General features: G+C 41.2%; 1 protein-coding gene across 1 annotated transcript; it reads right to left on the bottom strand.

Moving 5' to 3' along the window:
• Positions 1–19,767: 19,767 nt before the first annotated feature.
• OPN5 (opsin 5) lies at positions 19,768–52,144 on the bottom strand. Its single transcript, XM_027523962.1, has 6 exons — positions 52,015–52,144; positions 47,874–47,993; positions 44,004–44,174; positions 40,370–40,704; positions 23,925–24,166; positions 19,768–19,831 (listed from the first exon to the last, which is right to left on the bottom strand). The coding sequence occupies exons 1-6, from the start codon at positions 52,142–52,144 to the stop codon at positions 19,768–19,770; spliced, it is 1,062 nt and encodes a 353-aa protein (XP_027379763.1).
• Between the last annotated feature and the right edge of the window lie 19,945 nt (positions 52,145–72,089).

Below are 72,089 nucleotides of genomic sequence, written 5' to 3'. Positions count from 1 at the left end.
TAACAGAATATTTGTTGGTTTTTCCCATTTTTCAAGGGTGACCTTGGGGGACTTGCTTTTGTTTAGACAAGGAAATTAGTGCTATAACTCCCAGGGATATTTTCAGTTGCTCAGATAACTCCCGGTACTATTAAATGTTAAGAAATATTGCTAACCAGTGAGCATTTTTACCTAAATCTTGTTGTTTTAGAAAAGTCCACACAAATCACCATAATAGGCAGAGAGAGAGTTACCAAATTGTACAATTCGACTGGTCCTTTTAATGTAAGCTTTTCTTATTTTAGTTCTGTCAAAGCCTCATTTATTACCCACTGTGCTGCTGAATCTTTAGATTTAAAATAAACAATTCCAACAAAACCAAAATAATTCAGAACATCAGTGTGGTGTATTTTCTTTATTGAAAAAACGCACTTGAATAACACAGCTGTGGCTTGAAAAGAAAAGAGAGAGAAATTATTTTAAATGTGTGGATACAGAGCAACTGACAGAGAGGAGAAGAAATAATCCATCTTTCCCCAGTGCAGTAGCCAAATGCGCCCTTCAGCTGAACACACAACTGGGCGGGAAAGAACAAATAGGAAATTAAAAACATCTTCTGAATATTCTCATAGAGAGCACTTACAAATGCTTTATACAAGTCGACTTGACAAAGTATGCTTCTAGAAGTTTCCCAAATAAGAGTCTGAATTCTAACCATCTACAGGAAGCAGTACTCGGTAGTTTCAAAGACATGTTTACAACAATAAGTTATCAAGAAGCTCAATTGCTATCACAACAATAAAAAGCTTTAAGCTACTCCTTGCCTCCCCATTGCTAAGGATGCCCTTTCTCTCTTGGGTCATTGTTTTTTAATCATGCATGAAGATTGCAAAGCGAATACTTAACAATCTATGTTGCATACTGATGACTAAACTTCAACAAGAAGACTTCAGCTGGCCTTGGTCATCTATTTTTTCAAAGCTGAAAAAATAACTACACAAAACAGACTAATTTTTTTCAGAATTTCAAAATATGTATTAGAATCTGTTATTTTTTTTTCTGAAGCTCAGTGAACAGATGAAGGGATTCTTGGCCCCAGAAGATAGCTTCATATTCCTTGTCACAGTTCCCATTATTATCATGACTCATTCTATCCATGTCATGAGTACTAGTACATTCGTACCTGCTCTTTCAGAGAATAACATCTTTGAGGTGAAATCTATTGTTTTTAGCATCCATTCAGTAGCTCTTCATACCTATTCACAGAGGGCACAGCTATAGAGACAATCTACAATCTCTGAGCCATACTCTCTGAGGCCAGACTCTCCTTTATCTGTTTACTCACAGGTGTCTCAGCAGTGGACACTGGGTTGGAGATGAAGAGTTGTATGATGTTTTTACAAAGCATCAAGTTTAAGGCTTGCCATCCGTGACTTCAGATCCTTAAGATGAAAACCCAGTGAGAAAGACAGCACTCCAAGGGTAGAGTTCTAACCCAGTTGAACTTATAACCAGAACAGCCTAGTGTGTTGGTCCTACTAAGACATGTGTAAAATTTCCAAGTTAAGAAATTACTACTAGGCTTTCTGTAAATAGAGCCAATTGCCATGAGTAAGAGATATGCAATTTTTCCATTTCAAAGAACTCCATAAATAATGCAATTATCACTAATCACAAGTCTTTATAAAATTTTTGGTTAAGAGATTTGTCTATTGTATGCAGGTATACATATATGTATATAAAGACATATATAATGCATATACATGATCACATGCATTGATGAATGAGTAGAAGAAAGAAAAAAGAAAGAAACAGAGGAAGGAAGGAGGAAAGGGAGGGAGGGTTATTTTCTCAGATCCTCTCACAGATACACAGATATATTGTGTAGCTATAATGCTATTTGTCATCTTACAATTTTCATAGCACACTGCAAGTCAAAAGCCCCAGAGATAACCCTGGCAGAGTAGGATTATGCTCCAGTGGATTCAGGTTAAAGTTTTATCTCTGGATGAGAACACTATTATCTTTCATTCCAACGCTTTCCCGTATCATATTTGCTAGACAGAGGTAGCTGCCTTTGGAATCAAGGCATCTATTTCAAGCCCATCTTTTCCAAATATGCGCCTGCTCCAGCTCTTCCTCCCTCACCATTGCACAAATACATTAAGTCTTTGATTCATTCTACACTTAATTTACTTGTTCATCTGCCTCTAGATCCTTGATCTCTCTTTATATGCTCTGAAAGTCCGAATCATGTCTCTTTAGCTTGATTTTCTAGCCTCTGCACCTTACAATCACATCCCCAAAGATGCATATTAAACACACTTTAGTGATAGAGCTGTTCTAAGGCTATGTGAGTGCCATGTCAATGATTGCCACATCACCATAAACTACTTTCTGTGATGCTTGGTTAAGGAAGTGCAGAGTAAGATGTGAAGGAAGAAGTCTGATTATCTAACAGCTCAGCTAAGGGATTATTTTCTAGAAATTATTTTTTATAATTTCCAATAATTATATTAAATAATTATTCTGGGTCTGCTTCTCATGGTTCCTTTTTTTGGCCCTGCCTGACTCTAAAGCCTTCAGTTTATCCTCTACATCGATTAAGCCCAAAGAAGGTAGTTCTGGTTGTTCTCTGATCTTGCTGGGAAGTCTCAAGCACTTTGAAATTCTCTGGTTTTATCTAAAAAAGTGTCTCTTTCAACATGCTTTCTCAGTTGTGCATTGGTTACACGTCACACTATTTACACTGAGATGACTTTGCAGGGAATACCATCCATCATCTTTGGTTTTATACATCTTTGAGCAATACTGCTCCCATTGCTCCAATGAGATTGTGTTACTATTTAAATTTACAAATATCAAATTAAAAACTTTTAAGAATTCTCTTCAGTATTATTTTGCAGTCTCTTTAGGATGAATGGAAATCTTTCTATATTTTTCTCTCACTCTGACATTTATAACATAAAAGACAAACCTAATTACAGAGGAACTCATTTTCCTCCAACAATTCAACCTGCCACTCAAAGTATTTGTAATCTACCCATGGCTTGTCTGAAAAATAACTGGAATTTATTTCCTTTTTCATTTGGAAAGATTATATAGCCTACCTTCTTGTTTAGGATGTAATTACAGCCAACTTTTAAATTTCTTTTACCAGATTGCCACAGATTCCTCTGAAAGTTACCCTTAGTATATGTCAGACACTTCTACCTTCCTTAGCTATGTTTTCATTTAAGGTCTCTCTTTTCCTTAATGATATTCTTTTTGTAGAATAACAGCCCATGCTTGGCATACTTTACAAAACACCCGTCTAACTTGCAGTAGACAGAGCAGCTGGAAAAGCTCCAATTCAGGAAGCCTTCTCTAGCTCTGTCATTAGCTCTCGGTACTTTCTCAGAAGAGGCTTTGGGGTTCCCTGAGTTTCAAAACCTCCAGGAATGAAACATGGTTAAGCTGCTTGACTTCCTAGGACAAATGAACACTTTAAATGCTCATTGATTTGACAGTTTGGTGTGAGCAAGAGCCCCCTGTTTCATGGAATAGACAATTTTCATTCTAGACTATCACAACCTAATTAAACCAACCAAAAAAAAAAAAAAAAAAAACAAGGTTTGCACTCTCTTATCACATTGACTTACACATAATTCGAACCAGGTAACCAAATCGGCGGGGGAAAACATCATTCTTTCTTCTCAGTGTCACAGACCCCAAAATCAGTAAATGCTGGGTTGATACTTAGTATGTGGTTGACTCCTGGGGTTTTCTCTGACTCATTGCTCTTAAGCTAGCTGACTCCCCTCTTATCAGTGAACCTGGAGGCAGCCTAATGCACTTCTGTTTCAGAGACAAGGGTCTCAGGTTTGCACATCCACATACGTCACCTCTTACAGGGGACCCTGTGGTCATTTGTTGCTGCCTTTCTCCTCTAGCTTCATCCCTTATATTTGTCGATTCTTATTGTTATTAATATCAACAAAATTTTAAGACTGTACATGCGTATATATTATTTGATCCCCAGAACAACATTTGAGGGTCTATTATTATCATTTCCAAATAAGCAAACCAAGGCTCAAAGAAGTGAAATGATTTTCTCAAGGCCTATTGTCAAAAGCTGATTCCTTGATTCCAGTTGTCTAACCCCAGGACCAAAGCTCTTGTTTGTTACATCATGGTGCCTGTGCATTTTAAATAAGCTTTAAATTTATACCTTCCTTAGTTATGAGAGGGAATATCATACATAATAATACCATGGTGCTTCTCTCAGCATCTCTCCTCTTTTAATCTCTCCAAAGACAAGTATTTTAAACACTTGCAGTGAATGATTGTTTATTATATACTTTTATGGCCCAGATATATAAAGGACTAAAACCTACTGAATTACCCTTGGTAATTATAGCATGTGGGAAGAAAACCTATCACGCCTCCTTACCTTGACCTACTTTAATGAAGTGATAATGTTTATTATTAGCAGCCCACCTCCAAATGTTCCCTATCTCCATGCCAGTGTGTCTCAGCCAGAATAAATGCCCGGTTAATCAGAAGTGTTTTAGTTTGCCTCAGTAGAACTCTAATGCTGGTACTTAATTCTGTGTAGATATCATTCAACTGTTCTGCTTCCCATGATACACTTGAAAATAAGCACATCATTCTAAAAATGTTCTGCATAATTTTACACTCAGCAGAGAATTTACCAAACATGTACTCTAGAAGACAACAATTTGACCTTGACAAAGGAAAGTGAGATGGATGACAAAGAGCTGCTCTTCCAACTCGCCAAACAGTGCTTTTTCCAGCCACATCATGGACATCTTGGCTAAGGACCACAGAGTGGTTCCACGGAGCCTCTCCTATCACCAGCAGGGTGTGGACCAGAGCATCCAAAACAAGTTAGGGATTAGGTGTGGGTGGGTATTACAGTGAGCACTGGTGAACTTTTTCCTGGTAAAGGAGTAAAAGGAGATGATAGTCATGTGTTGGGTTGCTGTGCTTAGTCGCTCAGTCATGTCTGACTCTTCGCGACTCCATAACTGCAGCCCGGCAGGGTCCTCTGCTCATGGGGATTCTCCAGGCAAGAATACTGGAGTGGGTTGCCGTGCCCTCCTCCAGGGGATCTTCCCAACCCAGGGATCGAACCCAGATCTCCAGCATTGCAGGTGGATTCTTTACTGACTGAGCCACAGTTGTCCCAAGAAAAGGAAACATTTAGACCTCTCCTTTCCTACCTTAAAATATGAAAAATCATGATCTATAATAGATATCAAGGAAAGCACCAGAGCTTGCCTCTAGAATAGTTTTTAAAGAGCATTATGACTTTCTGAACGAAGTCAGTCTCCTCCCCTCAACCTCTGTTTTTTTGTATTTTGCTTGTTTGTTTGGCTTTTTCTGCCTCCACAGTTCACATCAACCAGAACAAGCCAAGAGTCAGGGGCAGTCAAAATAAAATGCACTGAACATAAATACCTTGGTTCTAATTCTAGCCCTGTAACAAGCTTGTGACCTTAGGAAAGATATGTAACTTTTCTCTGCCTTAACAGCTGAATAGGAATAATACTCATCCTACTCTTATCACCAAGCAGTGCTAAAACTCTGGAAAGTACAAAGCACGATGGAAATAGAAGATATTGCTATTAAGCTTAGTCTAATGCCTCTTACCAAGTGCGCTTTGCCATCCTTTTGTTTCCCTTGTCACTGTAAGAAAATAAGAGAATATCAAAGCCACTAGAGGCTGTCATGTCATCAGATATCACTAACACCTCTTCTCCAGATGTACAGCACAGTGGATGAGAGTGCAGATTCCAGGATTTACACATCTAGGGGTAAATCTTATCCTTGTCTCTTACCTGCTCTGTGACCCTTGTCAAGTTATTTCACATTTCTGAGTTTCAGTTTCTTCACCTAAAAACAGGGCAATATATTCATCAGGAAATCCCATCTCAAGGGATTATTATAAGGATTAAATAAGCTAATGCATATAAAAATATTTTACAGAAAAATGCTTGCAAAACTAGGCACACAGTGAGTGCCTAGTAAACGTTGCAAATATTCTCTCTTGACGTTTCTTCCATTTGATATAAATAGGATCTGCTGGAAATAAAGAGTTCCAGATTCAATTAAATTTGGAAGATGTTGATGTAAATGAGTTGTTACATGCAGATTTCTCAGAATCACTAAACGTTAATGTACAGGGCAACTCTTCAAAAAGGAGAGAGAGTATCTAACATTTGCCCAGAGTTATTGAAGATTAGAATCCTTGACTTTTGCAGAAGCTTTTCAGGAGAGGGTTTTTGTAGATCATATTTTCAGAAATCTTGTCCTCACAAATCAGACATTCTTAAAATTGTAGTGAAATTCCAGAATGTTGTTGGCTTCAAAATAATGGGGGAAGAGGGAGAGGGAGGTAGTGGATGAGGATAAACAAGGGACAAGATAAGTTATGTGTTGTTCATTGTTGAAAGTGGGTTATGGATATATTGGAATTCATTATATTATTCTTTCTCTTTCGTACATACTTGAAAAATTTCATAAAAGTTTTTGAAAAGATATTAAGCAAATATACACATGAAGTCCAAGAGGAAGGACTAATCTTTAGAGGGTCAAAGACCCACGCAAGCAAAGGTAAATTATCCGCTTCTCTCACTAACTTGGAGATAAAGCTCTTCATAGACCTGAAAAATCAGAAGAGGTAACTTGTAGAGACAGTAGTCAAAGAGAACCCAAGTAGCTTAATTTTTTCTCTCAAACACCTATGCAACTACAGCCAAAGCCAACCAATGTTTAGGCAGAAAGTAAGAGAGAATCAGCTTCTGAATCACCAAGAAACGGATGTGCCAAACATTCAATTGACCTGATGCAATAAGTAGACGTGACTTGAAGGGTCATGGATAGCTTTCATTTTAACTAGGTTTAACAAGGTTTCCAACTGCCAGGGACTCTGCAGGGACTCACAGGTGACCTAGAACCAATTTCATTTGCCAAAGGGCCCAATTTATTATATAAAGAGAATTCGCTCTACTGATAACAATAAAATCACCAAGCAACTATCACTTGACTTTTTAGACAAATTCTCCCTCATTGCTCTCTTGTTCTAAATGTCACTATTTTAAACATACCTCATTATTTTTAATTATGCCCAATTAAAGGTACTTGCATATCTGCATCATGTATTTAATGATTTAAACTCTCTTTAGGGCATTAACAAAATTCTAATATTGTACATTTAACCTTTAGAAAGTTCTCAGATGGTTAACCTACCTGTCGCCAAGATTTGTGTTCATGAATTAGTCATCTCCCAGCTAGACCATTTCATAGTCTCCTAGCAGGCCCTTTTTATTCATATCTTATGTGTCTACAGTCCACTCAAAATTTATAAAATGCTTAAGTTTCTTTCTGTTGTCTAAATTTCCTATTTCCACTCTCCCTCCTCAACTAAGAGTCACCTTTGTAATTAAGGTAGACACTTCTTATTTCGTTCCTACTATATATTTCAAATAAATTTAAAATTATTCTCAGTTCAGTTCAGTCAGTTCAGTCGCTCAGTCATGTCTGACTCTTTGCGACCCCATGAATCGCAGCACGCCAGGCCTCACTGTCCATCACCAACTCCGGGAGTTCACCCAGACTCACGGCCATCGAGTCCGTGATGCCATCCAGCCATCTCATCCTCTGTCATCCCCTTCTCCACCTGCCCCCAATCCCTCCCAGCATCAGAGTCTTTTCCAATGAGTCAACTCTTTGCATGAGGTGGCCAAAGTACTGGAGTTTCAGCTTTAGCATCATTCCTTCCAAAGAAATCCCAGGGCTGATCTCCTTCAGAATGGACTGGTTGGATCTCCTTGCAGTCCAAGGGACTCTCAAGAGTCTTCTCCAACACCACAGTTCAAAGTATCAATTCTTCGGCACTCAGCTTCCTTCACAGTCCAACTCTCACATCCATACATGACAACAGGAAAAACCATAGCCTTGACTAGACGGACCTTTGTTGGTAAAGTAATGTCTCTGCTTTTGAATATGCTATCTAGGTTGGTCAGAACTTTCCTTCCAAGGAGTAATCGTCTTTTAATCTCATGGCTGCAGTCACCATCTGCAGTGATTTTGGAGCCCAAAAAAAATAAAGTCTGACACTGTTTCCACTGTTTCCCCATCTATTTCCCATGAAGTGATGGGACCAGATGCCATGATCTTCGTTTTCTGAATGTTGAGTTTTAAGCCAACTTTTTCACTCTCCTCTTTCACCTTCGTCAAGAGGCTTTTTAGTTCCTCTTCACTTTCTGCCATAAGGGTGGTGTCATCTGCATATCTGAGGTTATTGATATTTCTCCCAGCAATCTTGATTCCAGCTTGTGTTTCTTCCAGTCCAGCATTTCTCATGATGTATTCTGCATATAAGTTAAATAAACAGGGTGACAATATACAGCCTTGACGTACTCCTTTTCCTATTCGGAACCAGTCTGTTGTTCCATGTCCAATTCTAACTGTTGCTTCCTGACTTCTATTAAGTTGTAAATATAATGGTCTCTGTTCTCCACTTCACAAAAAAAAAAAAAAAAAAGATTCAGGTTTCCCTGGTTTGACTTCTTATTTTCTAAAGGTAAGGGACATTCCCAAGATCCTTAACGAAGTTGGGGGAGGGGGCGGTGTGGGAAGGGGGGCGGAGGGAGAGAAGGAAGTAATTCAGGTGTGAGAATCCGGCAGTTTCTGCCCACATGGGACCCACATCTGAGAACCTGCATCTGTAATGACCTCCACATTGACTGTCATGACCAGGAACATCTGAGTTCAGGATGCCCACACTATCCTCACTGAAACCGCACTTGACCTGGAAAAATCCCAGAGAGTGCTCAGAGGCATCAAGACCAAACCTAACTCCCTAACCTGGTATCTCTTCCCATCAGCAGAAGATGCTACCCAATGCTTTTGTCAATTATAAAAATATATTTTCACCAACCACACTCTCGTCTGCCCAGTACCTCTCCTGTAAGAGAAAAAGTCAAATTACTGTGGAATGAAGCTGCCCCAGAAGAAGACACAGACTGACCTCCTCGAATCAGCTCCAGGTCCAGACAAGCTTTCAAAAACCCAATTCAGTAGACCATCAGTTCCTTATTCACTAGATTAAGAGGGGCCTGGCATGCTGCAGTCCATGGGGTTGTGAAGAGTTGGACATGACTGGAAACCAAGGTGTGCAGAGGAGGATTTTGAAAACATGGGTCTCCAGCGTGCTGCAGTCGGTAACTCTGCCATTGTATTAGAATAGGACTATTCAGCTAAGGTAGGTGACTTCAGAACAGGACTATTCAGCTAAGGTAGGTGACTACAATACTCCTAGGGTACATTATTATTTTGATATTCCCTGCAAATTACTTTTCTCCTGGTAGGGTAAATAGGATGTGGGCGGGAGGTCAGGGGACCAACATTTGTAACCTAACATCTCTATAGATGCCAGACACCATGTGAACACTTTAGGTGCCTTCTTCACAACCAGTAACCTTGCTCTTCCGACTGTAGAGAAGAAAAACTGAGTTTCCAGGAGAAGCAGACCACCCGTTAGTGGAGAGATTCCAAAACTAAATTCAGACCCTAATCATACCACACTCACACATACACAAATACCAGAAGCCCAGGGATATGGATGGACGTTGTCACTGAGGACAGCTTTGAACTTCTTTTTCCTTTTCCCACATGTAATTGGTCCTGCGGGTTCAAGCTTTCCAAATGCATCTCATCCTGCTCCCTTCCTGGACATTCTAATGGTCACTATTCTAGTTCAGGACTCCCTTCTTCTCTGTCCCACCTGCCTAATCTCCTAACCACCATCCGTGTCTTCAACTCCTAAGATGCTACTGTCTAGAATGAAATGCAAACTCCTAAGACTAACCTATAAGGCTCCCCAGGATCTAGCCTCTTTCTACCTGTACAGCCTAACTTACTCTACACACTGTTTGATCAATATAAACCATTTTCTATCCTCTAGTCATGCCCGCCAGGGACCGCCCCCTCCTATACCAGAAAATCTAATCCGGTCTTTAAGATTCTGTTTAAACTGCTTCGTCCTTGAAGCCAAACCATCCATCTAGCCATCCACCCGCTGACCTTCCCTTCCTGTTAGAAAATCAGCTCCTAGAGGTTTACGTTCGTATCTGATTCAACATCACTATCCAGTTACTTGTTGGACCAAAGTCATACAACTAAGCAGGGAGAGAACACACTTCCAACAACTCCCTCAGCAAGGTTCTTTCCAATCAGATTGTTGCGTGGAGTTTTGCTGGAATCACGCAGGGGTTTGTCCTATTCAGAACAGTCAAAGCCAACAAAAGTGTCTCCTTCAAATGCGTGGGAGGAACCTCAGATGCCATTTCTGAATTATCTGTGACAGATGAGCTTGTGGACTTGTGAAGTCTAAGCATTTCATTTCAGGGATCTGATCAACAGACATATGGAATGAGAAACTATCAACTAAATAACATTTTCTCCCAGAAATTAAAAAAAAAGATAATGTTGATGCATAAATAAGTCTTCATTAGCTCTCTAATGGCAAATCTGCCCACAGAAGATACTCCTTCATTTAACTAAATTGCTTTTCTTGCCAGCCTCCACATCCTTCACATTTGGCATGACAATTTCAAAAATCTACCGTATTCTGTATTGGGATGTACTGTGCTCAGACACTCAGTCGTGTCCTACTCTTTGCAATCCCATGATGGACTGTAGCCCACTAGGCACTTCTGTCCATGGGATTCTCCCAGTGAGAATACTGGAGGGGGGTACCATTTCCTCCTCCAGGAGATCTTCTCAACCCAGGGATCAAACCCACATCTCTTACATCTCCTGCATTGGCAAGCAGATTCTTTACTAGTAGTACCACTGAGGAACCCACGTATTGGGTTCTCACTTAAATAAATATACTACATTCCAAACAACCACTCTGGACATTATTTTGAATTTCTGGGGAACTAAACTGAGTGTTCATTTCCAGACAGTCTGGTTCATTTCCAGAATAGAAAACAAGAAGTTAGTGAGCAAGTATCTGAATTATCCTGGGAGAGAAGGCAGGAAGAGGTAGGTGTTTTAGGTGGGAGAAAAACAGTCTCTATCTCATTTCAATAACCTAGGTCAGAATTTCTTAAATCAGGAAGAGCATTTCCTTTTCCTTTACTACCAATTACCCACATCCAATGAATCACCAACTCATCGATTTTTATTTCCAAAACACATCATCCATCTTTTCCTCTGAAGCCTGGGTACCCCTGTTGAGACCCACATCACCTAGATTGACACTGCCCTTATTCCTTCTTAAAACTACCCTTCCATGCTTCTTAAACCAAGGAGTGTATAAGAACCACCCAAGATGTTTATTTAAATGTAGATATAAATAAACACCACTGGATTTAAATATCATGCAGATTTAAATAGGTACAACTCCACAGAGAGTCTGATGTAGGAGGTGTGGAAGCCTGATGATTTCCATTTTAAATGAGCATCTCAGACAATTCTGATAGAGGTGCTCCAGTTGCCATATTTGGATGAGAATGAGGACTATACTCACTTCAAATGTATGATCCCAAATGGAAATCTGGAAAACAATCTACATGTACTAAAAACATGTAGATAGTTCCCTACAGTCAGTTGAAAATGAAGGAAGTTACTGGACACAATGTTACGATGTTTAAAGACCTTCAGGAAGTGATGACCTCTTCCGGGTCTCTTACCCAGCTCTTCAGAGCCTCTACAGCCACCTGGCGGTGACATACGTGTGCTCTTCCTCACAAAGCCCCATTCAGTGTTGAAGACCACATGCCCCTAGCAATTTATTCTGACCTACTCCTATTAGGATTCCCTTTCCCAGGAATATCCAGGGTCCATTCCCATTTCCACACCAACATGATTTAGAAGCGTCCTCCTATGCTCTTGTAACTCCCTAGACAGCCTCTATTCTCCCCATCATGTATTGCAATCTTCTATTTACTCATCTGTTTTTCCACCAGACTAACTTCTTTTCCTATAAAGAATACGTACTATTTTTTGCCTACCCTCCCCTTTAGGAAGCACTCAAGAAATGTGTCTTGAATTTACCCTCACCTGCCATCACTTCATTGCACTCCCAGATTATTAGTTCCCTTAGAACATAAATGGAGTTAGGGCCTAATACACCTGCATTGGGACCTTCTGAATCCATAGAAAGGGTCCAGAAATCAGTTCTTAATTCTCACTGGTAAATTCCCACTTGTAAGTCAAAAAAGTGAGTAGAATTATTATGAGACCTAGAGTAGGATTTTAAAGCAAGCAAGAGGGAAGGAGGAGAGCTAAATCCAGAATAAACACAGTAGTAAGAGGCACAGTCTCTGGAGGCAGGGAGAGAGAGCTAGAACTGGAGCTCTTCCATTGGCACACTGGTAGGTTGTGGGATTTTGAGCACATCACATCAATTCTATCAATTCTCTGTGCCTCAGTTTCCTCACAGGGAACAAAGAATATCCACTAGAGTCATTAAGACATGTAAAACAAACAGTACAGCAGCTTGTAGCAAACTTTTTCTGTAGTGTACCAGAAACTACTTAATTTAGACTGTGCAAGACAGTCTCTCTTGCAGCCATCGATAATATATAAGCAACTAAGCATGACTATGTTCCAATAAAACTTTATTGACAAAAACCATCAGTGGACTGGCCTTTGGCCCACGGGCCATCATTTGCCGACCTCTGCACCAGAGCAATGTTTGCACGTGTTAAACTTAATAATATTGTCGTTGTTGTTATTTTCCTTGGAGAAATTTACATTTTGGTGCATAACTCCAGTTCTGATCTTTTATACAACTTTTAATTGTGTAGTTCCCACTATAATGAGAACACATCTCACCTATTTGTACTAATTGGAGTCAATACAAAACAGGGTGCCATAGAAGACTCACAGGAGATAATCATAGTTCCCACCACTTCTCATTTATGAAATAAAACCAATGGAGTATTTTCTGGACAACATAGTTTCCCTGTAACTTCTACCATTCCAAACTACAAAACAATTTGAAAAAACCTGTAAGACACTTCAGTGGGAAAGTCACAACATAAGCAGTAGCCTGACTGAAGTGAAAATTTGAAAACCATTTCTTTTGAATGATAAACTATGCTAATTAATAACCATGCTAAATTAAATCAAGACAACACCAAACAGAACCAAGGTACTACACTGCTGAATACGGAGTAAATTACTCCTTTACAACCTTCCAGCATCACATTTATACTTATACTGCCATATACATAACCCTCAGAATTATTCAGTTCATTATGACCTACAAAGGCATAGCCTTGGTGCCCCACCTAGGAGATTCAGGGTGACCAAAACTAGACATTCTAGTCAGGGTGTTTGTTTTGCTATTACATTATGCTCACAATGATTTAACCATTTCTGGTGTTTTCACCAGCTGCTGCTGCTTAGTCGCTTCGTCATGCCTGACTCTTTGTGACCCTATGGACTAGAGCCCTCCAGGCTCCTCTGTCCATGGGATTCTCTAGGCATGAGTACTAGAGTGGGTTGCCACTTCCTTCTCCAGGGGATCTTCTTGACCCAGGGATCAAACCCAGGTCTCTGCACTGCAGGCAGATTCTTTAAAGCTGAGCCACCAGGTAAGCCTTCGCCAAGAGCTAAATATAAATAATTTTTAAATAAATTTAAAGGAGTCTTCCTTTTTATATCAACTTTTGCAAGCAATTTTTTTTTTTTTTTGGTAGAGTTTGCCTGGAAGGATTGCTGCTGTCCTCTACCCATAAAGTCCCCAGTTTATGAGATCCTCCAAGTGGCTGTGTCCACTTGCCAGCCCTGGGCCAGTAGCAGCTATTTCAACCCAGCAAAGGGACATGAAATTCCCTTGTTCATTCACTGTCTCATGCCCCTCCACTCCTCTCTCATTTCTGTGTTATCTGCTCAACCTATTACAGTCCAGAGGTGCTTGGTCCTTACCATTATTACCATGGAGCCAGCTGCTTCTCACAGGGGTGCCTGGTCTCAAGAATCCAGGCTGATCCAACTGCTGATTTTCAGAACTGCCCTGCTCCCGGCCCATATTCTCCATTACAAGCTCCTTCTGGGAGTCTGCTCAGCTACCTTAAAAAGGTACCAAAAAAAGGCTCAATAGAGATAGTGTTGTAAGGAGCTCTTTGCAGAAACCTGCCCTCAGCAGGAGGCCCCTTTTCTTATCACTTTAGTAAAAGTATATTGTATTGAATAACCAAGGTTTAAGCCAGCACCTCCATCCTCTATTCGTGTCCAGCCCAAGAACACCTTTCAAATCTTTTAATCACATAACACCTGGCCTAACTGGTTGGTTCTTTCTGTGAATCAAAGAAGTAGAAATGAAGAATAAGTAATTAACAGATGACCAGATCTATTCCCTAGCTTCCCCTTCAACAATCTCCCAAACAAACTATGTGATCAAACTGTGTGAACAAGTTTCTAAAAGAAGACCACGAGTTGTCAAGCCTGTACCCAGTGGGGGGTGGCAATGGCTCTGACCCTTCATCTCAGTGGTTAACTGAGATTCCTTCCCTGTTTCATGGCTGAATAGAATGTTCAGAGGTAGTTGGGTGGGGGCAGGAGAGTGCTTAGGCCACCATCTCCCCATCTCCCCAGATAGCCAGCATTCTGATTCAAGGCACCTTCACTTTTTACCAGCATTTGTGAATACTGACTTTGTAACCAGCAAGCAGCAGGACTCGATTGGCTAACAATGGGCAGATCTTTTCTCACCTTGGCCATCATCCCCATCCTGGGAGAAGTATCATCTTTGGAGAGTTCTTGGTTTCATCCTCATCCTGAGCTAAGGGCTTCATCTCTTCATCTCTGACCCACCATCAGACTCAACGGCAGAATTAGATTTTCTTTCGGATGAATGCCCTACCAGTTCCCCAGTGACAGTGAGTTCCTGCAAAACCCTAGCTTGAAAGTATCTGTGTTGTGTTCAGGTCTAGTCCCATAATTAGTGAAGGTTGCCAGTGTTTCCACTCTCCTGGAGTGTTGAAAGTGACTTGCTACTTTAATGCCGTTACTCTTCACTCCCAGTGCTTTAAAAGGTTTTATCAATCTGGGTTCATCTATGGCCATGCTTCCTTCATGGATGGAACATCAAAATTTGTAGATTCAGATATTATTCTGGGCAGTTTGGATAAATCCCACATGCTGGCTGCTGCCAAGTTTGGCTCATTTTTCAAATGGATCAGATGCTTTTCTTTTCCTCTGACAAAATTAGATTTTGTTCATTTGGGGGTGTGTGTGTGTGTGTATTTGGGGAGGGTGGGTGTTGCAAGTGGATGCTACATTCAAAATAGAAAATACTTAACAAAAACGTGACTCTTTGTATCAACGGAAAATCTCTTTCTGAACAAGTAGTTTTGAGTAGTCTATCCCCATCCACATCCCTGTAGGCCAGGAAAGTGCTGACTCACCCACCAGCCTCATGTTCCCCTCCCTTGCTTTCCTAAGAAAAAGAATCTAACCAGCTTTGAAAAATTTCATATATTAATGCATTCCCTGATGGCTCAGCAGTAAAGAATCTGCCTGCCAACATATGAGATGTAGGCGATGCAGGTTCAATCCCTGGGTTGGGAAGATCCCCTGGAGAAGGAAATGGCAACCCACTCCAGTATTCCTGTTTGGGGAATCCCGTAGGCAGAGGAGTCTGGTGGGCTACAGTCCATGGGGTCACAAAGAGTTGGATACGACTGGGCGACTAAACCACCCCCACATGGAATCAGGAGGAACAGAGATGCAGACATAGAGAACGCAGATGCAGATGCAAAGGGGAAGGGAAGGGAGGGACGAACTAGGAGAGTAGGACTGACATATATACACAGCCATTCGTAAAATAGCTAGCTAGTGGGAAGCTGTGTATAGCACAGGGGGTGCGGCTCCAGGCTCTGTGAGGACCTGCAGGGGTATAATGCAAGTGGGTGGGTGGGTGGGAGGTAGGCTCAAGAGGGGAGGGATATATGTATACATATAACTGATTCACTGCATTGTACAGCAGAAACTAACACAACATTGTAAAGCAATTATATTCCAATTTAAAAAAAAGTAGCCAAGCTCTGGTTCTGAAGACTATACTCTAGGCAACAAGGATTTAGACCATACTCCATATATCATACATAGACATTAACTGGTTGAAAATCCTAGCTAAGCCTTCAAAATAGAATTTTCTCTGCTTTAAATGTACTCTCCAGCTAGTAACCTGAGGTAATTATGTGAGAATTGTTATAACTAGCTAAGCCTCAGAAAGAATTTCTGAGTCTGCCTCTGTTTCCAAAAAGATCTATAGCAGGAAATTATGTTCTCACTTCGGTGAAGTATCTATGAAGGGCTGGTCTTCTCGATCCTTCCGTTAGAATGAAATAGACAAGGTACTCCAGCCTCCTTCTCCTTCCAGAAGGGTGCCTACTGATGCAGCAAACCTCTACTCTCTTGTTCTAATGTACCACCTGCCACCCCCAGCTGTGATTTAAGCAGGTAAGCATATCCCCAAGGTGGTATTCTTAACACTAACTATGTTAATAATAGCAGCTTTCATTAATGGTATAATTTCAAAGGGCCAGAATTGTCCTAAGAACCTTGCCAACTTAAATCACTCACAACAAACTCTAGTGAGGTAAGACTGTCCCTATTTCGCAGCTAGGACAAATGAGGACAGGAGAGAGTGAGTCATCTGCCCAGGCCCAAGCAGCTGGTAAATGACAGAACCTGAGTGCGAGATTAGCTCTGGCTAAGTGAATATCTGTACCCCATACTTCTACCCAATGATGTTTCTCCAATGCTCTAACCTTTGTTTTCGGGAGAAAATGCATAATTCACTGTGCCCCAAAACCGCCTATCAGCCTAATTTTGTTGTAACCTGAGAAAAGAAGCAGATTTGTGAACTTTTCCTTTGCTCAAACCAAGCATTCAAATATCCAGAGTCTACAGCAGGTCACTGCCTCAGACAAGGAAAGAATTCAGTTCTGGAAGACTTGGTAGAAACCCCATATTTCTCCCCTTATCTGGGGCACAGAGGCACCTATGCAAATCAGCTTCCCCGGATCTGTCTTGACACTCTGCATTTTCTCAAAGTATCCCACCAAAGTAAATGCTCCTGGTGTCTGTAGATCTCCATCTAAAAATTATTATTAATAAAAATAATATGAACCATTTATATGAACTTCCCTGGTGGTACAGTGGTTAAGAATCCACCTGCCAATTCAGGAGACATGGGTTCAGTCTCTGGTCCAGGAAGATCCCATAAGCCCAGGCACCGCAACTACTAAGTCTATGAGCCCTAGAGCCCAAGCTCTTCAACAAGAGTAGCCCCCACGCACCGCAAGTAGAGAAAACCCGCGTGCAGCAAGGAAGACCCAGCGCACCCAAAAATAAATAAATCAATAAATAATCTTTAAAAACATTTGTAATGTAGATAGAGGTCAAGATTTTGCCAAAACCCCCAAATTCTTAGAGAACTGAAAGCACAGCCTCCCTCTCTTTTGTGTCTCCCAAAACATTCAGGACAGAGTAGACTATAGGCCCTTTAATAAAAGCTTCCAGAATTCAAAGCTGAATGAGAGAATGTAGTGTTTGCCTACACAGATTGGGTCAATGTTAAAACCAAATTGAAAGAAAAGCAATAATAATGCTCTTGTACAGACTGAATGACTTTTGCTCTCAAATATGTTTCATGTAATGTATATAATGTATGCTTGTCTATTCTAGAGGCTGTAATACATGTGAGGGTTAATATATATATATATAATTATATATAAATATATATAGTTTATTTTATGATCAATCTGGGAAGACCCTTACATACAATTACTCTAGCATGGTTCAGAAAAGCAAGTTCAAAGTAATTGAGAAAATTATTAGCAATGCTTGTCTTGATTTAAATCTCTTGGATAAAATTGTGTTCAGAATATACACCACACAATTTCATAACCCAGTGAACATATATGTTAAAAGTTGTACAACCTTTGAAAAATCACTCAAGGTCACAGTGGGGACCCTTGGTTTTACTTTGTGGTGGAGGTTAACTGTTTGAACTTGGACATGCCCTCCAATGTGTTTTCTTGTCAAATACCCTCTGGTTGTTATATTTCTTGATGTTTGCCCCTTTTTCACAAGAGGAATGCAGACTGGTGAACTCTTTGGCCTTCTGAGTAATAGATCTGGCTCACTTTCTACAAAACTAGTTACTGAATCAAAGGCTGATGTTATCTTCCCTAGCATTTTTTCTATAATGACATACAGGCGCTCCTCATTTTATCGTACTTTGCTTTACTGCACCTCAAAGATACTGCATGTTTGCAAACTGAACGTTTGTGCAACTCCACATTGAGCAGATCCAGGGGCACTGTTTGTCCACTTTTCACTTTGTGTCTCTGTCACGTTTCTCTAGTTCTCACAATATTTCAAACTTTTTCATTATTATCGTATCTGTTGTATTAATCTGTGATCAGTGATCATTGATGTGACTACTAAACTCACTAAGGGCTTAGATGATGGTTAGCACGTTTTTTAGCAATAAAGTATTTTTTAATTAAAGTGTGTACGCTGTGGTTTTAGACACAATGCTACTGCACATCTAAGAGACCATAGCATAGTGTACATAACTTTTAGATGTGCTGGGAAATTACGAAAGTCGTGTGACCTGCCTTATTGAACTATTCCACTGATGGCAGGGTCTGGAACCCAGTCCACAGTATCTCTGAGGTCTCCCTGTATAAAACGCCCTCTGACATTTGGACAGTCTTTAAGATATTTCGTTTGGCAGACATCAGTGACCCCTTCAGTATCCTACCCTCAAGCTCTTCCTCTTCCCAACTCAATTTGCTAATATATCTCTTAAAGCTGCTTTAAACATGAAGACAAATTAAATCTGCCCATTGTAAAGAAATTGCACCAATATATGAGATATGAAAACATACAATGAAATCACTCTATGCCATTTTTAACTGCATCTCTTTACCTGCAGATCTCACAAGGTATTTGTCAGAGGAAAAAGAGAATGAGTGAAAGAAAGAACATAGATGTCAAAGAACAAATGAATAAAAGGAGCAACACGGCTATGTTCACTACATTCGTTTCTTAAAGATTATAACTAGTAATACTCTGTATCACCCACTGTATTAGTATGCAGAACTTAATATGAGAAAAATTCCATGGGAGTAAAATTATCATCAGTGGGAATTATTTTGGTCCTCAAATTCTGAGATAGAAGTGTTTTCCATTTAGGGATTGAAGGCAAAATTGATTTCCCTAGAGGACTACTTTGGGGCATCACTACCATTAGAGTGTGATCCTCTCTCAGCAGGAGAAGAGATAGGCTGCAAGAGCATCTCCCAGTCAAAGAGTCACAGTCCAACACACAGTCTCTATAATCACCCACCTACATGAGCCCCAGAAACAGCTTCCCTGGCCCTACATTAATAATAATAATGCTGATATAATGAAATTAAGTATGCCCTAATAAATACAATTTTTAAACATTGGTCTTAATATCTCAGGCTTAACACTTTGCATGACAATAGGCTTTAAAATAGAATTTAAAAACAAAAAGGGAGGCTCATCCTAGTAATATTCCTTAAAGTAGTAACTTATCATCTAGTTTCCATTTGGCCATTGGATTTCTCAACAACTCCTAGCAAGGAAAAAAAAAAGGAAAAGTGTACAAAATATAAAAATATAATATCAAGAGAAAAGTGTGGTCACAATCAAACATTAAGTGCAGTGAAGAGGCAAGTAAGTGAATCATCATGTCCATGAGTAATGCTGTGTCCATCTTCATACCTCTTGATGGATTTCCAGCACAGCAGAAGACTTCCTGACTGTGGTTACAGTGTGCAGCCTGGACACAGGAGAAGAAAAATGCAATTTAATATATAACACACACACATATTTGTATATATACACACAGTTATATGCACATAAATATGATGATGTCAAACTTGAGTACCATGAAGATTACTTGTACAAAACTTGAATTTCAAAGAGATGGGAAATAGTAATCAATTTAGAATATTCAAAGTCAAGAAATTCCTTGAGCAGAGCTTTCCAAAAGCAAGCCACTTGCTTAGAGCACATTTCCTGTGCCCTAGTGAGTTTCCCGTCCTCTAGGACAAAATTCACTGCACACAACCTACCACTCAGTTGGGCCCAGGGACTCACCCAGCTAAGGTGGTCAGGGGAGGCTTGATTACAAGCAGTGCCAGAGTTTGGGGCTTTGTTCTTTATCTTTACTAAGATATTAGGGATGTAGAATACCTGGGTCCTTCACTATGCACCCCCAGAGTCTTCTGAACATGCCTATTCCATCTACAATTGGCCTTGCATCTGAAGTTTGGGTCACCTGTTACTGGTGATAAGTGGACTCACTGGGCCTTAGGTGAGGCGGAAGGCCTATGACTTCCTGAGCTGCAGTGGCAATGTCTTCCTTCCCCAGACTCTGGTTCACTGACTTTCAGTCATGGCTGTGTGTGTGAATCATCTAGTGGAAATAACCAACCTAACAACTGACACTTGGACCCAATCCAGAACAATTAAATCCAAATTTCTGCAGATGGGTCCAGGCAGCAGTATTCCTGCAAATTTCCCTGGTATCTCTAATACACAGCCAAGGTACAGAACCCCTGCTTACAAAATATGGGAGACTATTATGGATAATGTACCCCATGGACTGTAGCCTACCAGGCTCCTCCATCCATGGGATTTTCCAAGCAAGAGTACTGGAGTGGGCTGCCATTTCCTTCTAGGGGACCTTCCCAACCCAGGGATCGAACCCAGGTCTCCTGCCCTGCAGACAGATGCTTTACCATCTGAGCCACCAGGGAAGCATTATGGATAATACAGTGCAGTGAATAATGACACTTCAAAAGGGGCTCTTGGGCACATTTTCCCCTTCAGTTCATCAGCTGCTACTGAAATCTCAGGAAACCTCAATTCAGAGGGGGGAGAAATGAGTTAACATTTAATGAACCATTGCAATTACTCAAAATTTATTTCTACAATCTCATATTTAACACATTAGCTCTTTTATTTGAATTCAAAATATTTCCCAAGAGGATCTCCCAGTAGGAGTAAATACATTTTGGAGCTCAGAAAATGAAAGACCAAGGATAAAATAAATTCAGTTTAATTCAGTTGAATTATTCTGGTAGTACATGAACCACTCTGGACTGGTTTCCCATCATGACACCTTACTCTATAGTCCTCCACATTACCTATTTTCTTAGCTTCTTAATAAAAACAAAGACAAATAAAGACTCCTTTTGTGTGTCTTCTTTGGAAAGCTAAAAAGAAAATTCTAGTGGCCACTTCTCCATCTTCTAGCTCTCCCCCAAAATAGATCTTTCTAGAATCTGAAACTCATCACACCTCTTCAGCATTTCTTCCCTGATGCTGCTCCAACCTCTAGAATCCAAGGCTCCACCCTGTTTTATCACCAGTAACTGATTTTTCCACCAAAAGCTGAAATTCTGGAGTAAGGAAGGAATCCTTGTCTTCCTCTATATTTCCTATAAATGGCTAATAGGAGCAGGTGAATGGAGTTCTCTCTTGCCTGGCTGATTTTTCCAAAGGTTTGTGGCCCTTAGTTACTTTCTTCCACATAAGTTTTTTTCTCCTTTTATTTTGGGGTGTTGAATATTTATGTGCTACACTTGTGAGCAAATATACAGAACACAGAGTCAGTCTGAAGCAAAATTACGAGGCACGTGAAATTTGCCTTCAGCCATGCCTGTCAAATTCCCATCTCCTTCAGAAGAAAAAGTGCCTCACTAATTTCTCCCACAACTGCTCTATTAAAACTATTCCCTCCATCTGCATTCATAATAGTATTAATAGCTGATGAGGGCAAAGTGACATTACATCCAAAGTAGATGCATTTTAGCGTTTAAATTCAGGCTTCCCTCATGGCTCAACCGGTAAAGAATCTGCCTGCAATGTGGGAAACTTGGGTTAGGAAGATCCCCTGGAGAAGAGAGAGGCTACCCACTCCAGGATTCCAGAGAATTTCATGGACTGTATAGTCCATGGGGTCGTAAAGAGTCAGACACAACTGAGTGACTTTCAGTTCATTTCGTTCAGTTCAACAGAGACCAGCAATGTGGAAAAAAAAAGAACACTAACCCCACCTAGCTCTTTTTACATGGGCATTTTCTGTAATTACTAAACTTGAAAGATGAAATCCTAGGTCCTCCCAATCCTAGACTCTGAGTAGTTCATTTTCCCAAAGATATAGTTGTTGTTTGGGATTTCCCAGGCAAGAATCCTGGAGTGAGTTGCCATTTCCTTTTCCAGGGGATCTTCCCGACCCAGGGATTGAACCTGCATCTCCTGCATTGCAGGTGGAGTCTTTACCACCGAGCCAAAAAGGAAGCCCTATAAATAGCAAAATCCTTCTTAGACCGTGGTCTCCTACCTCCAGGTTGTGTAGTCCTTCCCTTAGACCACAGCAGCACTGACCACACTGCCTATTGTTTTGTGCCTTTTAAATCTATTTTATTTGATGTTGTACCTACGTGCTAAGGCAATTCTGGGTCAAAACATTTGTCCCTTGTTCAAGCACAGTGAAAGATCAGGGTCAAAACCCACATCTTCTCATTAGTCCCACCTTTTTCCGCTGTTCCATACTCACTCAAGGAAAATGAAACCTATCTGGACCTCAAATGAGTAAGAATTAAGGGGCCTTCTCAACATTCCTCACCTCAGACCTTGAATTTGGGGCCTGTCCCACATTCGAAGAAGACTATCCCTGATTGAATATAGAAGATGACCAACTCACTGCTGACTCAGTCTGAGCCTTTCCAGCCTTTAGGAAAAATGATGTTGGATCCCCAAACTCACTGGTCCGTTGTGTAGCAGAAGATGTAAACCAGGACATCAAAATCACAAAATGTAGGAGAAAGGAGTACAAAAATGTAGATTTTTTTCTTGTTTAATTTTTTAAAAATTATACTGTGACTTAAGGATCCTTTCAGAAAGTGGGATAATTAAAAGCAACACAGTAGTCATAGCATAAAATAGTATTAATAATAAGAGTTAACATTAAAAATGTAGATCTTTCAGAACGTGTTTGAACTTGAGTGAATATCAGTTTAAAGCAAGTATCAGTAGATATACATATAACCATGTGTGTGTGTGTTAGTCACTCAGTTGACTTTTTGTGACCCCATAGACTGTTGCCCACTAGGCTCCTCTGTCCATGGGATTCTCCAGGCAAGAATATTGGAGTGGGTTGCCATTCTCTGCTGCAGGGGATCTTTTCAACCCAGAGATCACACCTGCATCTCCTGTGTCTCCTGCATTGCAAGCAGATTCTTTACCATCTGAGCCACCAGGCAAGCCCAGGTATGACTACAGATGTAGTTTAAGCAAGAATCAACATGCTTGACTTTTGAAGCCCAATAGACCTTCGCCTTCCTAAAACCTCTGTGTCCTCATCTGACAAAGAGAAGGAATCATATGGGGTTTTTGTGAAAATAAAGAAACTGGCAGAGGTTAAAAATGTCATCTCCCCTTCCTTTGCCTGTCCAAATCATACATCTTAGTTAACAGAAGAAATATCCCAAACAAGACACTCCTTTATGTTGTGAAAAGTTAATTTGGGATCAATGACATGTGGCACAGTACTCTTGGAGTGAACTGAATCTGGTTCCACATAAGGAAGATGATGGATGCTCAAATGGGCATAGCTCCGTATCTTAGCTGCTCCACAATAAAAAACCGAATCACTGCTCTCACCCTCTACTCCTGTTGTCCAACTCCTCCATATCTGATTACTTGATTTTAGGAATTTTGGTGAACAGAAAATAAAGTCCTCCTCACATTCATCCTAAGTGATGAGCTCTAACCCTAAGAAGGCAGCATGTCCTGGTGGCTTGAACCCCACGGAATTCTGAAACAAAGAGGGTGTCATTCATTTCCAGCTTCTGAAATTTTACCTGAAGTCTTCCAAAGATTTCTTCTTGGTGGCCTTCAAACCACCAGTTTGGCAACAGGCAAATTTGTAATCGATGACCTGGTAAATGATGGGGTTGTACATTGCTGCTGATTTTGCCAGGAGGGTTGGCACCACAGAGAGTTGTATGGGGATGGAGTCTGGCCGTCCAAAAGCTGACCACACGGAGACCACTGCATAAGGAATCCAGGCAATCAGGAAGCCAGCGCAAATCAACATCGCCACCTGGTGAGGGAAAGCGACAGAGAACAAAATCGAGACATCTGGTGGAAATGATGGGGGGTGGGGAGGAGCAGGTAGCCTATTCACACCTAAGGAAGTCTGTCTATCATCTTTTCGTTTATCTTGCCAGTGGGAATCATATCATATGGATTTCTGAGATATTCAGCCAGAAAAAGTAATGACTATTGTTACCCTATTCACTGCATTCTCCACTCCAGAATTTGAACGTACCCAAAAGACCCAATGTTTGACCCTATAAAAGCTGTCAGAATGTGCCCACATGGAGCAGGAAAAGCATGCTAAAAAGACATCTGTGCACCTGAAATTTCCAGACTTCTCAACCCACGTTCACTTGGAAACTAGATGAAGAATATGTTCACCTTGATGAAATTTTAAATCACCCACATTTGCCTCGGGAAACTTAGAAACTCTGCCTTTGTTTGAAATTCTAATAGGAATCTTCTTCAGAGATTTCTATGAAATGTAATTTCCTTCGGCTCAAGTTTTTCTCAAGTCTGAGGCTCAGGTAGTAGAAATCCACTTGCTACAGAGGAAAAGAGAGTCAGTGAGTTCAAACCAAAGTGACACAGTTGTATGAAGTGAGACTTTTCCAGCAAGTATTTTTCTCTTTCACCAAATTATATTTACCTTTAGGAACCTCTTAACTTTTAGATCAAAGAATAGTTAGAGATAAGGTTTAACCCACCCTGACTAGCTCCTCACTACCTCCAATTCAGTCTCTTTAAGAATGTAGTCTGACCCTATAGGTTATCCCACTTGAATCCAACAAATCTTTTTAGCAAGTATTTGTGTGAGATACTGTGTAGGTTCTATGGGGACACCAGCAGGCTTTTGCACCTTTGCTCCATCCCTCTACGGCAGTCCCCAACCTTTTTGGCACCAGGGACCAGTTTCATGGAAGATTATCTTTCCAGGGACCGGTGAGGGGAATAGTCTCGGGACGATTCGAGCACACTTACATTCACTGTGCACTTTATTTCTATTACTATTACAACAGCACCACCTCAGATCATCAGACGTTAGATCCCGGAAGTTAAGGACCCCTTCTCTAAAACACAAACAACGGCTCAACAAAGCTGAATATGGTTTAAGTGCCAGCTTGAAGGAGGACAAAATTACATGCTACAGAGAAAAGTAAGAAACAGTCTCAGGAGGAAGCTGGGATACAACCTACACATTGGCAAGTGGAAATAAAGAAACATGAGGCCAGCACAAGCAAAGGCAAAGACGGGCATGTGTGAGGTTTGTACAGGACCTAGTGAGCTATTTGCTTTGGTGTATGAGAAAACACAACGGGAGATCAGACTGGAAAGAAAGATAACATCCCCGCCCTCAGGGGTCTGTATAACCTACTACTGAGCTTGCACTGAATTCCATGCGTCTGAAAACATTAGTAGGATTTTGGGCAGGAGACATATGAGAGGCGTGTTTAGGAAGATTAACCCATAAAAGAAAATGCGGCTGGAAAACATAGGAAGCAGAAAGGTCATTGTTTATTCATTCAGCCAACAAGCATGACTGAGCATCTCCTGCATGTTTGTGTTGAGGATAACAATGAACAAAGCAGATACAATCCCTCCTCACCTAGAATTTCCATTCTGAGCAGGTTTGTTAAGGCAATAAGCTAAACAAGAAACAAGAGGGATCTTAATGAGAGTTCTTTAGACTTGAAAAGGAAGTCCAAGCCTTGGGTTTTATTTTAATCTAGAGCTATTTCAGGCCCTAGGTGAGAGGTGACCTAACTTCAAAGCTTCCTTAAACTGTTATCTACTAGACTATTCTTTCTGTAAAATGGATAATGAAATATACTCAAACATGCCCTCTGTGTGATGAAGATCTGGTGTTGTTCACTTGTATTTATTTTCCTGTTTCCCTTGTACTTTTGATTAGCACTGCCAACATCCCTTCTGCCTTGTACAGTCTTTTATGGAGTTTGTGTCATAGGAATTACATGAGCCTGGTCTAACCAATGGACTGCGGGCTCCTGGCTACAGTCATAGGAACAAGGTTGGACTTTTGACTATAAACAGCATAATCAGATCCACCTTGGGATTTCATAAGGCAGTTTTAGGAAAAGTCAGCCTTCCTTATATCTTTGAGCTCCCTACAGCCCTGGGAGGATGAGAGGATGGAGCTATTTGAGGTCAGGTGACTGCAGCCATGAAATTAAAAGATGCTTACTCCTTGGAAGGAAAGTTCTGACCAACCTAGATAACATATTCAAAAGCAGAGACATTACTTTGCCAACAAAGGTCCGTCTAGTCGAGGCTATGGTTTTTCCAGTGGCCATGTATGGATGTGAGAGTTGGACTGTGAAGAAGGCTGAGTGCTGAAGAATTGATGCTTTTGAACTGTGGTGTTGGAGAAGACTCTTGAGAGTCCCTTGGACTGCAAGGAGATCCAACCAGTCCATTCTGAAGGAGATCAGCCCTGGGATTTCTTTGGAAGAAATGATGCTAAAGCTGAAACTCCAGTACTTTGGCCATCTCATGCGAAGAGTTGACTCATTGGAAAAGACTGATGCTGGGAGGGATTGGGGGCAGGAGGAGAAGGGGACGACAGAGGACGAGATGGCTGGATGGCATCACTGACTCGATGGACATGAGTGTGGGTGAACTCCAGGAGTTGGTGATGGACAGGGAGGCCTGGCGTGCTGCGATTCATGGAGTCGCAAAGAGTCGGACACGACTGAGCAACTGAACTGAACTGAACTGAACCGCTTCCTCTTTCAGCCCCCAGACCCTCATTTAAGAAGTAAAATAGGGACTTCCCTGGTGGTCCAGTGGTTAAGAATCTGCCTTCCAATGCAGGGGATGTGGGTTCAATCCCTCATGAGGGAACTAAGAGCCCAGATGCCACAGGGCAACTAAGCCCTTGCACCACAACTAGAGAGACGCCTATGCACAGGAACGAAGAGACTGCAAGCCACCACGAGGACCTGATGCAGTTAAATAAATAAATACTTTTTAAAAGAAGTAAAATAACAGTTCCCATCAATAAAGTCACAACAAGCTGGTGTGGAGGATCAAGGATGAGGAATGAGATACCAAATGTTTTCTTGATAGTTAAAGCCGCAATATTTGTGCATGCTTTTTTGTTTCTGAAATTCAACTGGAAAAGTTTTCCTTATAACAAAGTCATCTCTGCACATGTGTATTTCAATATGCTTTTGCAGACCTGAGCTATTGTATGCAGGAAATGGTCTGTACCCCTCAGTCTTCTTGACCTGTGGAACAGCCTGTCAGTAGGGTGCGCTTGCCCTGGGAACCCCATATTTGTCAGGTGTCTCAAGGAGGAAGCATGAGAAATCCACCAGTAAGTCTCAGGTTCTAAAGTTCTACCCAAAAAGTTCAGGCTCATCTCTAAATATTAACAGCAGCAGAGAAAAACCTCAGCAATATCCATTTTGCTGTGACAATCGAAATCCCAAGCAGATGAATCAAATGAGAGCAGACCTCGTGGACATCCTGAAGCCCCGAGTTAGGGTCCTGGACCAAAATTCTCACCTGTGCTCAGCAGTTATCAAGGAGACCTAAAGCACACGTGCAACTCTCCAGCTTGCTTGCTTTCCCATCCTTCTACAGAAGCTTACCCAGGAGAGATGGTATTTGGTTTGGTCTGTGTGACTTTTTTTGTAAATGGACTGGATGCCTCAAAGCTCACAGTGAGGGTCTTTTTTTTTTTCTCCTAAATCCCCAAATAAACAATAACAATATAAATAAAGCTTGCTTTCGCAGATGTCTGGAAACTTAACATAGCTCCATCCTTTTTCCTTTGGTGAGTCATAAGATGGTTTCACAGTATCTCAAAAGCTGTTTTCTGTGTTGCTGCCAAAGGCATTGACAAAAAATAGACTAGCTCTTAGTCCATAATATTTTCTACATTTTACATATTTCCTGTTTTTATGGGCATGTGCAATGGAGAACAGTAAAGACTTAAGACATTTGCATTTTGTTATCCTTTTTAAAAGAGAGAAGAGAATTAAAATATACCAAAGCTTTTAAATACATAGCAAATGAACCCATGTGGTTTTCCTGAGATTTGAATAAAGCTAAATACTTTAAATTGAATGACTAGAAATCAAGTTTTGAAGTAGAAAGAGGGGAAAAAACTTAGATCTTAAAGTACTGCATAATGTTACTTATGTTTTTGAAGTGAACATGCAGTGAACACGAGGCACAATCATTTTCTATAACCTTCTCATGTCAAAATATACTCCACAAAATGTTAAACATTGAAATATTAAATGTTAAAGTTACTTTAGGAGAGACTACAAAAATTTGCAAAACTTTCATGTGACAGTTTTCCCAGAAATTTTTTTGTCTTTGTTTAATTTGTTACAATATTGCTTCTGTTTAATGTTTCGGCTTTCTGACTGTGTGGCATGTGGGATCTGAGCTCCCCAAACAGGGATCAAACCCGCACCCCATGAATTGAAAGGCGAAGTCTTAACCACTAGACTGCCAGGGGAGTTCCTCCCCAAAACTTTCTACTTAACTTGGAGCACATTTAATCTTCCCACCAGTCTGCTCTTTACTTTTCACATTTCTAAATGTGTCTTCATTTCTATTTTCCAAAATTTCTCTCCCAAATATCTGTAAACCAGTTCTAATATAGGCACCTGTACCATCAATCTCTTCTAAGTTGTTTATTTTTTAATTGCTTCATTTTTATCACTGTCTTTTGGTTCACTGAGAGAGGAGTAAAACTTCAAATTCTTAAATTAGACCGTTTTTGTGGGAGGAAATTCACAGAATATGTGTTTAGCTTCTACAAAAGAATCACACATCTGCAACCCAGTTGATTTTAAATATATCTTGCTGCAGAGGACCAAGAAATATACCGGTATGTTACAGCTATGGTTCAAGCTGGTATTAAGTGCCACACAAGCAAAACTGCCCACCATGGATCAATTCCAGTGAATTAACCAGTTAAAGCAAGAATAAAATAGGGATGAAAAAGCTTTATAAGGCTCTACCTCTGACACCAGTGTATCTGAGACATTACAGCAGAGGAGTTTTCCAAGAAGGAAAGTCCTCTGTCCTGTCTGTGTGTGGAGGCAGCGTGGAATAGTGGGAGAGTCTGACATGGAGGTGGGTTTCCCAAGTGGCACAGGGGTAAAGAATCTGCCTGCCAATGCAGGAGACACAGGAGACTCAGGTTCAAGCCCTGGGCCAGGAAGATCCCCTAGAGGAGGAAATGGCAACCCACTCCCAGTATTTTTGCCTAGAAAATTCCATGGACAGAGGAGACTGGAGAGATACAGTGCATAGGGTTGCAAAGAGTCAGACACGACTGAGTGACTGAGCGCGCACACACACACACACACACACACACACTCTGACATGGAAGTGCTCAGAGGTTTGGATTCCAGTCCCCATTCATCTCCACCGAGCACTGTGAGGGAATCCCTGACTCTCAAGCCCTGCCACCTTAGTTCCTTCCACCAGGCTCCTTTGCCCAGATATAAATAAGACTTCAGCCAATACTTGAAGCTGCATGCTACCTTGGATAACAAAAGAGATAAGGAGATGACTTGATGTGGGAGTGTAGGCTTAGAGTCAGGGCCAACGAGATGGCATAAATTCCCCACCATGAACGAGGCTGAATCACATTCCGGAACCAGCTAGACAAAGAAATTTCAGTGGCTGGGATGAGATCAGGTCCCAAGAAGAGAAATCACCACATCTGTGCGTTTAAAGACAGGGCAGGGAAAGGGTGCCACCTGCCAACAGAAAGCCTACAGTTGGCGGGAGCACAGGCAGGATCAGATCTGGTTTTTCTCTTTTGGGTCTAGCCAGCAAATATATGGATTTGTTCCCAACCAGAGGGGAAAATGATATTAAAAGATAGCATTGCAGTGATAAATGCCAGTTGTGAGGCTACAGTCCTCCACATGTGGGCAGCCTGCCATTGAGAGATGGCACAGAGGGAGCTGGAAAATGGTGACCTACCTTCCTTGGCGCTCTATTCCCTCATCTATACAAAAGCGGGGTAGTAATATTTCGCTTTCACATCACCTTTAAGAAATTAAGTAACTTGACCACTCCAAACACGTCTAATTTGAGTTTCCTCTTTCCTTCTATTTCATCAGCAGAATGATGACAAAGGCCAACTGTCTCAGGCCCACCTTCATACACTGATAAAAAAAATTTCTTTCTGAGAGCCCCGATACCTCTGTTATTTGTTAGCCCTGGTCGCACTCCAACTAGAAAATATTAATTCATACTTTTTTTAAAAAATGTAGAAGAAAGAGCAGGATTCTTCACTTCCCAATTGCCGTTTTCTCAAATCTTGAAATACCACTACTCCATAAACAAGCGAAAGCTGTGACCAGAAGCGGCGGATGTAAATTAGGTCATGTCACCCTGCGCATCTGTGTTTGGGGCTCTGAGTCTAAAACTGAACATAATATTCCCTGACGAGGCAGTGGCTGGCTTACAGAACAGAACATACAGATTTCTAAACACCTAGTTCAACCAAACAAGGGAGACCTCACTATTCACTCTAGATGAACCGAGGCCTCCGAGGCGGGGTTACTGCTACTCAGAGGGCAACGCATGCACAGTCCGAAGGCCCAGAGATATTAGCAATTGAAAGCTATTTCTGCAGACTTTTAAACCACCCAACCACGCTAGCTATTTCCATAGCAATCCTTTTTGTCTTTCTTGGCTGTCACTCAACAGAGTCCCCCAAAAGCTGCCTCCTAGAACCTCCTCGTGGGATTTCAGGGACAAAGGAGCCCAGATCCCACTAGGAGGAAACAGCTCCCTGGGCAGGTCAGGGAGGCCTGAGGACAGCCTGGAATTTCACGGAGCAGAAGCTCTGGGCTCCAGCCTCCACTGGGCCCCCATCACCCTTCTGCCTTCCTGTCTCCACAGACATCATTCTCTCGGTCCTCTCACCCAAACCCCAGAATCGCGCACCCAGAAGCTACCTTGCAACACCCAGCCCACCCCCTCCACCCCCACCAATGCACACACGGGGCCACCAAACACAGGGGTCCCAGCAGGAATTCTGTTTACCTGGACAATGTCATCTGACCCAGCCCTGATCTGGTCACTGATACTGCGCAGCTCGTTACTGATACTGTGTATCTAGTTACTGATACTGTGCATCTAGTTACTGATACTGTGCATCGGCTCTCAGGGTTCAAGCTGCACACGGCTGCCACTCTGACATCTGGGGCCAGGAGCCTGCCTCATTTGGGAGGCCACGGCACAGTGGCAGGGAGGACACACAGGGGACCTGAGGGTGGCACCAAGTTCCCCAGCTGGGCTCCGTGGGCAGCATCGCCCACTTGCCCAGCACTGAGCTGAGCTCCCTGTACTGTATAGTAGGCTCCCAAGAGCATCTGTTTTACACATGAGAGTGTATATATGTCAATCCCAGTCTCCCAGTTCACCCCTCATTCCCTGTTCCAACCATGTCCACACATCCATTCTCTTGAGGCATGGTATTAAGTCCTAGGGGCACAAAATGAACCAAAAGACATGACTGTTACCCTCATGGGCCTTATTGACTAGTAGCAAAGACAGACATTGACTAAACAGTCACAAAATAGGTATGCAATTGCAAATTACTTTTAAATTGTGGCAAATTCTAATAGGATTTGTACATTTGTACAAGCAACAATGAAACATTTATACAGGAGAACTTGAATTCAACTCAGAGACTGCTTCTATGGGAAAAAACATTTAAGCTAAGAACAAGTAAGAAGAACCAGAGAAAAGGAATTCATTAATTAGTTTTAAAAAGAAATACAATTCAGCTTTCCCACCAACTGCCCTCAGAGTCCACATGGGGGTCCTCTGACTCTGCACCCTCAGTAATAAATAACATTCAATGAGCAATACTGAAGAGAAGCCTTTGAAGGAAGCAGAGGTTTTTGAGTTTTAAAAAGACTTCAGGGACTCCTGAAGTGGTCCAGTGGTTAAGACTTCTTGCTCCCAATGCAGGGGGCATGGGTTCAATCCTTGGTCAGGGAACTAAGATCCCATATGCCACCTGGCACAGCCAAAAAAAAACAAAGTTATCTTAAAAAGTCTTCACAGTCAATGTGAAAAAAAAAAAAACAAAGCAAAACAAAATACCTCCTTGGGCATAAAAGGGACAGAGGCCCTCAAGCCAGGGGTCAAGAGAACAGTTAACATTGATCAAGGTAATTATGTTAACACAGAGTATTCAATTATTTGTCATCCCAGCAATCCTGATTAAGCATCTCACAGACGCCAAGCACTGGAGAACTAGAGCAAATAGCACTTGCCCTCATCCAGCTACTGTCTTGTAAAAAAGAGCCACAAAGCTGTGTCATTCAAAAAAGGGAACGTGCGACTTCCCTCATGGTCCAGAGGTTAAGACTGAGCTCCCAGTGCAGGGGCCGTGGGTTCAATCCATGGTAGGGAAAGTTCCACAGGCCACAGAGAGTCACCAAAACAAAAGCAAACAAAAGTGGATATGCCAAGTGCTCTGATGGGCCACAGCAGAGGGACTTCAACAAGCCAGGAGGGATCAGAAAGGTTTTCTGCTAGAAATAAGAGACATTAAGAGACATCCAGGTGTCCACAGGATTTAGATATTAACTATAGGCCTGGGATATTGTGGATAATCTGTGTATTGTGTACATGCTCAGTCACTTAATTGTGTCCAACTCTTTGTGACGCTATGGACTGTAGCCTGCCAGGCTCCTCTGTCCGTGAGATTTTCCAGACAAGAATACTGAAGTGGGTTGCCATTTTGTCCTCCAGGGGATCTTCCCAACCCAGGGATCGAACCCACATCTTCTGCGTTGGCAAGAGGAATCTTTACCACTGAGCCACTGGGAAAGCCCTCAGTGTGTGTCAAGTGAATAAATATGAGGTACCAATATACACAGCATAGTAATATACAGAAAAATTCATCAAAACTTCTCTTATTTCCTTCCTGTTACCCTACCATCCCCTTTGTTAAAGCAGCAGCACAAGTGTTCACTGCAACAGCAGAAAGGTTTTTACAAGCAGAAATGCCCAAAGAAGTAAAACATTCACTTCTCAGCCTCTGAATTTCAAAATAGAAATTTGAAACTTACAAGAAAGGAAACAGTTGAGAGAAAAGGGTTTCGAGTGTGACAAAAATGACTTTGAGTATTTACTATCAGAGACGTGTAAGACTAGAGGCATTAAGCATACTTACTGTGTGGACATGTCAAAGGGATGTACATGGATTTAGGAGCCAGTTTTCCAAGCCCACAGTGAGTCAAGGGCCTGTAGCTCTTAGCAAGGGAGAACCTCAGAGGAGCTAGTAACTGACCTTGAGAAGCTGTCCTGAAAATACTCCACTAAACTAAGCACAGGGAGGAGCAATAGACTCTCAATACATTTGCAAGAGCAGAAAGCTCATGCCTCACTTCCTAAGGTGCCAGCCAAGCTCCCAAAATCCACTCTGTGGGTTGCCACGGAAAGATGGGGAAGTAGCTCAAATTTCTAATGCGCCCAAAGAGCCCTTAACAGTTGAAAGAGATAGGATGCAAAGTGACCTATGACAATGGATGCCTGAGGCCAGAAGGAGCCAGGGTCAATAAATTGACAACAACCAAACCAAGAGCCCCACCCACGGGTCCTACAGAGTCACAGAGACCTCTCTGGAACTTACGTAGAGTCTAGGAAGAGGCGGAAAACCTGATTCAACTGAATTTATCCTGATCCTGTAATGTTGTTTGTTTTACAAGGTCAAAGGCAGGCATAAAAATGAGATGGTACTGTGTCGTAGGAATACAAAGAGGTGTTTTGTTTTGTTTTGTTTTGTTCGTTTCTTTGTTTTTTGTTTTTCACTTTGCACACCTTTGCAATTTTGGTAATCTGTGAAATTTCATCCTGCTATAAAAGTCTGGCAAAACCATTTTTTAATTAATCAGAAGGAAATTATAATATGGAGAAAAGTTTATAGCTAGAACATCCATATTTAAGCTGATGAGATCAGACTGGCAAAATGTAGGCCTAGATAATTACCCACCTAGAAATAATTAGAGGACATCAAAAATGAATGATTTTGATCCCATAATGCAGTGAAGTGGCCTTTAAGTAATAAGCTTTTAGACCAAGCCATTCTGGAGATCAGAGAGCGCCAAGCGAACAAGCAAACCCCTGATCCCAAGAGGTAGTTGAATGAGGACAAGGTTTCTAAAATTATGAAAAGGTCCAGTGAAGGTTTTTCTACTTATTTTTACTCGGTACAAAAAAAAAAAAAAAAACAGGATAAAAATTAAATAGTATTTTAAAACAGCTTAAATTTAGTAGAGAAGGTGCCACAGTAGAAAGATGTGTTTATTTTTCAATATGGGTTCAACTGTGACAATATTTTTGCACAAATGAGAATAATTAGTGATGTATTTTTAGATTATATTGATACAGACATTATATACACAAATGAACTATAGATGTAATACATAATATTACATGTGTTAAGTGTCAGTCGTGTCCGACTCTTTGCAACCCCATGGACTGTAGCCTGCCAAGCTCCCCTGTCCATGGAATTCTCTAGGAAAGAATACTGGAGGAGTGGGTTGCCATCCCCTTCTCCAGGGAATCTTCTCGATCCAGGGATTAAACCCAGGTCTCCCACGTTGCAGGCAGATTCTTTACCATCTGAGCCACCATGGAAGCCCAATATATAATATGGACATCATATATAATATAGTATCATTTAGAATACATGTTAGAAACTACATATAAAATAAAATCATATACATACATGCCTACAGTTTTCATTTAGCATCACTTTGGTTAATCCGGTCTTGGTGAGTCTGACTATTTGGTCTACTTAGCGCAGGTTAAGGAGAATGATAACAATACGTCAAGTTTGGGATTGACATATGCACACCACTATATTTAAAACAGATAACCAACAAGGACCTACTGTATAGAACAGGGGACTCTGCTCAAAAGTCTGAAATAAACTAAATGGGGAAAAAAAATTGAAAAAGAATAGATACATATAGATGTATAGCTGAGTCATTTTGCTATACACCTGAAACTAACACAACATTGTTAATCAATTATACCCCAATATAAAATTTTAAAAAATTATATAAAAATAAATACAAAAAACAATGCATTAAACAGTGTACACTGTGCTTGCATGTGTATGCATAATGAGCTTCAGAAATTCTAACGAGCTGCCTACCCTCAAGAGTACACAAAGAACCAAATTCTAGAATGTTGGTAAAAACTGACTGTTAGTAGGTTGAGCTGAGGAATTCAACTAACGGGAGAGAGGCTGATGAGTAACAGACTCAGAGAAACAGGAGAAGGACCTTATGGGTTGGTGGATCCAGACTCACTGCTCAAGAGCAGCCAAACGTCTCAAAGCCAGTAACCCTGAGAGATGGAAAGAGGAGAGGATGTCATGTAACATCTCAGTAGCTTCATGACATGCCACACCACAGGGCTGCAAGGTTAACTGAGATCAGACACCCATGTGACAGACATTATCTTGTTCCCTGGGCATACCTCCACGAACTATTGAAAACAAACACTTTATCTCTTTTGTATTCACCCAGTTTCTAGAACAATGTATGCATGCTAGTTGCTTCAAGTCAAGTCTGATGCTTTGCAACCCTATGAACTGTAGCCTGCCAGGCTCCTCTGTCCATGGGATTCTCCAGGCAAGAATACTGGAGTAGCTTGCCATGCCCCCCTTCAGGGGTTCTTCCCAACCCAGGGATCAAACCTGTGTCTCTTATGTCTCCTGCATTGGCAGGCAGGTTCTTTACTACTACTACTCGTGCCACCTGGGAAGCCCTCCTAGAACAATACTTGGTACCAAGTAAGATTTGGATGAAATGAAATCCACATTTAACTTGGATTAATTTATTGGCATTAATTTTTTTTTTTTTTTTTTTGGCATCACAGACAGGAGCTAAAGGAAGAATGGGAAATGAGGATCTTAATTCACGATCCTGCATTTACGGAAATATTTTTCTTACTTAACACCTGATTATAAGCTAGAAGTACATCATGATTCCTGATGCTGCATTTTTGTCCAGCATCTATTTTTAGGTTACTTTTGGCTCTATTTTAAGGTTATGAGTATAGATTTAGAATGATGAAAACTTCTCTCAGACTGCCTCCTACTCAAATGTGGAGTTTAGGGAGTAGAGATCAACTGGAACCATCAAGAATCTCTAGCTCAAGAGAATTCACTGGTGGTCCAATCCCTGGTTGGGGAACTAAGATCCCACAAGCCATGTAATGAGGCCAAAAAGAAAATAAAAGAAAAAACTCTAGCTCACACTGTGCAACAAATAGGTCCTTGCATGACACTAAGAACTCTGAAATGGGGGAAGAAAACTATTATTTAGACAAAAGTTTTGACTTAATAGGAAGCTACCTGTGGTCTGGAGGGAGCTGTGTTATTCCAGGTTCCTGAGGCTAGCAGTCTCCAGGGTAGGTTGTAAGGAAACTTGAAGATGGTTATCAATCAACATGATGGATTGGGATACCAGAAGGATTAGAACTTCAGTGATTTTTTTTTTGACCCCACCATGAAGAATGTGGGATCTTAGTTCCCCAACCAGGAATTCAACCCACATTCCCCACACTTGAACCTTTGGAGTCTTAACAACTGAACCCACAGGGAAGTCCTTACATCAATTTTTATCTTTCAAATATAAGATAGAAACTAGAGTGTGCCAATATTAAAAACACCGCTTGGTGAAAAGACAACCCTCAGAATGGGAGAAATAGTAGCAAATGAAACAACTGACAAAGGATTAATTTCCAAATTATACAAGCAGCTCATACAACTCCCTGGTGGCTTAGACAGTAAAGCATCTGCCTGAAATGCAGGAGACTTGGGTTCAACCCCTGGGTCAGAAAGATCCCGTGGAGAAGGAAATGGCAACCCGCTCTAGTACTCTTGCCTGGAAAATTCCATGGATGGAAGAGCCCAGTGGGCTACAGTCCATGGGGTGGCAAAGAGTCAGACACGACTGAGCGACTTCACTTTCTTTTCATTTTCGTACAACTCAATACCAGAAAACCAAACAACCCAATCAAAAAGTGGGAAAAAGACCTAAACAGACATTTCTCCAAAGAAAACATACAGATGGCTAACAAACACATGAAAAGATGCTCAACATCGCTCATTATTCAGTTCAGTTCAGTTGCTCAGTCACGTCCGACTCTTTGTGACCCCATGAATCGCAGCACGCCAGGCCTCCCTGTCCATCACCAACTCCTAGAGTTCACTCAAACTCATGTCCATCGAGTTGGTGATGCCATCCAGCCATCTCATCTTCTGTCGTCCCCTTCTCCACCTGCCCCCAATCCCTCCCAGTATCAGGGTCTTTGCCAAGGAGCAACTCTTCGCATGAGGTGGCCAAAGTATTGGAGTTTCAGCTTTAGCATCAGTCCTTCCAAAGAACACCCAGGACTGACCTCCTTTAGAATGGACTGGTTGGATCTCCTTGCAGTCCAAGGGACTCGCAAGAGTCTGCTCCAACACCACAGTTCAAAAAGCATCAATTCTTTGGCACTCAGCTTCCTTCACAGTCCAACTCTCACATCCATACATGACCACAGGAAAAACCATAGCCTTGACTAGACGGACCTTTGTTGGCAAAGTAATGTCTCTGCTTTTCAATATGCTATCTTGGTTGGTCATAAGTTTCTTTCCAAGGAGTAAGTGTCTTTTAATTTCATGGCTGCAATCACCATCTACAGTGATTTTGGAGCCCCAAAAAATAAAGTCTGACACTGTTTCCACTGTTTCCCCATCTATTTGCCATGAAGTGATGGGACCAGATGCCATGATCTTCGTTTTCTGAATGTTAAGCTTTAAGCCAACTTTTTCACTCTCCTCTTTCACTTTCATCAAGAGGCTTTTTAGTTCATTATTAGAGAACTAAATTTTGCTCATTATTAGAGAAATGCAAATCAAAACTACAATGAGATATCACCTCACACCAGTCAGAATGGCCATCATCAAAAAGTCTACAAACAATAAATGCTGGAGAGGGTGTGGAGAAAAGGGAACGCTCTTGCACTGTTGGTGGCAGCGTAAACTGATATAGCCACTGTGGAGGACAGTATAGAGATTCCTTTAAAAAACTAGGAATAAAACCACCATATGACCCAGCAATCCTATTCCTAGGCATAAACCCTGAGGAAACCAAAATTGAAAAAGACACATGCATCCCAATGTGCACTGCAGTACTATTTACAATAGCTAGAACATGGAAGCAAGCTAGATATCCCTCAACAGATGAATGGATAAAGAAGGTGTGGTATATATACACAATGGAATATTACTCAGCCATAAAAAAGAACGCATTTGAGTCAGTTCTGATGAGGTGAATGAACCCAGAACCCATTATACAGAGTGAAGTGAGTCAGAAAGAGAAAGATAAATATCATACTCTAATGCATATATCTAGAAGAATGGTACTGAAGAATTTATTTACAGGGCAGCAATGGAGAAACAGACATAGAGAACAGACTATGGACATGGGGAGGGTGGGGAGAGGGTGAGATATATGCAAAGAGTAACATGGAAACTTACATTACCATATGTAAAATAGATAGCCAACGGGAATTTGCTGTATGGCTCAGGAAACTCAAACAGGGGCTCTGTATCAGAGGGGTGGGATGGGGCGGGAGATGGGAGGGAGGTTCAAAAGGGAGGGGATGTATGTATACCTATGGCTGATTCATGTTGAGGTTTGACAGAAAACAACAAAATTCTGTAAAACAATTATCCTTTAATAAAAAAATAAACTAAAAAAGAAAAGAAACAGAAAAAAAAACAACTTGATGGTGCAACATGGCATTTATATTGAGATTGCTGAAAAATACTTTTCAATATAAAGGTGAGATGTGATGAAAGTGTACAAACCACTGCATTAGGCTTTACTTGAATTCCTATAGGTCAGGAAAGAAAAGAGGAACTACAGTTTCTTTGGTCTTCCCTGGTGGCTCAAAGTGTCTGCCAATGCAGGAGACAAGGATTCAGTTCCTGGGTCGGGAAGATGCCCTGGAGAAGGACATGGCAACCCACTCCAGTATTCTTGCCTGCAAAATCCCATGGACAGAGGAAGCTGGCAGGCTACAGTCCATGAGATCACAAGAGTCGGACACAACTTAGAGACTAAACCGACCAACCAGTGGTTTCTTTACCATCTTCTACACACCAGATGACAGGATAATAGGCTTATTTCTTTGAATTCCCACCACAACCCTGAGAGACAGATGTTACTATTCCTGTTACACAAGATTCAAAGTATCTACCTCTGGGTCACAAGCCTTACAAAAAATCCAAACTCTTGTCTGTTTTCAAATTGTCTGCTCTTTTACAGAGCACCACAATATCTGATGGCTCAGATAGTAAAGAATCTACCTGCAATGCAGGAGACCTGGGTTAGATCTCTGGGTGGGGAAGATCCTCTGGAGAAGGGAATGGCTACCCATTCTTGCCTGGGAAATTCCATGGCCAGAGGAGCCTTGTGGGCTACATCCGTGGGGTTCCAAAGAGTTGGACACGACTGAGCAACACTAATATTTGAAGGACCTCCAACTCTGAGACTAGCATTTGCCAAGGCACTCAATGCTGCAGAAACTCCTCTTGTACGAAGAACCCATAGGAAAGCAGACACAGTAAGCTCTTACTGTATAAATAAGGACTGTCTATAATCACACCTATCAAAGTCCATATGTGCCTGCCTGCTCAGTCACTTCAGTCATGTCCGACTCTTCGTGATCCTATGGACTATATAGCCCTCCAGGCTCCTCTGTCGGTGGATTCTCCAGGCAAGAATACCGGAGTGGGTTGCCATGCCCTCCTCCAGACCAAAGTCCATACGAAACATTAAATACTGTGAGGCATTTTATGAGTCACAAAAGTTATTATTCTTATTGGTGAAATAATGTTTAAAAATCAATAATATCCTATTCAATAGAGGAAATAAGCCCCCAGTAGATCCACTGTATAAATTTGGTAGATATTAAATGTGTGTGTGTGTGTGTGTGTGTGTAAATGAGACTGAGATAGAGACAGAAGGGATACTATAAAGGTTTAAATAAATAAAACCAAGTTCAGAAGGATATAAACAGAGGGCTGAAGTTCTCCCAGTCTTCAACATTCCCTAGGTTCTTCACCCTGGGAAGTTTTAACTGATTACAGAACATGTCTATAAATTATGACTGCAGTTACCTTGGTCAATTTCACTTCCAGCACATGGCTGCTATGGATCCGACTGTCAAAATGAGCTACTTCTTTGGACGAGGACTTAACCTTGGCAATGATCTTCACATAGGAGAACACGATCACAGCCGTTGGGAGCAAGAGGCAGAAGAAGAGGATGTTCAGGATGAAAATCTGGCCCCCTACTGAGGCCTGGGCCAGCCACCAGTCCAGGGTGCAGGAAGTTCCGAAGGGCTCAGGTGCGTAGTCCCCTAGACCTACCAAGGGCATGGTGGTCCAGAAGGCAGCATAGGCCCAGATGACCGCCAGGCAGATGTAGGCGTGCTTTCTTTTCAGCCAAATCCCTGGAGGTGGAAGAAGAGCATTATCAGGATGTAATCTGCCCTCCACCCAGACACCTCCCTTCGACAGGTCAAATTCCACATCCAAAGAGTTGATCCATTGGATTCTGGGAGACGTGGTCAGTAACCAAAGCCGGAGGGAGAGTTGGGTGGAGGGAAGGAGAGCTCCAGAGCTTGGGCTCTTTTTCCAAGAGAATAAAACAGGAAGTGTTTTCACAGGGAAGGTTTTCTCTAGGCGTCTGGGAGCCTTGGGAGGGGGATGTGACAAAAGCTGGGGAGAGGTGGCGGTAAAAAGATGAGAGGAGGCTGTAGACGGTGGAAGATCTTGGGAAAATATCCAGAATGACCTTGGAGCTCCTATCCAGGATAAGAGGCTAACTGGTAGAATATACAAATGGAGCCTCAAAAAGCATGTGTTAAGGGTTCATCAGAGGTAGAGTCCTTTGGGGGAGAAATGAGAAGACACTGCTTGTGTCTAAAATATCCTTCTTCCAAAAAGCTTGTGTGCCTCTCACCTAAGAACTCGAGGAGTGGGGGTGGATGCCAGAGTCATGACGGTGTGGGGTGATGTTATAAGGGTTGGGTGAGAGCAGATTTTAACTCTTCCAATGTTATTAACACAACAGTCACACTCACAGCCAAAGGTGAAGAAGTGGGGAACCTAGGTAGAACATACCATGCTCTGCAAAGTAATTCTGTGAAAATATTTTCAGAAAAACAAAGGAAAAAAAAAAAACTCCGTGTTTCAGCACTGGTTTCCATTAGCCAAAAGAGAATTCCAAGAGGCAGAAACAGTGCAGTCAGTGAAGGAAAGCTGTAAAGCACTAGTGATCATTTTACAAAGTTCAATACCACCACCAAAGACAGGTCAGCCTGCTCTAGGGCTTCAGCCTCTACAGGAAGTTCCCTCCACCCCATTTATCGCCTGGAACCCAAAGAGCCAGAGAGGTGACTCCTCCCTGCCTTGGGTTTTGGTAGCAGAGAAGAAATATCGAATCATATTTAATAAAAGCCAAATGATTTCTTCAGCACAGACTCTGCTTAGCGTCACGTGAGGTCTGGGAAAATCAGAAGGGCCTAATCCTTCTCATTTCTAGTATTTGACCCGCTTCACGTAACCTTTCCAGACGTCAGTGTTCTTAGCAGTAAAATGGAGGAAATAAAAATCTACTGCTTACAGATTTCGAGAAGGGTGAAATGAACCATGCCAGGTCTCCTTTGCAAACTATGAAGGACTACATTGACATGAATATTCACTCCTGTGTTTGTTTCATTTGGCACTAACAAGAAACGTAACAGATGGTCTCCTTCGTCTCTATTTTTTTTCAAATAGACATCGTCATAAAATGCAAATCTCATGGACCCACCAGATAGGAGTAACAATCAGGTAGCCACGATATCTGTCAGCTCTTGGTTATCCATTATAACGCAGAAAACATTGGCACGGATAATTATATAAATTTACAGGAACGTGCATAAGCATATGTAGAAGCGTTTACGGTGAGGGTTGCTTGGTGAGGTGTTTTATACTTACATTCGGTTATGGTGAAAGGCTGTCAAGTACAGGAGGGAGTAGATTAGTAGATTGGTTCTGTGATGCTCCAGCAGTCAGAACTAGGACCAATGGGTGGAGGTTACTGGGAAGCAGTTTTGTCTCAATATAAGGAATAACATTGTAACAACCAGAGCAGACCAATCAGAGAATGGGCTGCCTTGTGCAGTAGTAAGCTCCCCGTCACTGGTCACTGGAATTACTCAAGAAGAGGCCAGGTGGCTGTCTGTCAGGGACGCCTTAAAACACTTTATCCCATTGCATGGGGGAAAGGTCTACATGGCCCCAAGCGACTTCCTAATTCCAACATTCCAAGATACCGTGTGGAGGGTTTAATTGTGCAACAAATCAAATGATGAACCAGACTATCGAGAATCAATCTTAGAAGAAGCTGGAAAGCATATACAGTGCCCATGGGAGTTGTGCCCTGCCGTGATTCTGGGGAGTGAGCAACATTATCTCCATATTGGACCTGAAGCCTGAAGTCAAGAAAATATTTAAAAAGCAGAGACATTGAGGTTTAGTATTCCTCAAATATCTTCAGGAAATTGAACTTTTTGCTTCTTCATCTGTAAAATCTACTTGATATGATAAAAATTTACTTGATATGATCAAAAATAAGTGTACAGAAAAAAATTGACTCTGATATCATCCAGAATAGGTATAATTGTATTTTTTGTATTTTATTGGAATTTTTGATTCAAATTATTTCTACTGCAGATTCTAAACTGTTAGAAAAAGCGATGCAAAATTTTTCTCAAAGATGAGCGCTGGATGGTGCACGCATTGGATCGTGACCCTATCCCCCACCCCAAGCTCCTGTATATTTCGTTTTTAATTTAGGATTGCAAGCTTTTAAAATATAAAGAAAAATTCTACCCCATTGAGAGTGTCACATCAACTTGATCTTTCCCATTCTGGGCTCCAGGCCATGTTCTGTCTCCATGGTCACAATCACCAAGCTGATTGAGACTGATGAGCAAAGCAGTGTAGCATGAACCAGTATCATTCTCTGGCTGCACCTAGTTTTCAATATTAAATTTAAAGGGCCAAATGCATCTCTTTCGGGTTCAATAATTTTTCCAGAAGCCCAAGAAGCCAAAGTATTACAAATTTATTTTTCACATTGTAGAACGGTCTTATCATTAAAATCTGATCACTAGCCTCTGAAAGTGTGTTTATGGCTGGCTCACCCCTAACCGATTCTCTTACCCACTGCTCTTTCTACATACCAAGACCACAAAAAGAATGTTGGCTGGTATTTCGTATGTGTGTCCTTTCCTGCAGGCTTGGTTCTCTAACCTGGAGGAGAATTCCTCATCTCTGCAGCCACAGGGAGCCTGAGTGCTAAAGGAGAATCAGAAAAATCTTTCCATATAATTATACTTACTACGCGGGGAAACAGCTAAAACATCTTGGACCCAATATCCTTTCAGTGCATTTTATTTCTTTTGCTTACATTGCATAACACAGTAAAAGCTTACACACTTTATACAAAGAGATGATACTTTCATAAAAGCATCGTAGCGAAACACCAGACATTCCTATAAAAAACAGTATTGAAAGAAACCTACATGGACACAGGTTCGAGTCTTTAAGTGTAAGTTAGAACAAGATAGGCTATGAGTAGAAATACTCCTGGTCTCTCAGTGTATTCATAATCTTTGTTTATTATCTCTGGGTAAAACATGTACCGCTCTGACAATCCACCTAGATTCGACTCTCAGGGAATAGAAACCTTCCTACTTACCATATGATAAATAGCAGATTTTCAGGTATCGGTCCAGGCTGACAGCAGTCATAGTGATAAGGCTTCCACAGCCAAAGAAAAATCCAGCCCATCCATACCAGCGGCAGCCAATCCAGCCAAACACCCAGCGGTGACAGAAGCAAGAGATGATGGTGAACGGTTTGCCTACAACTAGAGCGCCAAGTGACTTGTCAAGGGACGTTCCCTCCGGTTAAACTTTACCCTGCCCACCCAACTCGCTGTGGAGTCTTATCCTAGGCAGACAAGAGGGAGCTATTTTGGGAAACGTTAGGTCCAATTTGTTTACAACCAGACCCGGATCTCTAGGATTTAAACTATTTATCCCTGCAGCCTTCATCAGCTTGTTTTGTTTGTTACTTTCTAGAAAGTAGTCTTCTATTTTAATTCACACCCTGCACCCTCCTTATCCCGTATATAGTCAATCTTCCCCCTCCTTGAAGAGAACTGCTGAGGAAGCTTTCCAACGCCTGTATCTGATTCTGAAGACGGTTCCCCAACATTCATGCATCAGAAAACCCAAGTAACACATTCACAGCCTGCAAATGCTGGCCCCTCCCACCCTTCCCAGGTGTACCCTCCCTTGATACACTGTTAATTCAATCAAGTAACTCATCTTTATTGGGTGCTTTTATAAGCTAGACACACATCACCTCTAGCTGTCTACACAGCCGGTGCCATACTCCAACTAACTAGACTGAGCACCTTCATCTCAGAGCTTTCTAATCCTATTGGGTCTATACTCCATTGTCAGTAGGGAAACCCAATGTAAAAGAGTTCTTGTTTTGTTCAACAAATAATTATTTAATGCTCATTATGTATATGGTGCTAGAGGACAATGTGGAGATCAAGATTAACAGATTCATTTTTAACAGAGGAGACCAAACAATAATTTGTAAGATACGATATGATGGAATGATGGCTCATGATGAGTGGAGGGAAGAAAAATGAAACAGACAAAGGAGAGAGACAGAATCTGCTGTTTTCAATCAGATCAGGGAAGACCTCTCTGTGAATGTGAGGTGTAGGTAGATGTTAATCAGTGGCCCAGAACTCGAGCAAACATTTAAAGGGAAAATATTCTAGGCAGGGACAACAGCAAACTCAGAGTTTGAGCTAAGGGTCTGCTGGGTGGTGCTAAAGGCAGCCAAAAAAGGCAATTGACAGTGACTTGATGGAGGTGCCTGGGATCCATCAGCAAAAAAGATATGTTAGGCTTCTGTCTAGAGTGGAGCCTTTAACAAACCTCTGGGATGTCATCTAGAACCTTTGGGATGTCAAACCGTTTTTTAAATTTTTATTTGTTTGTGTGTTTGTTTGTTTGTTTTTGGCTGCACTGGGTCTTTGTTACTGTGTGCGGGCTTTTTCTAATTGCAGGAAGTGGGGGTTACTCTCTAATTGTGGTGCTCAGGCTTCTCATTGCCATGGCAGGCTCTAGAGCTCAGGGGGCTCAGGAGTTGTAGCATACAGCTTAGTTGCCCCAAGGCATGTAGAATCTTCCCAGACCAGGGAACGAACCCATGTCCCCTGTGTAAGCAGGCATATTTTCAACCACTGGATCACCAAGGAAGTCCATGCCAAAGGGATTTGATGAATGTTTTGGAAATGTCTCTCCTCAAACCCAGCTGCACGTTAAAATCACTGGAGGATTTTTTTGTTTTGCTTTGCTTTGCTTAATTTTAAATATCAGTGTCCAGAGTTCCAACCCCCAAATAATCTGATTTAATTTATCTCGAGAAAGCTAAGCCATCACAGTATATTTTTTATCTCCCCAGGTGATTGTGATACATATTCATGATTGAGAGCCATTGATATTTAAACAACAAATATTAGTTGTATAGATGAAACACATCTGGTCTCTAGGATGTGTTTTTCAAGGTGCTTTATAATGTACATATTAAAGCAAGGAAAAAATTTAAAAGACATAAACATTTTTAAATTAAATTAAAAAAGAGAGAACGAGAGAGAATGAGAGATCCAGAGGTTGGAAAAAATGGTCTGAGTTGATCAGAGAAAACTAACCCATGGAAGAAAATGCTTCCTGGTGAATTACTCTAAGAGACATGCAGAGCAGGTGGTTTATACAGCCCTAGAGCAGACCTGCTTGGCTGAAAGTATTTTCAATGGACCCAGCCAATTATGCATGCTGTATGCACTCAATCACTTCAGTCATGTCTAACTCTTTGGGACCCTGTGGACTGTTGCCAACCAGCTTCCTCTGTCCATGGGATTCTCCAGGCAAAGTACTGGAGTGGGTTGCCATGCCCTTCTCCAGGGGATCTTCCCTACCCAGGATTGAACCTGCATCTCCTGCATTTCAGGCAGATTCTTTACCGACCGAACTACCTGGGAAGCCCCAGACTAGTCTAATTCAAGTGTAAGCATCTGTCCGCTCCAAGTGAAGGATGTGGCTGAACTGGCAGGTTTCAGTCAAGCATCACTAGGGGGCAGCATGGTGAGCTGAGCGGGAGCGCGATTATTCATGTTGCGACACCGCCATCGTGTGTCCAAATGGAAAATGGCACTCATTTTGCAGTCTCGCAAATCACCCCCAGGCGCATCTTAACTTATTTTCACAGAAAGGGGCCAGTGCTGTCGTGCTCCCCTTAGTATGCATGTGTATTTCCCAAAGAGCTGACGATATTTCAGCCTGTCCATGCTGAGAAAAGTCTTCCCAAATAACCAAGATCATCCAAACTCAGTAAGAGGGCAGCACATCCACTGCTGTGTGATAAATAGTGACTCAGTGGATCAACACTTATCACTGAGCCATGTTTTTAGAGATTGGCAGTAGCAGAAAAATCTACTTATGAAGAGAGAAACAAATACCAGGAAATATTTTTTAAAGGATGCTTAGATGGGAAACTGCTAAAATATTTCTGGTGGAAAGACAAGTTGATGTGTGCTATTCAAACTCTATTTCCCCAATTCTAGTAACTTAAGACTACATGCTACGTAGCAGAAAATAGGGATCCAAAGACATATTTGTGTGTATCTAGGCAACACTTAGATTGTATAGATGAACCCAAAAGGAGGTGACTTACCCCCAAATCATTCATATTTGTAAAAATGAATTACAGTTAAAGACAAATTGTCTTCCAGTTCCTCCTTGCTGGGTAATCAGAGAGGCCAAAAAAGCAAGAAATAAACCAGGGGTTCAAAATTTTGGCTGCACAACAAATTTACCTGGAAGCTTTAATTTTCTAATCCTAAATAACCTGATGTCAGAGTAACATTCTCAACCAATTAAATAAAAATTTCTGGGTATGAAACTCAGCCATAAGTTGTTGTTCTTGTTTTAAGTTCCCCAGGTGATATTTTTGTGCAGCCAAATTCAAGTGCTATTGAACTAAAAGTTTCCTATTCTTGCACTCAGTCCCTAAGCCACACTTAAGTATGTCATTACAAGGGCAGCCCTCCCTCCTTCCTAGACCTAGACTCACCTCTCAGATTCATCTTTTAGCCTAAGACCGTACTCCCCTGATGCTTAACAGATTTCCATAAGAGTGGGAGGGATGTGACAGAGCTCAAAATAGTGATCTACAGCCTGTCTGTAAGTTTGTTTTTGGAATCACTTAGCCCCGTACAGTATGAGGTATCTGAAGCATCATGTATCATTTCAAATTGTATCCTCAGCATCTAACACACCTGCCACACTGAAAGGACTCAATACACACTAAATGGACAATCTCCATAGCCAGACAACACTCTGCTGACTTACCACAAATTCTGCAAAGATGACTTGTGAAAAGAGAAGCAAAAGAAGCTGAGGGTAGGCTGATCTGTGAGTCCGTGAGGACTTTATAACTGGGCATTGAAACCCTCAAAGGAGAAACGGCATGGCAGTGTTACCTGAAATCCCCAGATCACAGATTGCTAAATTGACAGTCATTATTTCCGCAGGTCTCAGCTTCTTTTTTCGTCTAGAAGACATATAAAGGACATACCCATTTCCAAACGTGGACAGAATCCCTACAAGGAAAAATAGAAATTTCCATCATTAAGACTAGGATTTAGAGCTGCCTCGGATATGAAACACTTCTCAATTTCAAAAACGGACACCATTGATTTAAGAGGGTAGTGAGAGGACTCTAAATAAAAATCTAAGTTAAGAAGATGAAATAAAAAGCATGAGGTGTAAGTGACAGGCGAGGGATGGGTTGCCTCCAAAAAGGATAGGAGTCAGGGGTTATTAAACTGCACTTACCCAGAAAAAGGAGCCACTGATTTCCCAGTGAAGCTCAGGAGGGTGAGGGAATCCCCATGGTCAGTACTTGTACTAGCCCCCAGGATGGAGCATCTCCTTAGCCATCTTTAGAGTACTGGCTTTATAGAAAAAACTCCTTCCCTCTGATGAGAAGGGTGAACCCCTTGGCTATCAGTAAATTCTGAAGACGAAGTGACCCAAACAAACTGAGGTGCTTTTACTCTCCTTGTGGACTCCTGAGGGGGAACTGGCATTCAGGAGTGGCAGAGGCCAGACTAGGTTAGCATGGCCCCCTGCAAGGACAGGGTTCATCTCCTGGAGACACATCCAGGGCTTTTTGCATCCTGCGGACATGGACGTTGGGTGTCTGCCACTGCTACTGGAGTAGGCACGGAGGGGAAGTGGGTGACAATTGGTAACGTGGGCTCTCCCCCTCCCACCAAAGGGAGAGAAGGTGGCCGTCAACCCACCAACCTACCAACAATGGTATCAATGTGTTCCCACTTTTAATATCCTTTTATTAATGACTGATCAGCTTTGGCATTACAATGATAACTGTTCAAAAGCTCTTGCAAACCCAGTTTAAATCCAAAAAGACCCAATCCCTACTGACTTTAGTGAAGAAAAGAATACACCTACTTCCATAGCTTAACATGTAGAGTAGATTTCTTCAGGAATTCTTGCTTCATAGCTGTGTATAAATGAGAATCTGGTACAGCTGCCTTTAGTAGTAAGGAATAAGGAGAGTATTAACAGGAGAAACCCAGATTTTTCTATCTTAACTTCTACTTCTCCACCACAATTCATTTGAGGGGCAGCCGTGTGTTTCACAGCTGGGTGTTTCAGCTGATGGTATGAAACCAGCAGGCACTAACTGCTTCGTGCTCTTAGGAAATTGTGAATTCCAGGCGTCAGATTGGCCTTGTGGGCCATTAAAACCTCTTTAGCTTTCTTAAGACAGAAGAGGCAAAAAATAGGAGAGACTGTGGAGATTCCAGAGCAAACCAACTGCAATGAAACCCAGGTCTCATTCAAGGGAACCAGCTAGCAAGGCGCACTGGGAAATTAAAAAGTGACAACATGGCTGGAAAAATTACAAACACGTGGCTTCTACTTCGTATCCAAAAAGATTAAAAGCAGTAACTATGCATTTGATACACAAAGATCATTTAAACATCCTTTGTCTTTTTCTTCTGAGAATACTGAATTTCTTACTTTTCCTTTCTCAAATTATTTTTACTACTGATTCATTAAGGCTTCACCCAGTGCCCAAAGCTTATCAAAAAAATAGTCAACTCTCTACGAGCTACATATAAATTGTTCTCACAGGCAATCTCCCCTAGGGGAATATTAACAGAACACAAGCTTATTTTTAATGAGAGTTAAAAGGAGAAGAAGATGAAGAAGGTAAAAGCTAAAGCAAGGGGGACTTTTTTGATGATGACAATCCTGACTCTTTCTATGAATACAAAAATGTTAGATCTTGTGTATAGACCCTTGATGAACTAAGTGTTTCTAGTAAAAGAACAGAGGATGGAAATGGGTCTCTTGTTTATTTCTCCTCTATTCCAAACTCACGTTATTTTTTCATCTTCCAGTTTTCCTTAAGACTTCTAGTATTTCACAAGAATTTCACTCTACTGGTTCCTTAAAAGAATCTGGGCACATCCTTACACCTGTCCTAGAAGTAGGGGAATCAGGCACAGAACCAAGCCCAAAACTGGGTCAAGGATGAGTCCAGCCTCCCCTTCCCTCCAGCTGAATCTGGCTGCACCCTGAACAGAGACCTGGGAACATACGTTTGGTCCCACCTTCGACTCCCTGAGTCATCTGAGGCTCCCTTTGTTCCTGGATTCTTTTGGGACCTCTTTTCCTGGAGCCTCCTCAGTTCCTCCACTTGAATATTACAGTAGATTTTCCTTCAGACCCCTAAACATCCTATTTTGTGTCATCTGGAGATATCTGTCAGGTTACAGATGCTACTTTGTAATTCATTCCTCACAACTGATTGAGACAAATTCTATTTATAAGATGTCTATTTTTCTGTCTTTTCTGATCACTGAAGGTACTTACGTTTAATAAAAATGCAATGTGGATTTTACTACCAGATAGTCTCTGTGTGGGCAGAGGGCAGTTTGCCCATTATGTTCACAGCTGTGTTTCCAGCAGCATAAACAGTGGCAAAGGATGGGCCCTTTGCCCATACAGTTGTGTTTGAAAGGATGTGGAGGTCCATTTATAAGAAACAGAATTTAAGTCAGTATGATAATAACTAATAACAAAACCAAGGACTCAGGAAAACCCTTTGCAGTAGAATTTCTAATTCAATTTCATTAATTCCTTTTCCTCAAGCACTGACCATAGAGGGGTCTCCAGACTTTTCTAATGAGTTTGGCTAATTTCAGGAGGTTAAATGAAAGTCTTAGCCAGTAATAAGTAGATGAGAAAGAGAGATGGGAGGAGGAAAGAAGGGAAAAGGAGAGAAAGAAAGAAATTGAGAAAGCTTGACCCAACATGTAAAAAGATTAAAGGCAGACACATCTAAAGACGTAACCCACCTGCATGCTGGTTACCCAAATTTAAAACAATGATTTTAAATGTAAGAAAAATATTACGGTTGAATCTAATTACCTAGACTGGTGCTGTCCAATAGAAATATAATGGAAACCAGAAATATGAGTCACATGCATATTTAATTTTTTTCTGGTAGTCATATCAAGCAAAATAAAAATATTACTATTTATTTTGAAAATATATTTATTTAACCTAATGGGTTAGCTGTGTGTGCTATGCTAAGTCGCTTCAGTTGTGCTCAACTCTGCATGACCCTACAGATTGTGGCCCGCCAGGCTCCTCTGTCAATGGGATTTTCCAGGCAAAAATACTGGAGTGGATTGCCATGCCCTCCTCCAGGGGATCTTCCCAAACCAGGGATCGAACCGGCATTTCTTGGTCTCTTGCACTGAAAGGCAGGTTCTTTACCACTAGCACCACCTGTAGCCGATTGTTTAAAATTATTAATGAGCTATTTTACATTATTTGTTCTGGTCCTGTGTTTTCAGTATCTGATTTCTATTTACACTACACATGTCTCAATTTGGAGAAGTTAGAAGTACTGAGGAGCCACTTGCGGCCACCACGCTGGATGCCAAAGCCAGGAAGAAGATGCACCACGCTGTGGATCAGGCACAGAAACTTTAGACCCTGGACTGACTTCCACTTATTATTCAGACGTTTTTTCAACTCTCACCAAAATCACTTGGTGATGCTGTCATGGCCAGACTTGACTTCAGGTGAAGCAAACTCAGTATGATCCTCCTGACGGTAGCTTGGGGACAGAGTTCCCTCCGTCGCAAAAAACAGAGGCTAAACTGGATGTATTTTAAGGTCCATTCTGAGCCTATACTCTTAGCATCACATCAAGAACACTTTTCAAAAAGTAAAAGCACTCTATTTTAAATAAGATCTCCTTATCATTAATTTTATTACTCGGTGGACAAACCTACTACCAAAGCAATCAAAATGAAATAGTCTCAAGATAAATTATTTTGCTGTAAAGCTTCTCGGATTATCGAGGGAATATTTATTCCTAATAATAAAGATAATGGAGTCGTTTCTATGAAACATAAAGGCCGGATGCCACCCGTTTTTCCTGCTTCCTCCCACTCTTCATCTCAAAATATACACTTAAGTGTTGGCATCTTTGTGCAAAGTCAAGATAGCAGCCTATGAATTTTCTAGATGCAGCCTTTGCACAGAAAAAAAAAAAAAAACAAGGAAACTTACCAATGATTGTTAAGTAAAAGCCAGCCACTAAATCCGCTTCCCAGGAAAGCTTGGAAGCAAAGGGATCCCCATCGCGAAGATAAGGCGGCCGGCGCTCGTCCGGGGGTGGGGCCGTGTGGTTCAAAGCCATGCTCTCCTCCAGCGCAGCGGTCTGAAAGGCAGACGCGTGCAGGTCACAAGAGCCCAGAAGAAGCCCGCCCGACCCATCTCACGGCCGTGCCCCCAGCTTTAAAATGAAAATCAAGTTCGCAGGGTCATGCTTGAGTCTCTAATAACTGGTGAACACTTGCGCGTTTTTCTTCCACTATCCACATTTGTCAATATTCAATTCGCCAGTGTGTAGGCTATCCAAGTGTCTGTTATTTCCTTCCCACTGCCACCCAGTTTGTGCCACTTCACACCCTCCTTGGGTGAATAAGAGGCTGAAGGCCAAATCTCATCCATTTTACTACTTCTGGCAATTTTTTTTTAACTTTTAAACTTTTTACTTTATATTAGAGTATAGCCGATTAATAATGTAGTGATAATTTCAGGTGGAGAGGAAAAGGGCTCAGCCAAACGTAGAGTATCCATTCTCCTTGAAATTCCCTTCCCATCCAGGCTGCCACATAAGGCTGCTTCTCAGTTTTTGTAAAGGTCTGAGCCAAGAAAAGATGTGGTTTGGATACACACACACATACATGCACACACACATATGAGATATTTAATCAATATTTATTAAAATCCTATCAATATATAAAATATTTTAATTTGCCAGAGTATAGTGGGTTTTTATTTATCCAAACTGCCCAGAGGAGCATCTCTGTCAGTTATATGTTCAGTGAGCTTCAGAATTTTTCTAAAAGAAAAAATAGTCATTGATTATTAGAGCACTGAATACAAAGAGACATAGAATCTTCACTAAATGAGGTTAAGAACTAAAGGATTGTCAGGAAAGGAACAGAAAAAAAAATATTTTACAATAATAAAATTTAAAGCTGAGTTACTTAAAAACAAAATATCTTTCAACATTAGACTGTTTAGAAATGAGTTCTATTTTGGTAGAACTCTGTAATTGGTGCAGTGATAAAGAATCAGCCAGCCAGTGCAGGAGACCCGGGTTCAATCCCTGGGTCGGGAAGATCCCCTGGAGAAGGAAATGGCAATGCACTTCAGCATTCTTGCCTGGAAAATCCCATGGACAGAGGAGCCTGGCGGGCTACAGTCCGTGGGGTCACAAAGAGTCAGACACGACTGAGTAATTAAACAGCAACAACACTAGGCTCATCCACAGGCAGATTTGAGTTTCAAATTTCTTAAAGCAGAAAGCAACTCCGTTATTGCCCACCCCCACCCCTTCCAATCCATTCTCTAAATCCACTGTTTGCTGTAAAAATACCATATAACAGTGCAAATGCTTCTGTGAAAAGTCTGATATTTCAGGGAAGATGCCAAGAGTTGCAAAAGAAGCCTCCTATCTAAAAGTGAAGAATAAAATAAATGACTGCTCGAGACACCCCCCCCCAGATTTATGATTCTATGCAAAGATTAAAAAAAAAAAAAAAAACTCTTGGAGTAAATTGTATGTCATTAATCACATTATTCATGTTCAGATATTCCTTTGAGCAATAAAATATACTCTGGCACCCTAACATTTGCTACTTAATGGTCTTTTGCCCATAAATAATGCTTCTGAAAACTGTTCTCATAACAGCTTATTATAGAAAAATCTAAAGACATCCCCACTCCTCATCACCTGTAAAAGTTTTCAATATTTTTTGAGTTACTAGCATTGACCTCTATGATTTCACAATAAAAATTAAGAGGTAACTTGAGATGGAGCCAGACCCAAGTTCTCCTGTCTAAACTGAAAGAATTTACAAATGACTATTTAGCAGATACGGAAAACAGAATGGCAAATCATCACCTACTAAGAGGAAGTAAATACTTTAAATCAGTGTCAAGGATGATGATTTAATTCTATCCAACTTTATCCAGTCTTAGAATTATCTTCAAAGAATGTTAGGCCACAGATTTCTCTCTGACCTGCTGAATTGTCACTGTTTAAGGCAGGAGGTAGCATGGACATTGTAGATAGCTACTTATACATAGGATCTGAAAGTGTTCTTCCCAAAATGGGCTTCCCTACTGGGCTGCTCTGGCTTCTGAAAAGTTTGTGGTTTTTTTGCCTGAAAGCTTTATCAACCCCACATTTATTTCTAGGTATATACCATCTGAGGGGCCTCCCAGATGGCACAATGGTAAAGAATCCACCTGCTAATGCAGGAGGCTCAAGAGACACAGGTTCAATCCTTGGGTTAGGAAGATCCTCTGGAGTAGGAAATGGCAACCCACTCCAGTGTTCTTGCCTGGCAAATTCCATGGACAGAGGAGTCTGGCGGGCTACAATGCTTGGGGTCATAAAAAGTTGGACATGACTGAGCACGCATGCATGCACATATATTATCTGAGAAAATAAGATGTGAATCTGTCAGCATCCATGAAATCTTTAACATCAAGGAGTTTCTGAAATGAGTTACTTGGTACCCAGTAGCAGCCAGTGGAGCTGAAAATAAGTGGGATACTGCTGCTGCTGCTAAGTCACTTCAGTCGTGTCCGACTCTGTGCAACCCCATAGACGGCAGCCCACCAGGCTCCCCATCCCTTGGATTCTCCAGGCAAGAACACTGGAGTGGGTTGCCATTTCTTTCTCCAATGCGTGAAAGTGAAAGTGAAGTCGTGTCCGACCCTCAGCAACCCCATGGACTGCAGCCTACCAGGCTCCTCCGTCCATGGGATTTTCCAGGCAAGAGTACTGGAGTGGGGTGCCATTGCCTTCTCCAAAGTGGGATACAGGTAACATCAATTATGGCATAAAGGAGGAGGATGGAAACATGGTAAAACATGGTGATGCTTGAAAGTACACGGAAGGCCATGAAATATCCAGAAAGTTAACAAAGAAGCACCCAAGAGTTAGGGAAAGGACATCAAAGCAAGAAGAGCAGCAAGAATTGACAATATTCAGCTTCTAGAGGTCAAATTTCTTAGCATTAAGCCTAATATAATGTAAGCAAGGAAACACAGATTTTAAAATTCTGTAAGTCCAATGGATGGCTTATCTAGGTCATTGTCAAGTGGGTGTTGGCCCATTTTTACTACTGTCTTCAAAGGCTACCCACAATAGGCCTAGAGGACAAAAGGCCTGTGGTTAGATTCAGTTTAACCTCAATTCCAAAACTATGCTGAATCAAAGTGGTGAAAGCAGATGGACACGCTCATCTTGTCCTTGATCTTAGAGGAAATTCTTTCAGTTTTTCACTATTGAGGATAATGTTTGCCATGGGTTTTTCATATATGGCCTTTAATATGTTCAGGTAGATTCCCTCTATGCCCACTTTCTAGAGAGTTCTTATCATAAATAAGTGTCGAATTTTGTCAAAAACTTTTAAAAGAATTCCTACAGATGAAAAAAATACACACACACATTGATTCCAGAAATGTGTGCCCCTCACTAAGCTGGAGTTTTGCAGTAAGAGGCCAAAAACTTGAGACCAAACTTCCTTGTAGCTCAGCCCCAATGACCAGCCAGCCTGGGCCCCTCATCGTAAGCAGTGAGACCACTACTGAAGACCCAGGGGTGGAATTTTCTTTGCCTGCTTTGTTCTCACCTCTCTGCTGCCCTCTTCAATCTCAGGCTCTGCCTTTTCCGCTGGAGAACCACAGTGCCTTATGCCATCACCCTCACCCTATCCTTTCCTGTCAAATTCTTCTCTAATAAATTGGAGTTGACGCATGTGGTCGACATAGGAGAGTGTTCACAATATATTTGTTGGGGAAGAAAAAAACTATCAAAGACTTATGAATCACTTTTTTTTTTTTAAGTAGAGAAAAAAATAGAAAGATATATATCCAGGGGTTATGTTTTTTTTATTATGAACTGTGGTAGTATTGTTACTATGCATAGTGATATTAGGAGGAATTTTTCCTCTACTTTTTATTTGAGATCACTTGATGATATATTCATTTTCTAATTATGTAGCAGGGGTATGTTACTTTTATAATATCTATATTTTAATATAGGAGTTGTTACAGATTATTTGTGAAATTTGTGAAAATTTTACACCCATTCATTCATATAAACATTTACAAACTACAGGTTGTATGGTAGGCCTCTACTGAGTCCATGAGTCCCTTCCCTTGGGACTTTGTCATTAAGAGGGGGCCTCGCTGGAGTTGAGTTAGATTTTTCTGCAAAAGACTACTCATAGCCCTGCAATCTCAGCACACACAGGGAGCAACTCACACCTCTGCCCCTGATCTGTGCCTAGCACTGGCCTGAATGTATGTCAGCCACAGGTCTGGGACCCAGGAGACACCTTGGGAATTTTCTCCCCATTTCTTGAGTCTCTTCTTGCTCACTGAGTGTTCTATAAATTTAATAAGCATAAACCATGCTCTTCATGGTGATTTTTTTTTCTGTGTCAGCAGCTGCAGAAGCTTGATGTTCATCAGGCAGTCATAATACTCATACTAATATATTGTAAACCACATCTGTTCCCTAGTGAAGCAATCTGGATGATTCTGGCATCCTTGTATTAAGGATATGGTATTTTTGTTTTTTATATACATGAAGAAGGACCCTGCAAGAGCTTCAACAAAGTGGCAATCAAGAAAAAAAAAAATAATAATGTGGGAGCTCAAATAACCCCAATCCAGGTCTCCGGAGAGGTAACCTTTATAAATTAGTTAAGTGTTAATGAGATCCTTGCCTTCTCTACAGGAGAAATATTCACAGCCACAAAGAACACTAGTGATCAGCTGAGGTCGGCTGTCAAACAGAACTGCACATAACACCCTTCAGATTTTCCTGTCGTGGTTCAATATGATGCTAGAGAAAAAAACAGTCTTTTTTTTTTTTGACCCACTTAAGACAAGAAGCATGAGAAGGAAGAGAGGGATAGAGGAAAAGAGAGGAAGTGAAGGCGGGAAAAGGAAGCAAAGAATATTTTCTGCTGCAGAACCAAACCAGCAAGAAAGCGATCAATTCAACTCAATAGCTCCTAAGCCATGTAAAAAGGGGGCTGAGTTGTCTGTTGAGAATAATAACCTTCAAGTCAATTTATTCCAAGCAGTTCAGCTTGAAGCAAATTGACAAATCTAAGGCAATGGGAGGATTGTAAGCCATAGAAGTCTGCTTTAATTCTGTCTTAAATCATTTGTCTTAACTTCTTGTGTGTCAGCTGTCACATAACTCCCAATTCAACCACCTCTCCTCTTCTGAACTTCTGAGTAATGAGTTTGAAATTAATTTATCCCACATTCTCTCCAAACCACTTTTCCCAGGCAAAAGGCACTACAAATTTCATGTAAGAATGACCATTTTAATTCCCAGTTCTCAGTACTTTTCATTCTCAGGACAAGAGTCCCCACCTACTCAATCCAAGTACCAGACAACATTGTCCAATTCTGGCAGGGGGCACATTTGCCCCTTGCTTTGCCTGGGGTACTCCTATTCTCTCTATATTAGGATCTCTTCCTAAGGAAGCAATCAAATAGCCCAGACCTCTGCAGATTATCAAGGTAGGCATTGTCTCAAGAGCATACAGGAAAATGTAAGCCCCAGAGGGGACACCAGAACCTCAGGACCCCTACTGGCATCATGACAGAACACCAGATGGGCAAACCCTTCTCAAGTGGGGAATACTTTTGTCTGTACCCTCACAGTGAACATTTTATTTCCTCCCCCCAGCCCTTAAACTCTAGGATAAAAAGAACCTTGGGCAAAATAAAATGGCTTTGAAAAAGGGATACAAAATCCCCTGCTTCCTTCCCAAATTCATGTCCTGCAGGCTCTAAGCTCATCCAACTCTCCACATCAGATCATGTAGCTGAGATTCCTAGTGACAACATTGCCCTCAGGAATAGTCATGGCCAACATGAAGCACATGCAGAATCTTCAGCAAATGAATCTATTCATATTCCTTTGAGAAGAAATCAGCCATACCACATGAGGGTTAAAGAAAAATGGGAGGAACAACCCGGCTAGACACACAGTTACTTTGACAGGAAACTCAGAGGGCTTCAGACAGATCCGAAACTGTAATTTTACTGCAATCTCTCATTGTTCTACTGTTCTTCCTTGTTGCATTCCTGATCCAATATTCTGTTTCTGCAATGCCTTTTAAACATAAGTTGATAAGCATTAGTTGATAGATTTCACCCTAAACTCAACAAGAGGGAAAAAAAAATCCAGTTCGCTTCATCAATTACACAGTGGCATTCAGCATAAAGAGTCAGACAGAACGGCTCTAACTTGCTCCTCGTTCTTATAACCCCAAAGAGGAGGGAGAGACATCCCCTAAAAGTGAATTAAGAACCGCAGTCTCTGTGTCAGCCTCGGCCATCCTTATCATTCCCTTTAATTTTCCCGACAATCATCTTAGAATTCTTTGTTTCTTCATTTTTTTCCCCCTTGTTAAAACTCACCAATTTAAGGGCCTGCCAAAAAGAAATGTCTTTCCCTGGGCTTCTCAAGCTGGGTTTGCTCAGATCTTGCGATGTCTTCCTATTGGTTCTTTCCAAAACACTAGTTACTCTGCCCTTCAGCTGATTTTAAACAGTATCAAGTGAAAGGTACTCATTTTCTAGACTTTCCTGCTCTCTCCACCCCTCTTTTGAAAGGACCAATCATATCTTTGGAAAAAATAATCTCATTTTATTGAATTATTGAGAAGAGATGTAATTTTTGGAAGCTTAACTTATTGGTGATTAAAACCCAGCAGCAGCTACTGGGCCCAGATATTGATCAGAAACTAGAATAATGCTATTTGCTGACTGTACTTTAAAACACCATACGCTTGCTTTTTTATTTCCAGATTTTAAAATCTCAGATTACTATTTAGGACCAAGAATTAAATCCTAGAGCTTTTTATTAATTGTCTTCTTAGCTTTTTTAAAAATATCAAAGCACACTCTCTTCAATTGCCTAACATAACTTCCTGAAGGAGAGCACAAAAATAGAAAAAGAGAAGCTCACGTATTATTTTTAAAGCATAAACCTTTGTCCTGACCTGGTTTACAGCTCTAAAGGTTTACCAAAATTAAAATCAAGGTTTTTGCTCTCTGGTATTAAGCATCTATGGGATCCTAGCATGGATCAGATATTCTTCGCATAACTGGAATGTGTTTAGAGTTCCACACGCCTTGTTCCATTACAACTCCGAGACAATAATTTTTTGTCAGTAAGAATACTGAGATTGGGGCTTCCCTTGTGGCTCAGTGGTAAAGAATTTGCCTTCCAATGCAGGAGGCACTGGTTCGATCCCTGGTCCAGGAAGTTCCCACATGCCTTGCAGCAACTAAGCCTATGCGTGACAACTGTTAAGGCTGTGCTCCAGAGCCCAGGAGTCACAACTGCTGAAGTCCACATACCCTAAAGCCTGTGCTCTGCAGCAAGAGCTGCCACTGCAATGAGAAGCTCTCGCACTGAAACTAGAGAGGAGCCCCTGATCACTGCAACTAGAGAAAAGCCCACACAGCAATGAAGACCCAGCAGAGCCAAAAAATAAAATAAAATGATAAATAAATTTAAAAAAAAAGAATACTGAGATTTAGAGAAATTCAGCAGCTCATGAGAAGTTATACTACTTAACTCCTAGTAGAATCTCATTAAAAACTTGTGGACTAAATCAATGAACAAACATTTAACCCACACAGAACACTGTTTCAAATGTATTCAAATGTTTTCATGGACAAAGGGAAGAAATTATATGTATTTTAAAGGAAAAAAAAAAGGGTATGTGTCAATAAACACAGTCATTTCAGGCAAGCATCCTAAAAAATAAGACTATTTCAGAGCAGTCCCAAAAAGAAATATTCCCAGAATTTCCAGTACAATCTCAATTTTAAATATTCTATCTTGTCAACACAATAACTGTGCTTTTTCGATCATGAGATCCCATTTTTTAATTTCAGACTTATTGAGGTATAACTGACATACCAAATTATAAAAGATATTTTAAGTATACATCATGGTGATTTGACATACATTGCGAAAGGATTTCCTTCCATTGAGTTAATTAACACATTCCTTGCTTTATATATTTATCTCTGGTTTGTTTTTGTTTGTTTGTTTGTTTTTTGGTGAGAACATTTAACTTACATTCTCTTAGTTTTTTTCTATTATATAATACAATGTTAAATTTCAATTACAGTTACCATGTTGTATGTTAGAGGTTCAGATCTTATTCATCTTATCACTAAAAGTTTCTACCTTTTTACCAACCTCTTTCTATTTCCCCCAGCTTCCAGCTTTGGCAATCCCTTTTCTACTCTCTGTTTCTATCAGTTTGACCTTTTCTTTCTTTAATATTCTGTATATAAATGATATCATGCAATAGTTGTCTTTGTCTGGCTTATTTCACATAGCAGAATGCCCTCTGTTCAGTTCAGTCACTCAGTCGTGTCTGACTCTTTGAGACCCCATGGACTGCAGCACGCCAGGCCTCCCTGTCCATCACCAACTCCTGGAGTTTACTCAAATTCATGTCTATCGAGTCAGTAACGCCATCTAACCATCTCATTCTCTGTCATCCCCTTCTCCTTCTGCCTTCGATCTTTCCCAGCATCAGGATCTTCCAATGTGTCAGTTCTTTGCATCAGGTGGCCAAAGTATTATAGTTTCAGCTTCAGCATCAGTCCTTCCAATGAATATTCAGGGATGATTTCCTTTAGAATTGACTTGTTGGATCTCCTTGCAGTCCAAGGGACTCTCAAGAGTCTTCTCCAACACCACAGTTCAAAAGCATCAATTCTTCAGCACTCAGCTTTCTTTATAGTCCAATTCTCACATCTATACATGACTACTGGAAAAACCATAACTTTGACTAGATGGACCTTTGCTGGCAAAGTAATGTCTCTGCTTTTCAATATGTTGTCTAGGTTGGTCATAGCTTTACTTCCAAGGAGCAAGCATCTTTTAATTTCATGGGTGCAATCACAATCTGCAGTGATTTTGGAGCCCCAAAAAATAAAGCCTCTCACTGTTTCCATTGCTTCCCACCTATTTGCCATGAAGTGATGGGACTGGATGCCATGATCTTAGTTTTCTGAATGTTGAGTTTTAAGCCAACTTCTTTACTCTCCTCTTTCACTTCCATCAAGAGGCTTTTTAGTTCTTTTTCACTTTCTGCATAAGGGTGGTATCATCTGTATATCTGAGGTTATTGATATTTCTCCCAGCAATCTTGATTCCAGCTTGTGCTTCTTCCAGCCCTGCATTTTACATGATGTACTCTGCATATAAGTTAAATAAGCAGGGTGACAATATACAGCCTTGACATACTCCTTTCCCAGTCCAGTTCTAACTGTTTCTTCTTGACCTGCATACAGATTTCTCAGGAGGAAGGTCAGGTGGTCTGGTATTCCCATCTCTTTCAGAATTTCCCACAGTTTGTTGTGATCCACACAGTCAAAGGTTTTGGCATAGTCAATGAAGCAGAAGTAGACATTTTTCTGGAACTCTCTTGCTTTTTTGATGATCCAGTGGATGTTGGCAATTTGATCTCTGGTTCCTCTGCCTTTTTTTTTTTAATTTTATTTTATTTTTAAACTTTACATAATTGTATTAGTTTTGCCAAATATCAAAATGAATCCGCCACAGGTATACATGTGTTCCCCATCCTGAAACCTCCTCCCTCCCCCCTCCCCATACCATCCCTCTGGGTCATCCCAGTGCACTAGCCCCAAGCATCCAGTATCGTGCATCGAACTGGATTGGCAACTCGTTTCTTACATGATATTTTACATGTTTCAATGCCATTCTCCCAAATCTTTCCACCCTCTCCCTCTCCCACAGAGTCCATAAGACTGTTCTATACATCAGTGTCTCTTTTGCTGTCTCGTACACCGGGTTATTGTTACCATCTTTCTAAATTCCATATATATGCATTAGTATACTGGCTTACTTCCTTCTGGCTTACTTCACTCTGTATAATAGGCTCCAGTTTCATCCACCTCATTAGAACTGATTCAAATGTATTCTTTTTAATGGCTGAGTAATACTCCATTGTGTATATGTACCACAGCTTTCTTATCCATTCATCTGCTGATGGACATCTAGGTTGCTTCCATGTCCTGGCTATTATAAACAGTGCTGCGATGAACATTGGGGTACACGTGTCTCTTTCCCTTCTGGTTTCCTCAGTGTGTATGCCCAGCAGTGGGATTGCTGGATCATAAGGCAGTTCTATTTCCAGTTTTTTAAGGAATCTCCACACTGTTCTCCATAGTGGCTGAACTAGTTTGCATTCCCACCAACAGTGTAAGAGGGTTCCCTTTTCTCCACACCCTCTCCAGCATTTATTATTTGTAGACTTTTGGATTGCAGCCATTCTGACTGGTGTGAAATGGTACCTCATAGTGGTTTTGATTTGCATTTCTCTGATAATGAGTGATGTTGAGCATCTTTTCATGTGTTTGTTAGCCATCTGTATGTCTTCTTTGGAGAAATGTCTATTTAGTTCCTTGGCCCATTTTTTGATTGGGTCATTTATTTTTCTGGAATTGAGCTGTAGGAGTTGCTTGTATATTTTTGAGATTAGTTGTTTGTCAGTTGCTTCATTTGCTATTATTTTCTCCCATTCTGAAGGCTGTCTTTTCACCTTGCTAATAGTTTCCTTTGATGTGCAGAAGCTTTTAAGGTTAATTAGGTCCCATTTGTTTATTTTTGCTTTTATTTCCAATATTCTGGGAGGTGGGTCATAGAGGATCCTGCTGTGATGTATGTCTGAGAGTGTTTTGCCTATGTTCTCCTCTAGGAGTTTTATATTTTCTGGTCTTACGTTTAGATCTTTAATCCATTTTGAGTTTATTTTTGTGTATGGTGTTAGAAAGTGTTCTAGTTTCATTCTTTTACAAGTGGTTGACCAGATTTCCCAGCACCACTTGTTAAAGAGATTGTCTTTAATCTATTGTATATTCTTGCCTCCTTTGTCAAAGATAAGGTGTCCATATGTGCGTGGATTTATCTCTGGGCTTTCTATTTTATTCCATTGATCTATATTTCTGTCTTTGTGCCAGTACCATACTGTCTTGATAACTGTGGCTTTGTAGTAGAGCCTGAAGTCAGGTAGGTTAATTCCCCCAGTTCCATTCTGACTTTTTAAATTTGTGTGTGGATTCTCTACCAATGCCAGGCCATGTCTTTTGTGTAGATTCATTCTTGCCACAAAATGAAATCTTTGTGTAGATTCAAGAGACCCAAGATCCAGGATTAGTTATACTTGGATGTGTGCTAAATCACTTCAGTCACATCTGGCTCTTTGCGACCCTATGGACTGCAGCCTGCCAGGCTCCTCTGTCCATGGGATTCTCCAGGCAAGAACACTAGAGTAGGTTTCCATATCCTCCTCCAGAGGATCTTCTTGACCCAGGGATAGAACCTGCATCTCTACCATCTCCTGCATTGGCAGGTAGGTTCTTTACCACTAGTGCCATCTGGGAAGCTCTTTAGTTATGCTTATTGTTGATATAAAAAGGTAACTAATGACCACAGAGAACCAGAGTTAAGTGGCCAAGGAGAATCCCAAATGCTGGATTCCAAGAAGGAAGACATGAATGGTTTAGAAGAGCGGGACACCTTCTGTGCAATGTAATAGTGTCCATGAAACTATTTGGGTGGTATTATCTATTTCTAAAATTAAAGAATATCTTTTCTTCTACCATGCAAATCTAACTGGTTCTGGGAATAAAACAGTAAAACAACAAATTTTGTTCCGTCTTTCATGGAGTTTCCATTTTAACAGAGGTGCAAGATCACTACAAAAATGTATTTAATTACTGTTGAAATAAGCACTTATTCAGTAAGCATTAATAGGAATTACAAGTGTCTCCAAAGTCATGTGGTGGGAAGTCCCTATTTTAGAGGTGGGCCAGAGGGAGTGAGAGGATGGAACAGCAGGACCCTGTGGTCTTCCCGCTATGTCCTCTGCCTCCTTTTGTCTGTGGAAAGCTTTAGTCAAAGAAAAAGCTTAATCAGAGAAATAAGAACATGCAGAAACAAAGGGAAACATTCCAAGGAGACTAAATGATGATAATGTAGTCATCAAACATAGTTAAGGGCTTTTAGTTCCTTCACAAGAGCTATGGATGATATTCTGAACCAATTCCTGTGAGCTGTCTTACAGATACTGAAATCCCCTACCAGGTGGAAGAAGTCATTAATAATTACATGATGACCAGACTATAACTGTGACATAAGCTGCCACAGTTCCAAAAATTGGCCTCAAAGAAATGGAAACAAACCAACCCTGGAACTGAAGATTAGCTGCACTTAAAACAACCAAGATGGTGCTGGTCTGACCACTGATGATCAGTTTCAAAATATCTACCAGAGATAACTATGCTGTTTCTGCATGTAGCCCCCTCCTTCTGTCTATAAATTTCTTCCCCTCTGACTGTCAGTTGGGGGAGTTGGCCTTTGGACAGAGGTCTGCCCTCCACTCCAGTTGCCAGCATCTGAAATAAAGTGAAATTTACTTTCCACCAATCTGGCTGGTTTATTGGCATTTGAGTGGCAAGCAGCCGGATCCAACACCTTTCAGTAACAGATGTGCCTTGATAAGGTACTGGGGTAGTTAAAAGCCTCAGATGCAAGAAAAGCTGTCATTTATCAGATCCAGCACTTAGCACCTGCCAGGGGTCCTCCTGATATCCAGCCCAAGACAAGAACCTGTGAGGTGCATATCTCACTCTTTTCTGGGTCTCAGCCAAAAATGTCTCAATACCACCCCCAGGACAACAGTATCCAGCATCTAGTCCACTGAATTGTGTTCTCTGGTGTGTGTCTGTGTGTGTATACTTACTGCTTCAGTTGTGTCCAACTCTTTGTGACCCTGTGAACTGTAGCCTGTCGGGCTCTTCTGTCCATGGGATTCTCCAGGCAAGAATACTGAAGTGGGCTACCATTTCCTCCTCCAGGGATCAAAACTTTGTCTCTTGCTTCTCCTGCATTAGCAGCATGAATATTGACAGTATTCTTTACCACTGGGCCACCTGGGAAGCCTGTGTTCTCCATTATACATCCCCAAGTAATCTTGAACTTCTCTTTCATAGAGCTCCCTTCTTAATGTATGTCTCTTCTGCCTGAAAAATTCATGGCTACAGGAACTGTGACTCTTGGTGACCAGTGGTGCCCCCAGGACCAAGCACACCATCAGAAGCATATTTAGTAGGCACTCAGTAAATATTTTTTGAGTGAATCAATCAATGAGCAGGAGGGCCGTTCCATGTTAGAACTGAAACCAAGAGGCAAGGAGTCAGGGTGACACAGCAGAGGTCTTGCACAGCAAGACTGGCCCACGTTGACTGTTCCCCTGCTCCCTCATGAAGAAAATAGAGTAGGAATTTGAATTGACCTTTATCCCTTCTCTCTTGCTTCTGAATTCTTCTGATTATTAGTCACGGTGCTATTTTTCAGATCCTTTAGTGCAACTTTTCAGTTATAAGCTCTTGGGCCCCAGATATTGATAAAGGAAGATTTTCTCATCCATTTATTTGTCCTTAATCTTCTTTGTCTGTCATTTTGACTTAACACCAATAATACTCAAGCAGATGGTTGTAAGTTAATGCTGCTTCCCTGGGATTTAACATATAAACTTGGGCATTAGGAGAAATGCAGATTTATGTCTCCTTTTATATCAGGAAAGCAATCACCATAAAAGAATCCATCTCAATGAATGTTTTTCCCACACAGGAAGCAAAAAACCTATGTATCTCAACTGAAATAATCCGAGTTGTCAACTGAGCTACTATGAATAATGTATCTAGTAGCATTTTTTCCAGAATAGTAGCCTGAATCCAGCTCCCTGGGTCTACACTTTTGAAGGACTACTTCCATCTTAGCTGAGAACAAACTCAAATCTAAGTCATCTTAAGGGATGTGCAATTATTATTTTGAGCATCCCTGCCCTGTAAGAAATACACTAGTGCAGTATTTAAGTTTTACTATAGCTGACTATTTTTTTTAAATTTTCTTTATTCCCTCTTTAGGGCTTTTCTCCTTTCTTTGGCTATATGGTTCCATTCTAGGTATTCTAGATATCTACTCTCTCACTTCCTTCATATCCTCCTCCAATGACCTCTTTACAGTGTGGTTCTTCCCTGGTCAACCTATATAAAAATGCCCAGCTTTCTACCTTGGGAGAAAGGTAGATATACCTTCCAGATATAATTCAGGAAGGAAGAATCCAAACACTCTGAGTTGAAGAGACTGAATAGGGAGTTTTAAAAGGTAGGAAAATATCATCTCTAATGGAGCCATATGTCATCCAATCAAAACTGACCCAGACTTGACACAGATGTTCAAATTAACAAAGACATGAAAACAATTATTATTATAACTCTATTATATATGTATATTCAAAACTTAACTAGAGACATGGAAAGTATAAAAACGTCCCTAATCAAACTTCCGAAGATGAAAACTGCAAAGCCTGAGATTAAAAAAAAATACTCTGGATGGTAGTATTAGATCAGAGAAGATGGTGAATTTGAAGAAAAAGCAATAGAAACTCATAAATGAAACAAACAGAAAAAAATATAATTTTATATATGTAAGTTTTCTCTTATTATTTAAATGTAGTGTGGGATATATAGTATATATAAAAGTAAAGTGAATGAAAACATTACAAAGATTAGAAGTGAAGAATTAATACTATGTGGTTCTTATGTTATATGCAGAGTGCCTATCCTTTAAAGGTAGACTGTGATCAGTTATGTGTGTAATAATTCCTAAGGCAACCACTAAAATAACAAAACAAAGAGTTGTAGCTAATAAGCCAACCAAGGAAATAAGATGATATCATAAAAGTAAAAAAAAAGGAAGGAAGAACAAAGATTAGATGATGTCTTTGTCAGGGTTCTCCAGAGAAACAAAATCAACAAGGCTGTGTGTGTGTGTGTGTATGAAGAGGGAGAGATTTATTAGAAGAAATTGACTTACATGCCTATGGAGGTTAATAAGTCCAGCAATCTCACTCACTTCTGGGTATTCTTCCAAAGAAAACAAAAGCACTAATTTGAAAAGATACATTTACTTCTATGTGGGCATATTTACCATATCCAACATAGGAAGTAAACTCAGTGTCCATCGATAGATGTATGGATCCAGAAGATAAATGCTGTTGTTCAGTAGCTAAGTCATGTCCAACTCTTTGCAACCCCATAGACTGCAGCAAGCCAGGCTATCTTGTTCTTCACTGTCTCCTGGAGATTGCTCAAATTCATGTCCTTTGAGTCAGTGAGACTACCTAACCATCTCATCCTCTGCCACCCTCTTCTCTTTTTGCCTTCATCTTTCCCAACATTAGGGTCTATCCTAATGACAAAATTGTTCATAATTTTCTGTCTAACTAAAGGAAGAAAAGGGCTTTCCTGATGGCTCAGTGATAAAGAATCCACCTGCAATGCAGGAGACAAAGGAGACAAGGGTTTGCTCCCTGGGTCAGGATGATCCCCTCGAGGAGGAAATGGCAACCCACTCCAATATTCTTGCCAAGAAAATCCTGTCAACAGAGAAGCCTGGCAGGGTACAGACTATAGGGTCACAAAGAGTTGACCACGAATGAGCAACTGAGCTTGTCAAGGAAGAAAACCTCTTTGATTGCAACTGCATTATTAAAAGGCTTTTAAACCATACTTTTACCGTGCCAAGTCACTTCAGTCATGTCTGACTCTTTGCGACCCTGTGCCCACCAGGCTTCTCTGTCCGTGGGATTCTCCAGGCAAGAATACTGGAGTGGGTTACCATGCCCTTCTCCAGGGGATCTTCTTGACCCAGGAATCGAATCCACATCTCTTATGCATCCTGCATTCCCAGACAGGTTCTTTACCACTAGCGCTGCCTGGGAAGCCCAAATCGTACTTACCTGTTTTCAACTCTGAATAGAATAACAAGCCTCATGGCTTTTTGTCTAGCTAGAAGATGACTTTTGTCAAAGAGATGATCTTTCTCTGCCTCTTACTCTGCTTTCTGGAACACTTTTCCTCGCGCCTCCAAGATCAGCTAAATGTCACTATAGGTACCATTCCATTCTCACCATCACATTCCAATGCAGAGAACCACTAATTCCTCCCTGGCTATACTGACCACTATTACACTGACTATGATAGCATACATCCCATTGTACCTTAGTTAATCCCCTGTGTCCTTGACTATTCCCTCTGTATAATTCTTAAATACACAGACTGTGTTTTGCTCATTATCTTTGTATACGTCATACCTTCACCTTGTCTGCTTCATAGTAAACATTCCAAAAAAGCATACTGAGTAAATATTCGTTGTCACCGATCATTTCACACTATGAAAACACCAGGGTCTTTGTTTCCCTTCCACCCCATCTGTGAACCTTCATCATTGACATCTACATCTATACATCTAATATGTATATTAGAAATTCATGGTCAGAATGAGAATGTTAAAGACTGGATTGATCAGTCTTTAAAGAATTTTACTCTGATTGCACTTTTCTGATTCATCAAATGTACAAAATTGAAAGTTAGCATTTGTTGTCCAACAGCGTTTTTAATTTAGAACCCTTAGCCCCCTGAGATAACTATGAGCATGATGTCCTAGGGCATGACATTCCTGGAAAGTACTATTACTCATTCTCGTCACCAATCTGCATTTAAAGGTCAAAATCTGAAGCTCCTTGTTATATATGTGGGCAATGACCTTGGAAAGGATTGACTTTTCACTGCTCTCATTCATCCTCAAATAATTACTTTTTCCTAAATAAACTTATCAAAGATTAGAGGGAACTCTACATTAAAAGGGTTCCCTGATGGCTCATGCTGTAAAGAATCAGCCTGAAATGCAGGAGATCTGGATTCGATCCTTGGGTCCAGAAGATTCCCTGAAGAAGGGAATGGCTTCTAAGATCACATAACCTATTTAGTCTCTTTTGGTTCTGAGACCAATTCCAATGTGCACGTTCATGCACACACACACACACACACACACACACACACACACCCCAGCAAGTAATTCTCCAGGCAGCAACAGGATGTCCTGCAATTCGACTCAGTTCTGACACTATCTATCTGAAGAGAGCTTCAGATCCCACAGGTCAAGGAAAGACAAGGTCATTTATCCTCCACCCCCTCCTTCAAACACCAGCCAGTTGCAAGCCCAGGTCGTTATCTGTTTCTGATCAATTGACTACAAACTGTAGGCTCCAGACCCACCCTAGCTCAGAACACCAGCTGCAAGTCCAGATGGTTACCTGTACTTCTGACCAACTGCCTATAAATTGGAGGTTCTAACGACCCTTTTTTCGGGCTGGATTAATTTTCTAGACCAGCACTCAGAACTCAGAGAAATATTTTAGTTACTAAATCCCTGATTTATTGTAAAAGGATGTAACTTGGGAACAGCCAAATGGGAGAGATGCTTAGGGCAAGCTTGCCCCTCTTCCCAAATTTCCACATGTTCACCAGACTGAAGCTCTCCGTACCCTATCCTGTTGGGGGATTTTTATGGAGGCTTCATTACATGGGGGTTCCCCTTGTGGGTCAGACAGTAAAGAATCTTCCTGCAATGCAGCAGACCCGGGTTCAATTCCTAGGTCAGGAAGATCCCCTGGAGGGGAAAATGGCAATCCACTCCAGTATTCTTGCCTGGAGAATTCCATTGACAGAGGAGTCTGGGGTTGCAAAGAATCTGACACAACTGAGCAACTAACACTTTCACTTTCTTTCATTACACAGGCATGATTGATTGAATCATTAGTTCAGTTCAGTCTCTCAGTCGTGTCTGACTCTGTGAGCCCATGAACTGCAGCATGCCAGGCTTCCTTGTCCATCACCAGCTCCCGGAGATTGCTCAAACTCATGCCATCCAACATCTCCTCCTCTGTCGTCCACTTCTCTTCCTGCCTTCAATCTTTCCCAGCATCAGGGTCTTTGCCAGTGAGTCAGTTCTTTGCATCAGGTGGCCAAAGTATTGGAACTTCAGCTTCAGCATCAGTCCTTACAAGGAATATTCGGGACTGATTTCCTTTAAGATTGACTGGTTTGATCTCCTTGCAGGCCAAGGGACTCTCAAGAGTCTTTTCCAATACCACAATTTGAAAACATCAATTCTATGGCGCTGGCTTTCTTTATAGTCCAAATCTCACATCCATGCATGACTGCTGGAAAACCCACAGCTTTGACTATAAAGACCTTTGTTGGTAAAGTAATAACTCTGCTTTTTAATATGCTGTCTAGGTTTGTCATAGCTTTTCTTCCAAGGAGTAAGCGTCTTTTAATATCATGGCTACATCTGCAATGATTTTGGAGCCCAAGAAAACAAAGTGTCACTGTTTCCACTGTTACCCCATCTATTTGCCATGAAGTGGATGAGACTGAATGCCATGATCTTTGTTTTTTGAATGTTGAGTTTTAAGCCAGCTTTTTTACTCTCCTCTTTTACTTTCCTCAAGAGACTCTTTAGTTCCTCTTCACTTTCTGCCATAAGTGTGGTGTCACCTGCATATCTGAGGTTATTGATATTTCTCCTGGGAACCTTGATGCCAGCTTGTCCTTCATCCAGCCCAGCATTGCACATGATGTAGTCTACATATAAGTTAAATAAGCAAGGTGACAATATACAGCCTTGATGTACTCCTTTCCAACTTTTGAGTCCGATGTTCTGTGTCTGGTTCTAACTGTTGCTTCTTGACCTGCATACAGATTGCTCAGGAAGCAGGTCAGCTGGTCTGATATTCCCATCTCTTGAAGAATTTTCCACAGTTTGCTGTTATCCACATAGTCAAAAGTTTTGGCATACTGTTGGGGGCCAGAGTGAGGTACTCTGCCCGTGACAAAGGTCATGAGGAAGGAGGCTCGACATACGCAAAGGCAGGATCAAGCCTCAGGAGTCCCCCTGGAACTCCTCGAGCATCTACCCCCATAACCAGAGCCTGCCTACTTTACTACTTTGTGCTCTCACCTACACCTCTGACTTTACAGGGGGCTGTCCCCCACCACCTCTTTCGGAGAAGGAGTTAACTTAGAGCTCCAGTTAATAAAAACTCCTGGGTGTGACAAGAGTGTTTTAACCTACAAACTCCTCTGAAGGTTCTCTGGCCTGCCTGACAGGCTTGTCCGGCCACATGTGATTGCTCACAGCCTCCCAACCGTGAGAGGCACGAGATGCTTTAAACCTTCTAAAAACAGGTTCCTTAGAAAAGTTAGAAAACTATTAGTATAAGTATAATGGGCTGATTAAAAATTGTATTGGTGAAGGGTTTTTCATTTGTTGAGCCAATGTTTGTTGCTAAGTCTCCATATCCCCTGCCCTTACACACATTAATGAATATATAGAAGAAATAAGTATTAACCTTTGATATTAATCACGTTAGACCTTAGGCTAAGTAAATTCTTTCCTTAACTAAAACCCACTACACCCTCACCCTATAGGAATGTAACTTTATTTGGGTGGTGTCTGTTTTAAGAATAATCACCCCTGGAGAAATAAGTGTCCTGGTTGACTGACCGCTGTCACAAGGAGAGGGTCATAAATTGTCAGCAGGCCCCCCTGGCCAGAAGATGATGTAACACCCCTAAGACCTCTGTATACATTTGTATGAAGCACCTGACTTTGATAAAACTCAGGACTGCTGACCCCATGTGACTTTTGCATAACATCTCAGTGTATAAAAGTAGACCATGGAAAATAAAGAATTGGGATCAGTTTCTCGAAATACTGGTCTCCCCATGTCGCTCTCTCTCTCACTCTGGCTGAGTCTCCATCTGGAGCGTGGAACCCGCCATGCTTACTAATTATGCCTGGGCTTCTAAGATCTGAACGGGGAGGCCTCAGTGTCTCCTCTCCTTCCAGAGAACGGAAGGATGCCAGCAGCCTACGTAAGTGGTGCAAACTTCTTGTCTTGAAGTTTTATTGGTTTCCCGCGTACACCAAGCTACTCAGTCTCTTTTCTCCACTGAATTTTCCTACTGAGCTATCCTCATTCTATTACTCTTTACATCTCTAATTAATATCTAATTGAAGCTATTGTATCCTGATCCTCACTGACGCTGTCCCCGCTTCAAAT

This window comes from Bos indicus x Bos taurus, chromosome 23 (genome assembly GCF_003369695.1).
Source record: "Bos indicus x Bos taurus breed Angus x Brahman F1 hybrid chromosome 23, Bos_hybrid_MaternalHap_v2.0, whole genome shotgun sequence".
NCBI lineage: Eukaryota > Metazoa > Chordata > Mammalia > Artiodactyla > Bovidae > Bos > Bos indicus x Bos taurus.
The sequence above is the reverse complement of the archived record's forward strand: the minus strand, read 5'-3'. Positions and strand labels throughout refer to the sequence as shown.

What these genes read in the sequence shown, in the direction of transcription:
- OPN5 (XM_027523962.1), bottom strand. Translation starts at nt 52,144, where the DNA reads ATGGCTTTGAACCACACGGCCCCACCCCCGGACGAGCGCCGGCCGCCT. An exon ending in CTGTGATCTGGGGATTTCAG is followed by an intron (nt 44,175 to 47,873) that starts GTAACACTGCCA and finishes TTGGCGCTCTAG; the next exon opens with TTGTAGGCAAACCGTTCACC. An exon ending in AATCTGCTATTTATCATATG is followed by an intron (nt 40,705 to 44,003) that starts GTAAGTAGGAAG and finishes TTCCACCTCCAG; the next exon opens with GGATTTGGCTGAAAAGAAAG.